General features: G+C 37.9%; 2 protein-coding genes, 3 long non-coding RNA genes and 1 pseudogene across 5 annotated transcripts in view; 3 read left to right on the forward strand and 3 right to left on the reverse strand.

Moving 5' to 3' along the window:
* Nucleotides 1-3,348: 3,348 nt before the first annotated feature.
* LOC6044008 (small ubiquitin-related modifier 3) lies at nt 3,349-4,644 on the reverse strand. The gene is made up of 3 exons (XM_001861533.2): nt 4,471-4,644; nt 4,118-4,246; nt 3,349-3,798 (listed from the first exon to the last, which is right to left on the reverse strand). Exons 1-3 carry the CDS (start codon nt 4,486-4,488, stop codon nt 3,658-3,660), a joined length of 288 nt encoding a protein of 95 aa, XP_001861568.1. The 5' UTR covers nt 4,489-4,644; the 3' UTR covers nt 3,349-3,657.
* Nucleotides 4,645-13,339: 8,695 nt separating this feature from the next.
* LOC119765638 lies at nt 13,340-15,336 on the reverse strand. The gene is made up of 5 exons (XR_005276871.1): nt 14,856-15,336; nt 14,217-14,802; nt 13,949-14,159; nt 13,503-13,892; nt 13,340-13,445 (listed from the first exon to the last, which is right to left on the reverse strand). It is a non-coding gene; the product is annotated as an uncharacterized LOC119765638 (long non-coding RNA).
* A 20,850-nt stretch (nt 15,337-36,186) lies between these two features.
* On the reverse strand, nt 36,187-36,908 carry LOC6053886. Its single transcript, XM_038264784.1, has 3 exons — nt 36,876-36,908; nt 36,697-36,810; nt 36,187-36,640 (listed from the first exon to the last, which is right to left on the reverse strand). The coding sequence occupies exons 1-3, from the start codon at nt 36,906-36,908 to the stop codon at nt 36,386-36,388; spliced, it is 402 nt and encodes a 133-aa protein (XP_038120712.1). The 3' UTR covers nt 36,187-36,385.
* Nucleotides 36,909-57,567: 20,659 nt separating this feature from the next.
* Nucleotides 57,568-58,359, forward strand: LOC6053885 (annotated as a pseudogene).
* Nucleotides 58,360-59,194: 835 nt separating this feature from the next.
* LOC119765567 lies at nt 59,195-60,274 on the forward strand. The gene is made up of 3 exons (XR_005276821.1): nt 59,195-59,363; nt 59,423-59,532; nt 59,683-60,274. It is a non-coding gene; the product is annotated as an uncharacterized LOC119765567 (long non-coding RNA).
* An 11,672-nt stretch (nt 60,275-71,946) lies between these two features.
* LOC6049155 overlaps nt 71,947-72,089 on the forward strand; it is a 2,849-nt gene continuing 2,706 nt past the window's right edge. Inside the window, exon 1 of the long non-coding RNA XR_005276783.1 lies at nt 71,947-72,033. This is a non-coding gene — a long non-coding RNA (uncharacterized LOC6049155). The remainder of the gene's footprint in view (nt 72,034-72,089) is intronic.

A 72,089-nucleotide genomic window follows, 5' to 3' on the forward strand; every position in this document is an offset into this window, starting at 1 on the left:
CGTCCTCTTTGCCCCCCAAGCGGCGGGCAGAAGCGGCGGCTTTTAACCGCAGCATTTAGACCTGCAAAGCTAATAAGCGTTGAAATAAAAAGTCCTCCGAAACTCCACCTAGAACTTTATTACTCTTCTTCTCGCCAAATGTGTCATTCCATTTTCCTGAATTGACCTGTCCACTTCAACGGCACCGGTTTCCTTATAGGTTACAGCAGAACTCGCCTATGTTGTGGTCCAGACAAGCCACACGCTAAGCCGCTCGTCGGTGTCATTTTTGGGAGCTAGTTTGCTTAAACACCCGGAAAAACACCAAACGGCACCGTCCACTGTGCCGTCGGTTTCGTTGGACACTTCTCCCTACAGCCGCCGCCTTAAACTCACGGTTCTTCTCTCGCAGCTCATTGTTGGAATTGGTTAGAAAATACACTTCCCGGGGAGTCGCACCAAAATGCCCAGATGTGGTGCTTTCCATCGATTGATTGCTAAGATCTGAAAAAAAAACATCAAATTAAAACTCAAACTCACCCGCTGAAAAGAAAACTTACACTTGAACTTTTTCTCCCCCAAGTTGCAGCTTGCGGGTCACTTTCGGGTCCAGTTGCTGCTTGTCTCGTTGAAGCAAAACCGGCGCCGGTCATCCCATCGGAGTTTAGTTTTCCGACCTTTGACCAAAAATCGTGACCTGCTTTGTTTTTGTTTTCTTTCTGCGGAAACTGCTTGAAAACTTATCAAAACAAATACCGAGTTGCCAAACTTGATCGAAAAACTGCTCGAGCTATGACAGCAGGGATGCAAGATCGTTTTCGCTTTGTTCAAAAGTCGAGCAGACGCTGACCGCTTTAACTCGCTTTAAGACTGTCTGCAGCGCGAAGTTTTATAATTGTTTCAAATTACGAGCAGTTTTAAATTTTTAGAACTGGCGGAAATGAAACTAAAACACGGTGCTCGCAACGCGCTGATCTAAATGTTGTTTCAAAAAAATGCTTTTAATTGTGTGCGTATGATTATCAACACAGCATCATAGTGTGTGTGTAAGAATACGTGGATATCTTTATATATCTGATTTTTTTAAAACTGAGTTCTATTCCAGTTCCAAACCGTCTCACGTTTGAAACAAACTCGTCGAGCAGTTTTATTTCGGTTTCAAAATACTGCTCGAAAAATAAAACTGCAACTCCGCGTTGCGCGTGGTCTGTTTCAGTTCTATTTGAAAAATGAAACAGCTAGAACAAAGTAGAGCCACGTTGCACCAGTCTAACGCGCGTTAACTTGCGATAACTTGCTTTTAGGTGGCGTTATGTGAAAACTCGGCACGATGAGTAGCGTTGATGCTTTTCGAGCTCGTTTTTGTGCGTTTTAGTGTGTTATCGCAGAGTGACGTCCCCCTCGGTATTATTATCCATATTTTCAAAAGAACACAACAACTAACTGATATGAATATTCGAAGAATTATTTCTGTAAAATACTTAGCCAAGGTATTTCGAATTTTATAAAACGTACATAAGTACCAACATTATGAATATCAAATCAATTTTAAAACATACATAGCAGGTACTTCATTTCTGCTTCCGCAGGTAAATAATGTGCTTTTAACCAAGCGTGTACGCGAAATCAAAATGTTTAAAATGTCATAACTCAAAAAGTGCACATTTGTGCACTTTGAAATTTGGAGACAAGTTAGGACATGGTTCAAATTTTAAGCTGGAAAATTTTCAGAATGCGCTACTCAGTACAACCACAGAGTAAGACAGAGCTCCCACTGCCTCTTGATTTTTGGTTAACTCGGTGGTACATCGCACGCCTGCTACCAGCAAACCTTATGGAGCCAAACAATGAAATGACATTTCTTCTGACTGGTCACTCTGGGTTACTCTGTGGTACAACTATGAAAAATATTTTTTTTTTTTTTTGTCATAAAACATGTGTTTTTTTTTTACCATTTTCAACTTTGAAGGCCTGCCATTCAATGAATTTTGAACTTACAACCTTCAAACTTCAAATTTTTCTTAGTTAGAATGTTTATTTTCGAAAAAAAAATACCAAAACTAAGGCTACCAACTGTACGGATTTTCGAACCTCTTCGCGGATTTTTAACAGGCCGGAATTTTTGTAGGGAATTTTTCGCATAATACGGATTTGTACGGAATTTTAACAACTTTTTAATCATTGAATTGCTTTTTTGATTTGGTCGAAGCTTTTGTTAACTAGAAATTTGTATTTTTCTGTGAGTTTGATTTAAAAAGGGAGTTTTCCGGGGTTTCCTTAATTCAAACTTGATTATCAATAATTCTAGGGTGTTTGAACTATTGTCTTTCATATGTTGATAGAACCTTTTTTAAGAAAAACTCTAGAATTGTTATTTTAGAAATTCCTAACTAAATATATTTATCCATTTCCAAAGGCTTTCTAAAACTTGTGAAAACATTTGAACATTTGATTTAACAAATCTAGAGTTTTTTTAAAGGTCCTATAAACTGTTGTGTTTCACATGTTATAGGACCTTTTCAATAAAAACTATGGAAAAGTTTTCGTGAAAACACTAAGAACGATATTATTCGTAAAAGCAACTTGACATTTCATAAACTTTTAAACGTTTAAATAAATTGAAGAACATAATGATTTGATTCAAATCACGGTTTATTTTATGAATACTTTTAAATGTGCTGTAAAAACGACTCAGTTTTATATTTTAAATTTTCAAATTGATTAAATTTAACTTTTCTAAAGAATTCATTGACGAAAACGAAGTTGACTTTATAGCTGTCGGCCACCATTGCTAGTACCAACCACTAGTGTCTTCCTTTTATCTACAAGGACTTCGCCGCCCTGGGAATTCATTGACAGTTTTGATTAAACCATGGTGTTATATCGGCAAAGTGTACGGATTTTTGCTCAGCAAGAGTTGGTAGCCTTAGGGAGCGTTCTTTTATTACGTAACGCGAAAAATCGGACTTTTAGACCCCCTCCCCCCCCCCTCGTAACAAAATTTCCATACAAACTTTAAAAATTTTGTATGGAGCGTAACACGGCCTCCGACCCCCTCCCCCTACTGCGTTACGTAATAAAAGAACGCTCCCTTAACCAAAACAATTAATTAGAGTGTGTCGGTTTTTTGATTTATGGCCGCCTGATACGCCATTGTGCACCGGGGGTTGAGTGTAATAAATACTATTGCAGAATATATAATATTATTTTTCTATGACTCGATTATCCTATCCAAAAAGTGAAATTTTAGCGGGAACTTAGGAGCCATCGGGTACCTAGCCTGAAAATTCCACTATTTGCGTTACACTATTCCTTGACTCTTCAGAAGGGTGATTGTAGGCGTTTTTCGATTAAAAAAAAATACAACGGTTTTCCTTATGTTTAGCCTTTTATTTTGTCAATTTTTCAGTTGAGTAGCCATAGTTTTAAAAATTCATTTTGAAAGAAATACATTCGTAGTTTTTATGGAGGAAACTAAACAAAATGTGTTTGAGAATGAAAATAAAACCTGGCTGCTTCGCATTTGGAATTTGCGCTCCCCATCCTGCTTATTTAAATTAATTTAAATGGAATATTATTAATTCACAAGTTATCATTTGTGTGTGTGGATTTGTTAGTTTGGGGGAAATTGTATTTTTCTTTCTGATCAGTAGTTTTTACACGCAATTAAAGTTAGGTTTAAAAATAAAACTGTCCACCGGTTTGCTGCTGGTACACCTCGATAGTGTCGCCTTCCTCCATCTCCAGCGTTGTCGGTGTATCGTTCTCATTAATTGGCTGGCCATCGAAGCGGAATCGCACGACTTGCATGGACAGACCCTGTGGAACGAGGGATAAAAAAAAAGACGGTCCATTTACCAAAGATTCCTAGAAAATAAGCGCCATATTCGGACGCCGTACGGTCCTAACACAACACACACACACACACACACACACACACACACAGGGAGAGAAACGGATGTCATTTTAATAAATTTCTTGGTGTTGGTGTCAGTACAAACGGACGCACACACTCACAAAACTCCATTTTTGATTATTCATGAAACCGCCGGAACAAGAACCGGTAAAAGTTTTCAAGGACCAAGCCAAGTACAACAGTGCAGCAACAAAAAAAAAGTTAGGTTATGCGAAAACTTACCGCTCGGTCGCAGTAGGCGTTCATGAGCTTCCGCAGGGGCGTGTGTTTCTTGATCTTGAACTGCACGACGGCGTTGTCCTGCCCCAGCACCTTGAGGTTAATGTGCTCCGACTCGGAACCCTTGGAGTCCTGGATTCGGAGAAAAAAAATGCAAGCACACGAAGTTGAAAAATAGGAGCCACCTCCTTCGCTCTAGGCCACCCGCCCGGGAAGGACCAAGCATTTTATTTTTCACCATTTCCCGCAAAGTGCGCCATTATTGGCGTCTTTTTGGCAGCAGCCGTACAATGAAAACCCATTTTTCAGCCAACAAAATGTCGGAAGCTTACGAATGGAAACCGGGCAGAACTTACCTTCTTTTCCTCAGACATGATTAGCGATTAGTGGATTTAGACTGGTTTGCTAGACAAATACAAACTGTTTTTTTACAAAATTGTAAAAAATATCCAAACTTGCGGCGATTCTTACAGTTTTACACGTTTTTCACTTGAAGAAGTTCAATGCACGAATGCCGGAGAAAGAATGACGGAAAGAAAAAATGGTAGCTTGATGCCGGCTTAGCGGCGCGTACTAACGGTGTCAGCGTTGCCAGAAATTCTATTTTGTTATTAAATTTGCAAGTAAATATTTATTAGATTCATGGAGCAGTCAAATCAGCAACATGGAGTTACCCAGTCTCGACGTTCTAGCAGAGGCAGCCATGGCATCGTTGAGCAGAGGATATGCTTTCCTGTCAACTCAATCGGAATTCTGAAACAGAATTCAATTAGAATTGTTTACGTATTCCGTTTCAAACGCAACAACCGATATGTACACGGAATCGGTTGTTGCGTTTGAAAAGGAATACGTAAACGATTCGAATTTGGTACTAAAGCACTATGTAAATTTTTATGTAAAGCGGTAAAAAACACGATCAAAAACCATTTCTAATCACTTTTTTTTAATTTTAATGCAAAAAAAAAATTTACAAGACAACATTTTTTCGATGGATCAACTATGGTCCCCTTGGAACGAGCTGTCAATTATGACCTTTTCTGTCAAAAAGGACCGCGAGGTTAATTTTTCAAAATTGATTTAAAAATCCATTTTAAACTCTTTGTGGTCGTACAAAGGGTCATTGTACTCAGAAAAATAAGCTTTATCGCTGTAAACAATAATATCAGCAATCTAAGCTTCATTTTAGGACCCAATTTTAGGACCCGTTTCCGTTTCAGAATTCCGATTGAGTTAACTGGGTTGGGACCATCCACAAACCACGTGGACACTTTTTTTGGAAATCTCAACCCCCTCGTGGACAATTGTCCATATAAAAAAACTTTTTGTATGGAGCGTGGACAATCGCCATACCCCCTTAAAGTGTCCACGTGGTTTATGGATGGTCCCGTTACAGCATTCTAGTAGAAATATTCCACCGTTCTAGCAGGATTCTGACAGAACCAGCTTTGCTAGGGTATTTCGTGACTGGGTATGTACACTTTCTGTCTTGTTGCAGTGAAGTTTACCATGGCAATGGAGCTTTTCAATTCGAGCAATTTTGCTTTTTCTCCAATGTATTTCTTATGGGAGAGCTGTCATTTCTACCAATCGAATCCGGTGTTTCATTCAGAAAATTTTACTCCAAATTAAAATTGCAACAATTTTTCGATATGATTGAGGCTTAGATGGAGATTAAATTATTACCCTATTTAAATACCATCTAAAATCTCGTTACTATCATTTTCAACAAAGCCATGTAAATACACATAATTCTCGTTAAACAAAGCTGTATAAGCTAGTATGGAAGCTTTTTTTTATCTAGCATGTATCGTCCCCTTGTAACAAAATTGTCATGCATTTTTTTTGTATGGAGCGTAAAACAGTCTTCGTGTATTAGTGAAAAATAGATAAACTTCCATAACATTAGTTCTGAAACACGTCACTGAAAAATCTGTCATCTTAACTCTGCATATCTGCAGTTCAAGAATCTGATAACCCTGGTAACGGTTGTCGTTTGTACGGAAACTTCGCGCAATCCCAAGATCGCTATATGTTTTACGATGATGCACACAAGAACAAGATGGTTGCTTCACCGGTGAGCCGTGAGCAAGGCCAATGATCCCCAGTCAAATCAATCCGAATTCTGAAACGGAATCTAATTAGAATCGTATACAAATTCCGTTTCAAACGCAACAACCGGTTCGAACACGGAACCGGTTGTTGCGTTTGAAACGGAATTTGTACACGATTCTAATTAGATTCCGTTTCAGAATTCGGATTGATTTGACTGGGTCATAGAGGTAAACGCTATCTTATCGAGAAATTAAAAGCGAGAGTGTGTGCGTTGAACATTGCGCGTAATGTATTGCGCGCAGCGTTGCCACATGTACAGATATTTTTGGCACAGACCAAACACTCAAACTAATTATTTTTACAGTTAAAATACACTTGAGTAGTTTTAGTAAACTGCACTAAAAAGATAAACATTTTTTGCATCTTTTTACTCGTTTAGTTTTGATAAAAATGATTTTCTTTAAAGTTATACTTGATTGAGTGTTTGGTCTGTGCCAAAAATATCTGTACGTGTGGCAAGCAATTTGCGCGTATTCCCGAGACAGACAAGCGGCATATAAGCCTCGAAACGACGCGCCGCACTTTCGCCAAATGCTCGCTGTCAATTCCCATAGGGTACGTTATCCATTAGTGGACCCCTTTCCTATAGTGGACCCTCTGAAGGGTTTTTAATGGAAAATTCAATAAAAACACAATTTCAAGCATGTTGTTGTCTACAAATCTTTTATTTGGCATGTTCAGCATCATTTAGAACAATGATGACTGACATTGAATTGTCCTTTTCACCAAAATAAGTGTTTTGAGTTCGACATCTGAAATCAGCCATGGCCACTAGCATTTTCACAACAAAACTGCATTTATATTTTATGATTGAATTAACCATCCAATCATTTTTTGACTGATTATTTAACTTCAGCAAGTCGAAGTAATGTAAGTTTAAGGATATTTACTAAAATAAAGCGAAGAAATGCAATTTTCTAGCAAAAAATATGAGGGTCCAATATAGGACAACGAAAATCCAAACTTTTCCAAAAGTGGACCCTGTTAATTAAACCTTCAAAAATGATGAAAACGGTGTATTAAAGCAAAAGTTTCTCTAAAACATACAATAAATGCTTGTTGTTATCAAGTTAAACGCATATTTTTTTCAATTATGAGTATAAATATAGCTGTTTTCATGTTAAAAGTACCAATAATGCTGAAGCCGTAAGAATTTATAATTAATCAAAACTATAGTTAATTGTACTTGACTGAAGCACCATAATTGCAGTTTGAAATGATATTTTATATTAATAAATCAATAACAAAACATTTTTTTCCAATAAACATGCGTGGTTTTATCAGCAACTGTAAACAATTCTGAGTAATTCTCGCTGAAAGTGGACCACTATTTACACAAGGTGCGCAAAAATCAAAAGCAATGTACTGTTCCAATAGCCCCCACCAAGTTATGAAAGAAACCATGTTTGGTTGGTTGAATTTGTCCCTAGGGGGTGGACATATAGGTTAATAGATTATTAACACACTGAAGATAAGAATTACACCAAAAAGTGTAGAATCCAACCATTTTCGCACAAGACCACGCCTGAACCATCGCGCCGAGTAAACAATCCGGAACACATTGGCTGGATTCTGGCCAAAAACGCATCCAATGTGTAAATTTTGATTCGGCAGTAGCCCCCTGGTGGCAAAAATGGAAAGCTCTTGGATAGCGGGAATATTGTGCTGCACCTGTTGGAGAGTAGACAAAACTAATTTTTCATAGTTTTCATCAAAAAAGATTGAATTTTAAAACATTTATTTAAAAAAAAAATTGTGCACAAATTTTAACATATCACGAGACGCACGCGCCCAATCTGCTTGCTAAGTTCAGCCAGCTGGTTCGTCGCCGGATGGTTGGTTTGATGAAAGCACATTGCAGATTCTGGTGGGGACAGCCATTTAACGCGGAAGGAATCTACTGTGCTGGCAGCAAATCCGCAGCTCACGGCAGCATGGATCCGGTTGTCGTGGTCGAATGGTTCCGGAACCTGGTCCTGCCGTGAACGCTGATGTCGGTTTCGTTTCGGGCTGACTGGTCATGTTCGTGTTCAGGATGAGTTGCGCTGAGCGATATCCTGAGATGAAACGAGCGCCACAAGCACGTACCCTGTGCAGGGTTGTTACGGAAAAGTCGTGAAAAAATCCGCGCCAGATCCGCGCCGACCCCAAAACCCAATCCGCGCGAAATCCGCGCCATATAAAAAAAACCGCGACAAACATAGAAGAGAGTAACATAATGAATGAAATTTTAAACGAAAAAAGAATAATACAGAAAGCAGTTGGATCAGTACCGTTGATCAGTTGTGGTTTCATATCCCACCTGTACCAAATGGAACCTTTTTTGCCATTCCTGAAACAATATTAGCATTTTTTTTGCATCACTTGAAATATCGTTGCTTAAAAAACAAATTTAGAAAACAAATTAAATTCGAAGATTTAAAAAAAAGTTTAAACCATAAAATAAATCACCAAATTATAAAATCTAGGGATTTAGTACTTGATAATGCTCGCCAAAACTTTACTCTGGAAAATCGAAACACGAAATTTCTATTATTTTCTTCTCAAAATTTCTCTAATCTAAAATATGACTCCGAAAATGATCCGAAAATGGCAAAAAAATAATATAATAATTTAAAAATGTAATGATTTAATAATTTAATAATTAAATAATTATATAATTTAATAATTTAATAGTTTAATTATTTAATAATTTAATTGTTTAATTATTTAATAATTTAATAATTTAATAATTTAATAATTTAATAATTTTATAATTTTATAATTTAATAATTTAATAATTTAATAATTTAATAATTTAATAATTTAATAATTTAATAATTTAATAATTTAATAATTTAATAATTTAATAATTTAATAATTTAATAATTTAATAATTTAATAATTTAATAATTTAATAATTTAATAATTTAATAATTTAATAATTTAATAATTTAATAATTTAATAATTTAATAATTTAATAATTTAATAATTTAATGATTGAATAATTTAATAATTTAATAATTTAATTCTTTAATTCTTTAATTCTTTAATTATTTAATTATTAAATTCTTTAATTATTTAATTCTTTAATTATTTAATTATTTAAACATTTAATTATTTAATTATTTAATTATTTGATTATTCAATTATTTAATAATTTAATAATTTAATAATGTAATAATGTAATAATTTAATAATTTAATAATTTAATAATTTAATAATTTAATAATTTAATAATTTAAAAGTTTAATAATTTAATAATTTTATAATTTAATAATTCAATAATTTAATAATTTAATAATTTAATAATTTAATAATTTAATAATTTAATTCTTTAATTATTTAATTCTTAAATTATTTAATTATTTAATTATTTAATTATTTGATTATTCAATTATTTAATAATTTAATAATTTAATAATGTAATAATTTAATAATTTAATAATTTAATAATTTAATAATTTAATAATTTAATAATTTAATAATTTAATAATTTAATAATTTAATAATTTAATAATTTAATAATTTAATAATTTAATAATTTAATAATTTAATAATTTAATAATTTAATAATTTAATAATTTAATAATTTAATAATTTAATAATTTAATAATTCAATAATTTAATAATTTAATAATTTAATAATTTAATAATTTAATAATTTAATAATTTATTAATTTAATAATTTAATAATTTAATAATTTAATAATTTAATAATTTAATAATTTAATAATTTAATAATTTAATAATTTAATAATTTAATAATTTAATAGTTTAATAATTTAATAATTTAATAGTTTAATAATTTAATAATTTAATTATTTAATAATTTAATAATTTAATAATTTAATAATTTAATAATTTAATAATTCAATAATTTAATAATTTAATAATTAAATAATATCATAATTTAATAATTTATTTATTTTATAATTTTATAATTTTATAATTTTATTATTTTATAATTTTATAATTTTAAAGTTTTATAATTTTAAAGTTTTATAATTTGAAAGTTTTATAATTTTAAAGTTTTATAATTTTATAATTTTATAATTTTATAATTTTATAATTTTATAATTTTATAATTTTATAATTTTATAATTTTATAATTTTATAATTTTATAATTTTATAATTTTATAATTTTATAATTTTATAATTTTATAATTTTATAATTTTAAAATTTTAAAATTTTAAAATTTTAAAATTTTAAAATTTTATAATTTTATAATTTTATAATTTTATAATTTTATAATTTTATAATTTTATAATTTTATAATTTTATAATTTTATAATTTTATAATTTTATAATTTTATAATTTTATAATTTTATAATTTTATAATTTTATAATTTTATAATTTTATAATTTTATAATTTTATAATTTTATATTTTATAATTTTATAATTTTATAATTTTATAATTTTATAATTTTATAATTTTATAATTTTATAATTTTATAATTTTATAATTTTATAATTTTATAATTTTATAATTTTATAATTTTATAATTTTATAATTTTATAATTTTATAATTTTATAATTTTATAATTTTATAATTTTATAATTTTATAATTTTATAATTTTATAATTTTATAATTTTATAATTTTATAATTTTATAATTTTATAATTTTATAATTTTATAATTTTATAATTTTATAATTTTATAATTTTATAATTTTATAATTTTATAATTTTATAATTTTATAATTTTATAATTTTATAATTTTATAATTTTATAATTTTATAATTTTATAATTTTATAATTTTATAATTTTATAATTTTATAATTTTATAATTTTATAATTTTATAATTTTATAATTTTATAATTTTATAATTTTATAATTTTATAATTTTATAATTTTATAATTTTATAATTTTATAATTTTATAATTTTATAATTTTATAATTTTATAATTTTATAATTTTATAATTTTATAATTTTATAATTTTATAATTTTATAATTTTATAATTTTATAATTTTATAATTTTATAATTTTATAATTTTATAATTTTATAATTTTATAATTTTATAATTTTATAATTTTATAATTTTATAATTTTATAATTTTATAATTTTATAATTTTATAATTTTATAATTTTATAATTTTATAATTTTATAATTTTATAATTTTATAATTTTATAATTTTATAATTTTATAATTTTATAATTTTATAATTTTATAATTTTATAATTTTATAATTTTATAATTTTATAATTTTATAATTTTATAATTTTATAATTTTATAATTTTATAATTTTATAATTTTATAATTTTATAATTTTATAATTTTATAATTTTATAATTTTATAATTTTATAATTTTATAATTTTATAATTTTATAATTTTATAATTTTATAATTTTATAATTTTATAATTTTATAATTTTATAATTTTATAATTTTATAATTTTATAATGTTATAATTTTATAATTTTATAATTTTATAATTTTATAATTTTATAATTTTATAATTTTATAATTTTATAATTTTATAATTTTATAATTTTATAATTTTATAATTTTATAATTTTATAATTTTATAATTTTATAATTTTATAATTTTATAATTTTATAATTTTATAATTTTATTAATTTAATACATTAAGGCTGGTACAAATATTTTTAAAAGTTTTTGTCACCCCCCCCCCCCCCCTTCAAAATTGGCCCGAAAAATCAGGGGGCAAAAAATATTTTTACAATAAACTTCAAAATTTCAATGAAAATTCAAGTGCAACCAGCTGAAATCAAATTAAAATACATTCTCCTGCGTTTAAAATCATTTTTAGCATGTTTGGGTTTATTAAAAAATCTTAAGATTTTTTGAAAATTTTCGATGCAAAATCTTTTTTTTCGATACAATTTTTGATTTTGTCAGATCTTAGATTTTTTGAAAACTAATGATTGCAAAACAACTGATCTAGTGTAAAATGCATTTTAAAGCACTTTTTTCATTTAAATGTGAAGACTATGGCTTGTTATTTAAATTTTTATATTTTTTTATTTTTTAGCCCCCCCCCCTTGACCTCGGCTAGGGCCGAGGGACAAAAACTTTTTTAAATATTTGCATCGGCCTAATAATTTAATAATTAAATAATTTTTAAAATATTAATAATTTAATAATCTAATAATTTAATAATCTAATAATTTAATAATTTAATAATCAAATAATTTAATAATTTAATAATTTAATAATCAAATAATTTAATAATTTAATAATTTGATAACTAACGAACTTTCTTTAAAAAAATAAAATTAACAGAAAAATCAATTGTAATATTTTTGTTATTTTTCAATTTAATAATTTGTACTTTTTTACGTTTTTTGAGTCTGTATGTTTGGCAATTTCAAATTATGAATTCTATTTTTTTTTTTTATTATTTGAATATGTAAATTCTTAAATTTCAAATTGTTGAATTCCAGATTTCTTTTTTTTTTTAATTTTAACATTACATTTCGCTTTCAGACGGAGATTTTAGCAGATTTCTAAGTGGATTTCGGCATGTTGTGATAATTGGGAGTAGAATCAATTCTACCTGAATCAGAGTGGCAACACAACTTTTAATTTTTTCAATAAACCAAAAATTTAAAAATTCAAATTTTTATATTGAAAAAAACATAGAAAATCTACAAAGTTTCATAGCTTCAAATTTTGAAAATTCTGTATTTTTTTGAATTTTGTTATTTTGATTTTAATAAAATTGGTATTTATTTGAATTGTTAAGCAGATGTTTTAAAAATAATGAGTTGTAATGTTATGTTAAATTTATATAACAAATCTCAATGCATTAAAAAAACGCTCCTTGAAAATTATTTCAAAGTTCCGCATTAAGAAAAAAAAAAAACAATCAATAATTTTTAGAAGAAAATTTTCTTCATTACAACTTCTTAGAAACTGACGTTTCGCACTCAACGAAAAAGATTGAATTTATTTAATTCCTAATAACATTTTCCTTTGTAATTTGAAAGAAATTCTATCGTTCTCAATTATTTTGTTTATCAAAATTGCTATCCGCGCGAAATCCGCGCCTGAGCAAAATTAGCCAGAAAATCCGCGCCAGATCCGCGCCATACGCGCCATCCGCGCCATCCGCGCGATCCGCGCCGTCCGTAACAACCCTGCCTGTGGCGTTCCGTACGCGAGCACCATCAGGAAACCAAATGGTCGCATTTCTGCCATAGTTTTGGACTCGCCAACGGCTCTTAACAACTGCTTTTAGTGCGGCACCCCGGTCTGAAAATATCAGAAAATATATTTAAAAAAAATCATAAAAACTAAACCAACTCCAACCTGCCTCGCTCCAGAATTTTCCCGCCTCGGACTGAACGGGGTGATCCGGTGCCCCCGGAATCGCAGTCCCACACTCGCGGATGGCGTCGGCTGCGGGGAGGCATAATTTGCGCTGTCATAGGCTGCCGTGCCGGCATGTTGGCAGCTGTCGGTGCCACCGACGGGCCAGGAACCGGCGCTTGCCCACCGGGGATCATCATAGTTGGTACACCATCGAGAGCGGGTCGAAGAACGGCTCAGGTTCATCATTGCGGTTCCGAGAATGTTCGCTGAGTTCATCAACGCCGATATGTTCGGTTTCACCTACTACATCTCCTGACCGGAAGCCGTGTTACAACCGAGCTGCTGCTGTCGATGGCTGGAGCTGCCATTTCTGATCGGTTTGGGTTGCTGTGTAAAGAAGCGAATTAACAAAAAGGGTGACATTTCCATAACATCCAACTTACTGCGCGATTTCAAAACGCAACGGACTTCCGTGGCCCCGCGCTTCGGGAGCATCGTGCCGATAATTGCTGTAACAACCACTCGATGACCGGCGAGTCTCATTCTCTTGGTAGTGCTGCTGCTCGTTGTCGTGCTGCGTCGATGAGGTGACGTCCAGCAGCGACCGGGACGGTTCGCCAAGCATCTTCGGAAGTTGGAGCGGACGCTTCGTTCCTGTGAAAGAAAAGCACATCTTTCAAAACCCATCTCAATGACCCCAAATGTACTCACCATTTGCTCGCGGGCGACCGGATCAACCCGCACAATCAACTCGAACTCGTCCGCCCGCTGGAGCAACAGCTGTTCGATAGCGGACCGCGCACGACCGTTCCCGGCTCTAACCAGTCTCTGCGATCGTTCCGGTGGCGTCAGTGGCAAGACCGCTCCACGACGAATTAGGACCACGCTCTCGAACTTTTTGTTGAAATTGTTGCACAGCTCGCGGCCATTGACGATGAGTGAGCGGTGACCGCCAAGACTTGTGCGTCGACTTTTTCATCGCTGCTAAAAACAGCTTGAAATTGTTTCATCGATGGCGCTGGACATCTTCATCGATTGTTCCAGATTGTGAGCGTTTTGGCCAAGAGGCTGTCCTGTTAGGTGTCTCCTCGGGTTGCAACAGGATTAGAAGAGTCTTTAGCTGTGGCGGTGCAGGTGATGGCAGAACCTGTGTACCGATCTGGCCGCCACGTCCAATGCTGTGAAGTATGCAGGAACACCATATTGTCCACCGGAACGACGGCGGTAATGACCATGTTGATGTGATCGGCCCCGGGGGCTGAGGGGTTTTTGATCAATCTCTCTGGCAGCTTCTAACCTAAAAAACATCAATATTTAAAAAAAATCCAAAGTTTAGAGGTTCAATCTTACCCAGCGGATACAGCACAATGCGCATTTCCGGATAAGCACTGCCATCGTATGGCAAGTGGCCACTTTCTCAGAAACAAGCCCTTGCCCTGGCAACTCAGAGAAGAAGGGAATTTTGAGTTGGAGAAGGATGTTGAGGTTTATTTACCGATCCCAAACCGTGTTGGCCATGCACTGGAATGGACAAGTCCTCCCAGTTCATGGCCAACACGGTTTGGGGATCGAAAAACGGTAAAATACGGATTTTTTGTTCCGCACAGACTGTTAGCAGAGAAAAGTGCTACACGAGGCTGACAAATTCTATCACTTTGACATTTAAGAAATAGCGATGCACGCACCTGGTGGCAACTTTGTGCAACAGCCGCAAAGCCAATTTACACATTGGATGGCTTTTTGAGCAAAAACCAGCGCAATGTGTAGAATCAACACATCGATTCCAAAACAACGCGGTGTACACATTCGATGTGTCAGATCGACACATTTTGGGCGTAATTTTAATCTTCAGTGCACATTAACATAGATAGTTAAAGTATTGATATTTCGTTAATTTATTGACGCAAACCAACCTTTTCATTTTCACCGTTTTCACAAACCTTGGTTTCCCACCCTAATTATTTGAGCGTGTGATGCGTGTGGGACGCCATTTTTTCATTGCTGTTGTTGCGCTCAGGCGGTAAGGAAGTGTTGTAAAAGTGTTCGGTGCTTTTTTTTTAAGTTCAGTTTGATGAATCCCCTGAAATGGTAAGTTAATTTGTGTGCCAGCAAAGAAAAAAAAAATATTCACAGCAGTAGGCATCGGAAACGGCCTATCCGGAAGAAAATGCAGTCAAAACACTGGGAATCGCTGCCATTCTCATAACAGAACCAACCGCAATCCAATTTTTAATATCGTCTTCTAAGATCTGGTGGAATTGTATTAGATGTATTTCTTTCCTTTTCAGATTATGTTACACTCGGTGTTTTGGGCAAAGATACGTCCCGAAGTAGGAGTGGTTAAGGGACACATCAGGAGGGTCCTGGACGACAATCCCAACCTAGCCACGGACAGCGCCAGCTGGAAGATTCCGTGAATCAACGAACCTGCAAATGATTGTAACGGGACCAGCACCAGCAACAAACTGAACCCGATGGGTGTTCGGAAGCGGCACGCGGAGGAGGAGCAGCTTCTGGTGGCCAAACGAACCAATGCCGGCGTTGTCCATGAAGAGGGCAAACACGATGAGAGCGACCTGCACTGCGACTGGGGCAACATTGCCATCCTATTCTTTCTGTACCTGCTGCAGGGCATTCCAATCGGGCTGGCGGTGGCCATCCCGATGATGTTGCAGAATCGCAGCGCCAGCTACAAACAACAGGTGCGAGTTGATGGTTGGGCCGGTGATGCGTCTTATCTCGATGGGGTTGATATGGGATGAGTTTATCACGGGTATTACACGTCGCGATGTCTGCCTGTGTGGATCAATCGGACCGCGCACTGGACTCACAATCCAGAGGTCGCCGGTTCGAATCCCGAGGCGGACGCAAATAAATTCTAAGTGTAAATATAGGTTTTCGGTGCCCTCTCCCCGTGCCATACCTTCACTTAGGAGACCCGGGAGGCGGAGTCTTGTCGCAAAAGAACGATACACGCCTGTGGATCCGTTGACGAAACCGCAAGGTTTAAGAGGGCCACATAATAAGGTGTTACGTCGATTCCGTTTACACGTCGCGATAACAATTGTTAAACATTTCAGGCCGACTTCAGCAGTGGGCTGCTGTGGGCGCCGATCGTCGACTCGCTGTACAGGTCGCGCTATAGCTGGCGCAGTACCTGATCGGGTTGTTTATGTTGATCCTCAGTCTGCACGTGAATCGGTTGGGAAACTCCGAGAGAGATGAAGTGGTGTCCTACATCGCGCCCAACATTCCCATCCTGACGGGGATCTTTTTCGCGCTGAACTTCCTCGCCGCCACGCAGGACATTGCCGTCGACGAGCGGGCGCTGACAATGCTGAAGCGTTGCAATTTAGGTCAAAGTCATCCCCTACCAAATCGCCCTAACGCTGCTCGCCGCGGCCGTCGTCTGGTTCACCCGGCCATGATCTACGACCACCACGTTCCGTACTACTTCTATCCGATCCGATGCGGTGCAGGCGTTTTTCGCGCGAATTAGCGACCCGGCCGTCGACGGAACATACATGGCACTGCTCAACACCTAAGCAATTTGGGCGGAAACTGGCCAATCACCGTGGTGCTGTGGAATGTCGACGTGCTGACGTAGCCGCTACTGCTGGTGAGGAGGGAAGAAGGAGGAACCGCCTACGGCCGGCAACCAGTGACGACAGGGCAATGGCCGGAGCTGGAGTACGTATGCGACTCGGTTTGGACAGCTGCTGCAGTCCAGTCGGTTGTGTTTCATGAAAAGCAGGAGCAGGTGGCGTCGGAAGACGCAGAATACGAGCAAGTTTCTGAGCTTGACGGATCGAACCGGGCTGACGATGGGTTGGACCAAGCAGATTAAGGCTACGCCGTCGCTGATCAACCGATCCATCGTGAGTGAAGCCGTTGATGAACTTCCGGAGAATTTGCTAACGAAGCCGATTCAGCAGAAAAACATTACGACTCGGCAGCAGAGGCTGGCTCAACCGGCTAAGAAACCGTTCACGATGAAAAAGCCCTATCCGCAGGACAAGCTGGTCTCGATAAAGCGATCCCTCCGGTGCCGCAAGTGCGACCACAACGTGACTAACCAGGACCAATTGAGAGGCTATCCTGCTGCTGAAGCTTATCAATCCAACCATCAACGACATGATCATCACAATAATGGAACTTCCAACCGACGAGGAGGAACGTCTCATGATTGAAGAGCTCAAACTGTCCGCGGAGACGACCATCTCATCGTCGTCCTCTTCGCTGACGCTGTCGGTCGCGGGGTTGATCGAGTACGAGTAGTTTGTCCTCGAAGCAGGCGGCACTGCTGGAGGACCCGCGGATGGTGCAGCAGAGCGTCAACGGAACGTTCAGGCTGCACTTTTTCAACCAGAACCGAAACCGACCGTTTAGTGGGATACTTTCCAACGAAGCATCCATCGCGATCGCGGCGATCAAATTGTTCACTACTGAATAGCAGGTAAAAAAAGCCACAACGAAAAATTGAAAAAGAAACACAGATACTAGCAGCTTTAAATTTTGAGTTTATTCAGTTTTATTCGTAAATAAAGAAATGTATTCGCTTTTTATTGATGAGCTAATAAAAAAAGGGGGTGAGGAGGGGTATGTTTTCATGTGCATCCTGTAACAGGCCTTGTACTTGGCAAGAACGCTAGCGATGATGGGACATTTTGAGAAAAATAAACTGCAACTTTCATAATGATAGCCTCGATTTAAATGGCCAAAGCTACACCGGAAGTCGTGATGAAGGAACTTCCCATGTCTGCCTGTACGACCTGTTCTCATGCGTTCTTCCTGGTAGTATTCTACAGATTGTGAGCCATATTGATGTGTAGTTCTGAAGACAGTTCCTCAGAAGCCACAGCAAAAGTCCAGCCAGGGATGCTGGAAAAGGGAAGAAATTGTGGGGAATGAAATAAAATACAGAAATAAATACAAGCTTTCCTGGTTCCGTCCTCGTTTTTGATAGAAAAATCTTCTCCTTTAGGCGGCCACCGCCCCGTCCACGCACACAGATTCCGTTGATTCCGGATAAGATCCGTTTTTAACTTTATTTTCCGCTACAGTATTTAAACCTAAAAAATCGCGGGTCAGGCAAGCACATGTTTTTGTTTATCAGCTGTCAAATTGAACCGAGATTTATAATACACGGTGGGAACGCCAGCTCAACTATTTGTCAGTCTATTGATAAAATATCAAAACCCTCGTCAATAGATTAACGAATAATAAAAACATTAATTCTGACCAACCCCTAGCAAAAACTAACGTTGTAAAATGTTTGTTCTAGAAAAATCGAAAAACTATGAGAAAAACTGCGATTGGCCAAAAAGTTAATACCGTAGGCTTATAGTCCATGATATTCCCTAACTTTTGACCTATGGGAGTATGGGTGTTGGAGGCTGTTGCCAAAAGTTATTAAGGTTTTAAAAAAATCAATTTTCAACAGTAATTTGCAAAAGCTATGAGAAAAAGTCAAACCAATCCTGAGTGTCTATAGCACATTTTGAAGGGCTTCAAAAGACCTTTCGAATGCATCTAAGAGAGTTGGAATTGATGAAGTTTTACGGAAATGCGAGCAATTTTAAGAATTTTCATGTGTTTTGGACCTCAAACTTCAATGCCCGTTTTACCCCACTTCCCTTTGTCGTAGAGGGCTCATATTTGGCATGAGTTCATCTCATGCATAGACAAACAAACGCTGAAAGTTTCATCCAAATCGGAGCAACTCGATACGACCTCTAGAACAAACCGAGCAGAATCTACAAATACTGCCTCTTAAATAGTTGGCACGGCATCTACGCAACAGAAACAGAATGTCACGCCGAGGGCATGCGACGGTAACGCTACATTTTCGAAAAATTTTGCATTGACACCGCAGATAGAGCTTTAAGACAAAGTCCTTTGTCAAAAATAATGATCAAACGTTTACAAATTTCAGCATTTTTGTATGACCCAATCTCATCAATCAAATCACCATCATCATCAAATTCTAAAATTCAAAAATTCTAAAATTCTAAAATTCTAAAATTCTAAAATTCTAAAATTCTAAAATTCTAAAATTCTAAAATTCTAAAATTCTAAAATTCTAAATTCTAAAATTCTAAAATTTAAAGTTCTAAATTCTAAAATTCTAAATTCTAAATTCTAAGATTCTAAAGATTCTAAAATTCTAGGTTCTAAAATTCTAAAATTCTAAAATTCAAAAAGATTCTAAAATTCTAAAGTTCTAAGTTCTAAAGTTCTAAAATTCTAAAATTCTAAAATTCTAAAATTCTAAAATTCTGGGTTCTAAAGTTCTAAAATTCTAAAGTTCTAAGGATTCTAAAGTTCTAAAGGTTTAGGAATTCTAAGGTTCTAAGGTTCTAAAATTCTAAAATTCTAAGTTCTAAGTTCTAAAATTCTAAAATTCAAAATTCTAAAATTCTAAAAGTTCTAAGTTCTAAAATTCTAAAATTCTAAAGTTAAAATTCTAAAATTCTAAAATTCTAAAATTCTAAGGTTCTAAAATTCTAAAATTCTAAAATTCTAAGATTCTAAAATTCTAAAATTCTAAGGTTCTAAATTCTAAAATTCTAAAATTCTAGGATTCTAAAATTCAAAATTCTAAAATTCTAAAATTCTAAGATTCTAAAATTCTAAAATTCTAAAATTCTAAAGTTCTAAAATTCTAAGATTCTAAAATTCTGGATTCTAAAATTCTAAATTCTAAGATTCTAAATTCAAGATTCTAAAGTTCTAAGATTCTAAAATTCTAAAGTTCTAAAATTCTAAAATTCTAAAATTCTTTAAGATTCTAAAATTCTAAATTTAAAATTCTAAAATTCAAAATTCTAAAATTCTAAAATTCTAAAATTCTAAAATTTAAAATTCTAAATTCTAAAATTCTAAAATTCTAAAATTCTAAAATTCTAAATTCTAAGGTTCTAAAATTCTAAGTTCTAAAATTCTAAAATTCTAAAATTCTAAAATTCTAAATTCTAAGGATTCTAAAATTCTAAAATTCTAAAATTCTAAAGATTCTAAAATTCTAAGATTCTAAGATTCTGGAATTCTAAAATTCTAAAATTCTAAGATTCTAAAATTCTAAAATTCAAAATTCTAAAATTCTAGTTCTAAGATTAAGGTTAAAATTCTAAAATTAAGATTCTAAAATTCTAAAATTCTAAATTTAAAATTCTAAGTTCTAAAATTCTTAAATTCTTAAATTCTTAAATTCTTAAATTCTTAAATTCATTCTTAAATTCTTAAATTCTTAAATTCTTAAATTCTTAAATTCTTAAATTCTTAAATTCTTAAATTCTTAAATTCTTAAATTCTTAAATTCTTAAATTCTTAAATTCTTAAATTCTTAAATTCTTAAATTCTTAAATTCTTAAATTCTTAAATTCTTAAATTCTTAAATTCTAAATTCTTAAATTCTTAATTCTTAAATTCTTAAATTCTAAATTCTTAAATTCTTAAATTCTTAAATTCTTAAATTCTTAAATTCTTAAATTCTTAAATTCTTAAATTCTTAAATTCTTAAATTCTTAAATTCTTAAATTCTTAAATTCTTAAATTCTTAAATTCTTAAATTCTTAAATTCTTAAATTCTTAAATTCTTAAATTCTTAAATTATTCTTAAATTCTTAAATTCTTAAATTCTTAAATTCTTAAATTCTTAAATTCTTAAATTCTTAAATTCTTAAATTCTTAAATTCTTAAATTCTTAAATTCTTAAATTCTTAAATTCTTAAATTCTTAAATTCTTAAATTCTTAAATTCTTAAATTCTTAAATTCTTAAATTCTTAAATTCTTAAATTCTTAAATTCTTAAATTCTTAAATTCTTAAATTCTTAAATTCTTAAATTCTTAAATTCTTAAATTCTTAAATTCTTAAATTCTTAAATTCTTAAATTCTTAAATTCTTAAATTCTTAAATTCTTAAATTCTTAAATTCTTAAATTCTTAAATTCTTAAATTCTTAAATTCTTAAATTCTTAAATTCTTAAATTCTTAAATTCTTAAATTCTTAAATTTAAATTCTTAAATTCTTAATTCTTAAATTCTTAAATTCTTAAATTCTTAAATTCTTAAATTCTTAAATTCTTAAATTCTTAAATTCTTAAATTCTTAAATTCTTAAATTCTTAAATTCTTAAATTCTTAAATTCTTAAATTCTTAAATTCTTAAATTCTTAAATTCTTAAATTCTTAAATTCTTAAATTCTTAAATTCTTAAATTCTTAAATTCTTAAATTCTTAAATTCTTAAATTCTTAAATTCTTAAATTCTTAAATTCTTAAATTCTTAAATTCTTAAATTCTTAAATTCTTAAATTCTTAAATTCTTAATTCTTGAATTCTTAAATTCTAAATTCTTAAATTCTTAAATTCTTAAATTCTTTTCTTAATTCTTAATTCTTAAATTCTTAAATTCTTAAATTCTTAAATTCTTAAATTCTTAAATTCTTAAATTCTTAAATTCTTAAATTCTTAAATTCTTGAAATTCTTAAATTCTTAAATTCTTAAATTCTTAAATTCTTAATTCTTAAGTTCTTAAATTCTTAATTCTTAAATTCTTAAATTCTTAAATTCTTAAATTCTTAAATTCTTAAATTCTTAAATTCTTAAATTCTTAAATTCTTAAATTCTTAATTCTTAGGATTCTTAAATTCTTAAATTCTTAAATTCTTGATTCTTAAAGTTCTTGGGATTCTTAGATTCTTAGATTCTTAAAGTTCTTAAATTCTTAAATTCTTGATTCTTAAATTCTTAAGTTCTTGAATTCTTGATTCTAAATTCTTGGATTCTTAAATTCTTAAATTCTTAAATTCTTAAGTTCTTAGATTCTTAAATTCTTAAATTCTTAAATTCTAAATTCTTAAATTCTTAAATTCTTGAATTCTTAAATTCTTAAATTCTTAAATTCTTAAATTCTTAAATTCTTAAATTCTTAATTCTTAAATTCTTAAATTCTTAAATTCTTAAATTTTAAATTTCTTAAATTCTTAATTCTTAATTCTTAAATTCTTAAATTCTTAAATTCTTAAATTCTTGTTCTTAAATTCTTGGGTTCTTGGAGTTCTTAAATTCTTAAATTCTTGGATTCTTAAATTCTTAAATTCTTGGGATTCTTAAATTCTTAAAGTTCTTGGGTTCTTAGGTTCTTAAAGTTCTTGGGTTCTTAGGTTCTTAAATTCTTGGAGTTCTTGGATTCTTGGATTCTTGGGTTCTTAGGTTCTTGGATTCTTAAATTCTTGAGTTCTTGGGATTCTTGGATTCTTGAGTTCTTGGATTCTTAGGATTCTTAGGTTCTTGAATTCTTAAATTCTTAGGATTCTTAGAATTCTTAAGTTCTTAAATTCTTAAATTCTTAAATTCTTAAATTCTTAAATTCTTAAATTCTTAAATTCTTAAATTCTTAAATTCTTGAAGTTCTTGATTCTTAGGATTCTTAAATTCTTAAATTCTTAGATTCTTAGGATTCTTAGGTTCTTAGGATTCTTAGAGTTCTTGGATTCTTAGATTCTTGGGATTCTTAGAGTTCTTAGGTTCTTAAATTCTTGGATTCTTGGATTCTTAGAGTTCTTAGGATTCTTGGGTTCTTAGTTCTTGGATTCTTGAGTTCTTGGAGTTCTTGAGTTCTTGAGTTCTTGAGTTCTTGGATTCTTGGAGTTCTTGGAGTTCTTGAGTTCTTGGTTCTGATTCTTGGATTCTTGAGTTCTTAGAGTTCTTGGAGTTCTTGGAATTCTTGATTCTTGATTCTTGGGATTCTTAGAGTTCTTAGATTCTTAGAGTTCTTGAGTTCTTGGAATTCTTGGATTCTTGGGTTCTTGGGATTCTTGGATTCTTGAGTTCTTGGGATTCTTAGGTTCTTGAGTTCTTGGGATTCTTGGGATTCTTGGGTTCTTGATTCTTGGGATTCTTAGGATTCTTAGGTTCTTTAGTTTCTTGGATTCTTGGGTTCTTGATTCTTAGGTTCTTGATTCTTAGAGTTCTTTAAGGATTCTTAGAGTTCTTAGATTCTTGGAATTCTTGGGATTCTTGAGATTCTTGGAGTTCTTGGGATTCTTGGGATTCTTGGAATTCTTGAAGTTCTTAGATTCTTAAATTCTTAAGTTCTTGGGATTCTTAAATTCTTAAATTCTTAGGTTCTTAAGTTCTTGAGATTCTTGGGATTCTTAGGATTCTTGGGATTCTTGGGATTCTTGGAGTTCTTAGGTTCTGGGATTCTTGGGATTCTTGGAGTTCTTGAGTTCTTGGAAGTTCTTGGGATTCTTGGGATTCTTAATTCTTAATTCTTAAATTCTTAAATTCTTAAATTCTTAAATTCTTAAATTCTTAAATTCTTAAATTCTTAAATTCTTAAATTCTTAAATTCTTAAATTCTTAAATTCTTAAATTCTTAAATTCTTAAATTCTTAAATTCTTTCAATTTTCAATTCGGTTTTATTTGTGAATAATCAATTTACAATGAGTTCATTTAGGTACACAACAGAGTTTTGGTGTTCCTTTCAGCTGTGATTTACATCGTAATTCAATCGAAAAATTATTACTTATAACTATGGAATAGACAAGAGTAAGAAAAAGTTTTCAAAAAACTTACAGAAAGTGCAATGGGAAAAGGATAGATAGAGAGAAAGCTTAAAACTAGATCACAGACAAAATAATATCAATTATAGATGTGCTTGATCATCAGCTCCCCGGGCCAGAAATTGCTCCGCCTTGTTACGGCAGCTCCGAAACCGCGTCATCATCTCCCCGCGAGAGCAAAGAGACTCCGGCAGGGTAAAGAGATCTTCCCCGTGACTCCTTGCTGGGCCGCATCGCCGCTACCGGCAGCGACCACGCTGGCAAACGAACGCCCCATCCAGGAGGGATCGCTGGGTTGTCCGCTGGAACCGTACGCTGCCCAGCTGCAGGAACGGCTGCTCGTACTTCGCTGAGGAGAGTGGGACGCTGCTGCTTTCTTCTTCCTCTTTTCCTGCTCCTCGAGGTAAGCCTTGCGCGCGACGCATCCGCGGTAGTTACCGGTATGGTTGCCGTCACAGTTCGCGCACTTTACGCGCGGCTTAGTTTGTTCTGCATTTTCCCCAAGTCCGCCTTTCGTGGCAGTGCGCACGCCTCCGAGAGGTGTGACTCACCGCACTTCACGCAGCGGGGCCGGAGGTTGCAGTTCCGCGAGCCGTGGCCGAATTGCTGGCAACGGTGGCATTGCGCTACGTCTGTCGGGTTCTTGGTGTAAAACCGCCAGTTTACCCAAAAACCGTCCAGTGTCTTAGTCCGCCGCAGATCTTGGATCTTGACGGTGCCGCGGTCGAAGTACAACAGGTACAGGGTGTGTACCTGTGACTGTTGTCTTTCGCGAGAGCACTTTTATCTCCGTGGCTTTATTCCGGCGTTCGAGAGGTGTCGCTTCAGGTCGGCGATCGGACGGTCTTGGTAACCCTGCAAGACGACCTTAACAGGGGGCTTCTCTGGGTCGTATGTGTAGAAGTTGAAGTTGCTACGCTTCAGTTCTTCAAGCACCAGGTCAAAATCTTTTCTGTTCAGTGTGATCACTTGCACTGCCGACTTACCGATTTTCAGACAATATCCGAGGCCTTCCAGCAACTCGTCAACATCGTCCGCCAACGTGTCCAAAACAAAATTGGAGGTGGTCTTCGTTCCGTTGGAGAATTGTTCTTTTTTGACGTCGGCACTTTTTTCCGTGCACGACCATCATCGTCGTCGTCGTCGTCGGTAGTGCTGCTACCGTCGGTGTTGTTGTTTTCTTCGTCGTCGCTCAGCATCTGGAACTCGTTCCTGATGGGGATGTTGGCGGATGTTGATGTGCCACTGGTCGTGGCACCGGAAGTACCGGAACGGGTTTGCACTGGTGATCTCGGAACATACCCGGGATGTAGTAACTTTTGTCGATTCCATCTGCGCTCACGCTCCCTGCGCGATGGCGGCCGACACGGCGTTGGTTTGTTTACCTTTTTGCACACGGCCGGTAGACGAACTTCGCGGGTTTTCGAGGCCGCACTCGAACTGCCACGGCCATGGCCGGCCTTTGGCATGCTGCAGGAGCAAACTCGCGGCTAATCACGGTAAACTACGGCGAAAAAAATCGAAAAAACGATGGAGCACTGAGCACTTGACTGCTGCTTGCTCTTGTGCGTACACGGAGGTGGAAATTCTTAAATTCTTAAATTCTTAAATTCTTAAATTCTTAAATTCTTAAATTCTTAAATTCTTAAATTCTTAAATTCTTAAATTCTTAAATTCTTAAATTGTTAAATTCTTAAATTCTTAAATTCTTAAATTCTTAAATTCTTAAATTCTTAAATTCTTAAATTCTTAAATTCTTAAATTCTTAAATTCTTAAATTCTTAAATTCTTAAATTCTTAAATTCTTAAATTCTTAAATTCTTAAATTCTTAAATTCTTAAATTCTTAAATTCTTAAATTCTTAAATTCTTAAATTCTTAAATTCTTAAATTCTTAAATTCTTAAATTCTTAAATTCTTAAATTCTTAAATTCTTAAATTCTAAAATTCTCTAAAATTCCAATTTTCTGAATTTCAAAGTTTTAGAGTACCTCATACCAAAATCATTTATTTCAATTTGTGATATTTTTATAACTCCTGTTTTAAATAGACCATTTTTTAAAAACATTGTAAAATCCTTGAAAATTTTCAAAAATCATAGATTGTAGATTGTCTCCAATTTAAAATTTTAAATTTAAGATTTTTAGATTTTAAAAGATTTTTAAAGTTTAAAATATATAAAAAATAATAAACTATAACATTTTTAAAACTTAAAAAAATTACTTTGTATTTTTAATGTTGTATAATTTTGCACTTAGTATTTTTTCATTTTAATTTTTTTAATTTTTAGAATTTGTATTTTTTATTTAAAAATATAAATTATTTGTATTTTTGCATTTTTAGAATTTACAATTTTGGAATTTTAGAACTTATAATGTTTAGAATTTTCGAATTCAAAATTCTAACTCGGGCGACTAACGTTTTAGGAATTTAAGAACTTTATAATGTTAGATTTTTTGTATTTATGAATTGTAAAATTTTAGTATTTAGTTATTAGGGAATTTTAAATTCAAGAAATTTGAGAATTTTAACAATTTGCACAATATCAAGAAATTAAATTTAGAATTTTCAAATTCTTGCATTCTTAAGTTCTGGAATGCTAGAATTTTAAATAAGAAAGAAAAACTTTATAATTTAATTTTACAATTATCAAATCAAATCAGCGTTGAAGTTTTTTAAACTTTAGTATTTTAGATTTTTAATTTTTCAGTTTGGAATTATTGGACTGAAAAGTTTAGAATTTGCGATGTTCCATTCATCCTATTTTTAATTTCGATCGTCCAATCGCACTTCCAGCACACCTCCGTCATCGTTTCTAAAACATGACTCACCAACCGCTTCCTCGATCGCAAACTGGTTCCTTCCCGTCCCGTCTTCTGGAATGGCCCGCCGAGTAAACCATATTTCCTGTCCTCCTCCTCTCTCTCCTATACCGCCACGAACATCGAAATCTGGAATATAAGACACTTTGATTCGGTCGCTCGCCCACTCCGGCAGAAAAAGTAATTCAACCTAGAACACAACTTACTTTTAAACTGTCCAAAATCCTCCCAAAGCCTAAAACCAACAACAACTGGTTCGGCTCGGTTGCAATCAAGTCCGAACAAGATCAACTGAAGAGAACTGTCAAACTGTTTGCGTCGACGATAATCGACGTCGAATTGAAGGTTAATCGATGGAAAAAACAATGTCGGGCAGGTCGAGTGTTTGTCGTACGTTTGTCGTCCTTTCGACCAATCGATATCGAAACGGTAAAATCAAAACCGTGCGACAACTCGTACGACGTGCGACATTTTTCAAACAGGGATGCTAGGCGTTAATCAACCTAAGGCATTCTCCAGGATGCCCTCGAAAGACCGGCTGCGATAGGGTTAGATTAGATTAGATTAGATTAGACCTGTAGGAGCGTTTGAACAAAAAGTTCCAAATTCCCATAGTAATTCCCATGTAAACTTTAACCTGATGCGCGCAGCAAGTTTACAACCAAATGAGCTGATATTTGGCATGAAAGTCCCTATGGGCATGCCCTACAAGGGGAACCTTACTAAAACTTGATCCGAGAACTTTTTGAAAAACGTACCCACCCTAATGGCGATGGCAAGGGATCCGAAGTGTCGACCGGGCCGAGGGATATACATTTACCACACTGTTAAAGTAATAATAATTAAAATAAGGTGAATCGGGGTTGGGACGCGTTTCATTCAACGATTGATGTAAATAACTAAAAATAAATAAAACAGTTTTATAATAAGAAAATCTAGATTATTCAACATTTTTGGTTGAATTCCAATTAATTTGGATTCAACCAAAACAAAAAGAAAACCAGAAAGAAAAAAGAAGAAGAAAAAGCAGCTGTCAAAAGCAACCCGTCCATTCCATTTCGATTCCGTTTGAATTCCACTTGAACCGATTTGCGGCGAAAAATCAAACGGAACAGGTTGTTGCGTTTGAAACGGAATGCGGTTTAGAATCTAAAACGAACACTGTTTAGAATTCGAATCGAACTTTTTTCGCTCAAGCGGAATTCTAAACGGAATTCAAACGGAACGCGCTGAGTGGGAACCGACTTGGAGGTTGCCGTCACCGATTCCGTGGGTTTTTCAGTACCTTTGCATGACGTTGCGAATTGGGTACTAAAGCCCTATGTCAATTTTTAGGTACAACGGTAATTAACACGATTAAAAACAATTTCTGATCACTTTTTTTCATTTTAATGCAAAAAATTTTTGACTAGACAACATTTTTTCGATGGATCAACTATGGTCCCCTTGGAACGAGCTGTCAAGTAGGAACTTTTCTGTCAAGAAGGACCGGGAGGTTAATTTTTCAAAATTGATTTAAAAATCCATTTTAAACTCTTTGTGGTCGTACAAAGGTTCATTGTACTCAGAAAAATAAGCTTTATCGCTGTAAACAATAATATCAGCAATCTAAGCTTCATTTTAGGACCCAATTGTTTATTTTGTTTTGGTTTGATTTCATCTGACATTTCAACAGATCAAGGTTCCTAGATCATGGTAGGATCTCGTCAATAAATTAACGAAATGTCGATGCGTTGACCAAGTATTTTAATATGTTAATACACTCAACCCCCGGTGGTTGGTCACTTTTTCGTTTGACACTTTTTTAGTTTGTACCCCGTTGGTTGGTCAAAGTCAAACTAAAAAGTGACGAACTGTCACTTTTTACACGGCGCTCATGCACACTATCAAAACAAACGTTTTGTAGTGTGTGTGAACTCCGTGTAAGAAGGGTGTCAAACTAAAAAGTGACCCCGTTCGTTTGACAACAGTTGGTGTCAAACCAACGGGGTTTGAGTGTAGTATACTGACCTATCTGACCGACCCCTAGAGTTTTTGCTCTGTAGGCCTCCATAGCGGCACTTTTTGGTCTCAATTTTGACATATTCGGAATCCTCAGAAAATTTTACATTAGATTGAGGTGTTGGAATTTTGAATTTGATTGGAAAAAATGCCATTTAGAATTAATTAAAATATTATTTAGAATTTTGTCGGATTAGGGGTAAACAAGTTTTCGCCTACTTGATACAGCATTTGACGTATTCATCATAGGGTAAATAAGATCTATTTCTTTTTTCAAAAATGTTTTATTTAATTATTTTTTAAATCAAAATTACAACTCCAATACTTCTAACTTACGTGAAATTTACCGAGGATTCCGAATATGACAAAATTGAGACCAAAAAGTGCCGTCTTCTTGGCCTACAGGGCAAAAACTAACGTTGTAAAATGTTTGTTCTAGAAAAATCGAAAAACTATGAGAAAAACTGCGATTGGCCAAAAGTTAATACCGTAGGCTTACAGTCCATGAAATTCCTAACTTTTGACCTATGGGAGTATGGGTGTTGGAGGCTGTTGCTAAAAGTTATTAAGGTTTAAAAAAAATCAATTTTTAACAGTAATTTGCAAAAGCTATGAGAAAAAGTCAAACCAATCCTGGATGTCTATAGCACATTTTGAAGGGCTTCAAAAGACCTTTCGAATGCATCTAAGAGAGTTGGAATTGATGAAGTTTTACGGAAATGCGAGCAGAAGATTTTTCATGTTTTTTGGACCTCAAACTTCAAAGTCCGTTTTACCTGTTTCACATCGGTGAAAAACTCGCTCTTAAGCTAAAAGTTAGCCTCTGGAGGATTTAGTGTCCATCAGACTTTCATCAAAGACAGACCTTACGTTGGGATTTTTTTTGCTCACACACACACTCACACGTTGAAAGAAACAGGTGGTGAACGAACTTGAGAGGAGGTCCAAGAAGTTATTGACGGTTGCCAGAGCGGTCACCGGAATACCGAAATGATTGGGAACAAATTGGTAGAGTATCGGCCACACCCGGAGTGGCCATTGCCCTGAGGGAAGGTTCTCCCGAGAGGACATTTACGGACAACCATACAGATTTGGGCAATATGGGTATCAAAATTCATGGTTTTTGATACTGGTAATGAAAATGTTTATTTTGACAGGATTGGCCACACCCGGAGTGGCCATTGCCCTGAGGGAAGGTTCTCCATGAAGGACATTTACGGAACCATACAGATTTGGGCAATATGGGTATCAAAATTCATGGTTTTTGATACTGGTAATGAAAATGGCCCGGTAGAACCTTCCCAGGGCCATGGCCACTCCGGGTGTGGCCAATATCCTACCAATTTGGTCCAAACTCCATTGCCCCAAATCATTCTGGTTTTCGGGTGACCGTCCTAACAATCTTCATTAGAACAGAATTCCTGCCCAGTTGGTGCACAACCTGTGCCTATCATTGTGTGGATGTGTGTGTTTGAGCAATAAAATTACCACCGTGGATCCGTCTTTGACGAAACCTCGGTAGGCACTGAAATTGGTCAGAGGCTATCTGTTAACTTATATAGTTTGCATGAAATGTGGCAACAGTGGTGCAACATTCTCGCGTGACTGTTCCAAGAAAGCAGGAGACGAGGCAAAATTTACGCCATGTTGCCGCATTTCATGCGAACTATATAAGCTAACAGATAGCCTCTGACCAATTTCAGTGCCTACCGTGGTTTCGTCAAAGACGGATCCATGGTGTTAATTGTATTGCTCAAACACACACATGCACACATGGGAAGACACAGGTTTTGCACCAACTTGGGAGGAATTCTGTTATAATGAAGATTGTTATGACGGTCACCGGGAAACCAGAATGATTTGGGGCAATGGGGTTGGGACCAAACTGGTATTATATTTGCCACAGCCTGGAGCGGCCAGTACACTGGGAAGGTTCCACTTTATCGAACCATTTGACTTGAGGCAATATGGGTATCAACATTCATGGTTTTTGATACTGGACATGACATTTTGCAAATGGCATCAAATTCATAACATTTTAATTATAACATAAACTAAATTAAGTTGCTATTTCATTTCATTTTAATACAAGAGATTGAACGCTGGCTAAATTTAAAGCCGATTAAATGGCCCAGCTCACACAGGTCATCCTTCAATGATCAAAGTATTCGCCGCTCACTTCGTAGATGGGGAACCACGGGAATGAGGGTCGCGAGCCGGACAATGCTGCCGAACGTTTGCATGAAGTAGGACACGACCTGCAAGTTGGGCTGCCTTTTCAGGGCCACCGCTTCCGATGCTCATTCTCCACCGTCCATACCGCGCAATCTTGATCGGCGTATTGGTGCACTCCTGGGACGTGTAGACCAACGAATTCTCCACCGGTATCTGCATCAGTTCCAGGCAGTACATTAGGCCACGAATCTCCAATGGCAGAGATGGATGTATCGTTGCTGAATTCCACAACGGAGACTAGGGGATTGTCGGTGTTAACCGTTTACGCGACTGGCGACATTGGTGAATCTCCCAGTGGTGGCCCAGGTTTCAGCTCAAGGGCAGCGTAATCGAATTGCAGTGCTGGCTCGTTTTCTCCGGCTAACACCCTACGATGTTCAACACCCGGTCGTCGGCCTCTTCGTCTTAAGTGGCCCTGGCCAAGTCGTTGCCATCCTCGCCAGCCAAACGTCCATGTAGTGCTTCTTGTTTTCGTCGCTATCGGGTAGATAAGCGAGGTTGAATTCTATTTGTTGGGACCGCTCAGGTTGGATTCTTCACCTGCGGAAAATGTGGCACATCAACTGCGGCTCGTGGAACTTCGACTGCTTCTACCGCAGGCGGTGAATCTGGCCATTTCAATTGAAGAAGTGTTAATCCGGTGACCTCACCAAAGACACATGCTTATTCCTCGGTTCGTAGGAAAGTGTGGCCAATCCTGTCAAAATGGCCATTTTCATTACCAGTCTCAAAAACCATGAATTTTGATACCCATAATGCCCCAATTTGTATGGTTCCATAAATGTCCTCCCGGGAAAACCTTTCCCAGGGCACTGGCCACTCCGGGTGTGGCCAATCCTGCCAAAATGGCCATTTTCATTACCAGTATCAAAACCATGAATTTTGATACCTATATTGCCCCAATTTGTATGGTTCCATAAATGTCCTCCCAGGGAACCTTCCCTCAGGGCCATAGCCACTCCGGGTACGGCCAATCGTGTCAAAATGGTCATTTTCATTACCAGTATCAAAAACCATAAATTTTGATACCCATATTGCCCAAATCTGTATGGTTCCATAAATGTCCTCCCGGGAGAACCTTTCCCAGGGCACTGGCCACTCCGGGTGTTGCCAATCATGCCAAAATGGCTATTTTCATTACCAGTATCAAAAACCATGAATTTTGATACCCATATTGCCCCAATTTGTATGGTTCCATAAATGTCCTCTCGGGAGAACCTTCCCTCAGGGCCATGGCCACTCCGGGTGTGGCCAATCGTGTCAAAATGGCCATTTTGATACCCATATTGCCCCAATTTGTATGGTTCCATAAATGTCCTCCCAGGGGAACCTTCCCTCAGGGCCATGGCCACTCCGGGTACGGCCAATCGTGTCAAAATGGTCATTTTCATTACCAGTATCAAAAACCATAAATTTTGATACCCATATTGCCCAAATCTGTATGGTTCCATAAATGCCCTCCCGGGAGAACCTTTCCCAGGGCACTGGCCACTCCGGGTGTTGCCAATCATGCCAAAAAGGCCATTTTCATTACCAGTATCAAAAACCACGAATTTTGATACCCATATTGCTTTGTATGGTTCCGTAAATGTCCTCCCGGAGAACCTTTCCCAGGGCAATGGCCACTCCAGGTGTGGCCGATCCTACCAAAATGTCCATTTTCATTACCAGTATCAAAAACCATGAATTTTGATACCCATATTGCCCAAATTTGTATGGTCCCGTAAAGTCCTCCCGGAGAACCTTCCCTCAGGGTCATGGCCACTCCGGGTGTGGCCAATATCCTAAAAGTTTAGTCCCAACACCATTGCCCCAAATCATTCTGGTTTTCGGGTGACCGTTCTATCTTCATTAGAACAGAATTCCTCCCAAGTTGGTGCACAACCTGTGTCTATCAATGTGTGGATGTGTGTGTCTGAGCAATAAAATTACCACCGTGGATCCGTCTTTGACGAAACCTCGTAAGGTACTGAAATTTTCTGAGGCTATCTTTTAGCTTAAATAGTTCGCATGAAATGTGGCAACATGGTGCAAATTTTGCCTTGTCTCTTGCTTTCGTGGAACTGTCACGCGAGAATGTTGCACCATGGTTGCCACATTTCATGCGAACTATTTAAGCTAACAGATAGCCTCAGAAAATTTCAGTACCTTACGAGGTTTCGTCAAAGACGGATCCACGGTGGTAATTTTATTGCTCAGACACACACATCCACACATTGATAGACACAGGTTGTGCACCAACTTGGGAGGAATTCTGTTCTAATGAAGATAGAACGGTCACCCGAAACCAGAATGATTTGGGGCAATGGTGTTGGGACTAAACTTTAGGATATTGGCCAGGAGTGGCCATGACCCTGAAGGACTTTTACGGGACCATACAAATTTGGCAATATGGGTATCAAAATTCATGGTTTTGATACTGGTAATGAAAATGGCCATTTTGACAGGATTGGCCACACCCGGAGTGGCCATTGCCCTGAGGGAAGGTTCTCCGGGAGGAAATTTACGGAACCATACAGATTTGGGCAATATGGGTATCAAAATTCATGGTTTTAGATACTGGTAATGAAAATGGCCATTTTGACAAGATTGGCCACACCGGAGTGGCCATTGCCCTGAGGGAAGGTTCTCCCGGAAGGACATTTACGGAACCATACAGATTTGGGCAATATGGGTATCAAAATTTATGGTTTTGATACTGGTAATGAAAATGGCCATTTTGACAAGATTGGCCACACCCGGAGTGGCCATTGCCCTGAGGGAAGGTTCTCCCGGGAGGACATTTACGAAACAATACAAATTGGGGCAATATGGGTATCAAAATTCATGGTTTTGATACTGGTAATGAAAATGGCCATTTTGACAGGATTGGCCACACCCGGAGTGGCCATTGCCCTGAGGGAAGGTTCTCCCGGGAGGAAATTTACGGAACCATACAGATTTGGGCAATATGGGTATCAAAATTCATGGTTTTTGATACTGGTAATGAAAATGGCCATTTTGACTGGATTGGCCACACCCGGAGTGGCCATTGCCTTGAGGAAAGGTTCTCCCGGAAGGACATTTACGGAACCATACAGATTTGGGCAATATGGGTATAAAAATTCATGGTTTTTGATACTGGTAATGAAAATGGACATTATGACAGGATTGGCCACACCCGGAGTGGCCATTGCCCTGAGGGAAGGTTCTCTCGAGTTTTCCGAAACATGCTTGTTTTGGCATAATTTTCGTTTTTTGGCAATTTGATTCCACAGAAGTGCCAATTATTGAAAATTTTAAATTAGAATTAATTATTAAAGATAAAATAAATTGGCGAAGAATTTAAAAATATAAATAAAAATGGATTTACTTTTAAGAGTTTTGTACAAAGTTCTTTGTCATATTGGTCATGTAGAACATAACCACCTGCACCTTTTTTTTAAGCATTCTCAAATTTGGTACAATTTTTAAATAATGATTTTATTTTCGGATTTTGAAACTACTTGCAATAATTTGAGTTTTATATGTTTTTTAATTAATATTTTTTAGATGTCTTCATTTATAATTGTTTTTAAATGTTTAAATTTTGATATTTCTAGATTACTTTTTCATAACAACCAATGCGCCATGGGTTTCCTATGTACATAGGACCTTTTGTAAAAGTAAGCGAGAATTTATAAATTTAGTTTTTCTTTTACGGTTCAAAAATAATAAAAATAAAAATGAAATTTTATTGTCTTGAAATTATATTATTATTATTTTTGAAATCAGAATTTAATTTATAAATTCTTGCCAATTGTTGACTGATGATATATTTTTCAGGCAACAAACATATTCCAATCTGATCCTGCCGGAAACGTGTCGTAGAACCCACGGAAGCAGCCACGTTTTCTCGGACTCGTACTCCGAGTCCGTTATCTCGTACTCCGGTAAACATCAATCCGTCGGAGATCCAAGATTGGCGTCGCAGCCGGGTTTTGATCAGCTCGTCGAGGAGTAAAAGTCCAACATGACAAAGATGCTGCCACAGCCGCCTCAGAAGAACACCAACATCCAAGCCGGAAGCTGCGGTCAAGGCAAATCCCGAAGGAAGCCAAGTTGGAGAAGAATCAGCAAAACGCAAGTGAAATCAGGTGAACAAGTGAATATTTTTTGTAAATTTTTGACAGCTTGAATAAAAAAAAAACAATAAAAACAAAACAAACAGTTTTTCAACTGCAACATAACCTAAAAAACCGAAATGACAGCACACGACAATAGCACGACATTCTAAATAACAAAACCGTGCGACGTCGGTCGAATGTCGTACGTTAATGTCGTACAATTTCGATCATCGATCGCACGACAAATACGACATTTTGGTGCAAAAACGTATGACATTCGTGCGAAAGTCGCACGACATTGTCGTGCGACGTCGTTCGATTGCACGGACGACAAACGACGGACGTCTGACGGACTTTTCAGTCAGGGAGGTCACTTTCAACGTCGTACTCGATAGCCCAGTCAAATCAATCCGAATTCTGAAACGGAATCTAATTAGAATCGTATACAAATTCCGTTTCAAACGCAACAACCGGTTCCGTGTTCGAACCGGTTGTTGCGTTTGAAACGGAATTTGTATACGATTCTAATTAGATTCCGTTTCAGGATTCGGATTGATTTGACTGGGAGATACCTCCGGCGTAGACCTTTTAGTGCGCTGAAAATTTAAAAAGTTGGTAATACAGTTCCGGCTGAGTTCTCACTTTATTGTATTCTTACCTTCCGGGATTCTTCATCTCCCGACTCGCTAGAATCCGATGTAACGGATGCCTTCCGTTTTGGAGTCGATTCCATTTTTTTCCGAATCGCTTGACACTTGACCAACGTTTGCGGTTTTTGAAACTGCGCGATTTAGTCGCCGCCGCCTACAGTTCAGAACAGACGACCGCACTTTGCGTAGTAGCCAGAACCGCAAAATGTAAAATAATCTTGCCACGCATAATAAAATCTCATTTTTGTTTAATTTTTCAGCATTTGGATGCGCGGGTTGTCGATTTTGATTTTTAGCTGCCGGATCACTTGGAGCCAGGTGATAATCTTGAACATGCGCATGCCCTCGACGAGGGCGTCAAAGACCTTCGGGTATTGGCCGAAGTCAAACCATAGTGTGAGGAGGCGGCGGGGGGTCCTGGAGGAAGTTGCTTTGGGAGAGGTTGATCGAGTGGATGAACCTTCCACGGTGGGGACGGCTTGCTTTTTTTGTCTTCGCCAAGGTTCTGCCGGAGGTCTACCGAACCGAGAGCCGCCTCAATGGCCAACACAAATCGTTGCGGAACTCGGGGAAGCGTTCAGTTTCCAGCAGCTCCTCGTCGACGTCGACAGATCGAGCCGGAACTGCGACGGCGTTCCGCCGGCGGGCAGCGGACATTTTTGAGCCCGTCACCTGAAGCAGCTTGGGAGCCGGCGGCGTGGCCAGCGGTTCAAACGCGTTTGTGGAACTGATCATGCCGAGGGAAGGCCAACAGGACGAGGTTGACAGCGTCTGGGAACGGGAGTTTAGGTGAGGTTTGAGAGAATTAGATTGCAAATGAGTGTTACCTTTGACCACGAAGGACCACGCCAGCCAATGTACCGGGGGCTACGGTTTGTTCCTTTCCAGGACAGGTTCCCAGGGTGGGTTCCGAAAAAAACAAGTCTTCCGACGCTTCCGCACTGAAAGATGCAAAGATTTAATCTCGACTCAATAGAGTTATTTACGTGCGCATGTATTGCGTTACAATTTTTCCGGTAACTTGAGCGGAACCGTCCATGTCGGTGGGCAGTCGGTGGCCTGGTTGAAATAGATCCTGTCGGAAGTGGCAGCGTCTGTTCGATGTCGCTTAGTAAAAAGTTGCTGTCCTCATCGATCTGGATGACCTGCAGCGGTTGACCAACGTCGGCGGTTACAGTTGCCGGCTCGGTTGAATAACCAGAGCAGCTGGTTCCGACAACGGTTCTTGCACGTCACCTTCTCCCTACGCTCCTTGACCTGCACGTGGGCTTGTCCATTCTTCGACTAGCAGTTGACCTGGATACACACCTCCAGCCGTCGCTGTGAGTTCCATTTCGAGCAGGTCACGCGCCGTCTATCACAATTTGCGCCACCTCGTACTCGCCGTGGTGAACTGCGAGACATGCCATGTAGATCGACCCGTCCTGCGTGTCTTCGGGGATAAACTTGACCAACTCGTGGAGTCCTTCGAGGTTGCTGATGCTGCCAGTAGGCGCGGTTTTCAGCTGACCGGGATGGTTAGCCGGAACGCGAACCAGTGGGTGGATGATTCTCGAGGAGATACCTGTAAGATCGTTTCAAGGGTTTCCAGCGACCTCGATCGGTTCGAACAGCTTGACCAAGGCCGAGATCTGAATTGTTGCCGAACATTTGTAGAACGGAAGCAGCTTCACCGTGAATATGCTGTTGGTGGAGATGTCGTGCAGGAGGACGCGCTGAATCTGCGGCATTAGCATTTGGCATTCATCCCCACCGTACGGATCAACTTGTTCATTGTAGAACTACAAGTAGAATCATCCAGGTCCAGGTCCACCAGCGTTCCCTGTTGAGCATGAGCATGAGCATGAGCATGGTTGACTGCCAATGAGCTGCTACTCCGTTATTGACAGATCAGCTGAAGTTAAACAATGAATCAAAAATGATCAGTGGGAGCCAAGCATCCGTTCACTGTTTAACCCTGAAGACCCCGACTTTTTAGTCAATACCGGTGCCCTCCCAAGAAGCCTGCAGTTCAACAAAAGGGAGGAATGTTAGTCCGATAGTTGAAGTTGCAGACTCTTCAAGCACATAGTTTTTCGCTATATACTTGTTGATACCGCTTGAGACCGTTGAATCCACAGCATCTCCTTCAAGCATCACGTGATTATTTTTTTTGGGTTAGTAGGATAAGGTATTGGCTTTTCGATGCCTCCCGAGCTACGATGCTATGGGGAGGACTTTCATAACAAACCCGTCGGCGAGCCTTCCGAGCAACGATGCTATGGGAAGGTCTTTCTAATTAGCACACCAAAACACTCGCGCACAGGTATTTAAATACTGAATAAATGTAATTTTTCATCACGATTACCCAGACGACATTGATGATAAAGGCAGGACTTTTCTACAGTCATTTACAGTAATACTTAAACTTATTTTAATGCAACAATTCACACGACGTCGTGCCTCCCGATCAACGATGATGTAGGAAGGACTTGAGCAAGCCAATCAGGATGAAACACGAAATAAAATTCTTTTCTTTTCACACACAATGCCACATAATTGACCGCGCGTCACCACCCAACTAATTGAACTGATTTTTTTTCTGCTTGTGGGCAAGCCAATCAGGATGAAACACGAAATAAAATTCTTTTCTTTTCACACACAATGCCACATAATTGAACGCGCGTCACCACCCAACTAATTGAACTGATTTTCTTCTGCTTGTGGGCAAGCCAATCAGGATGAAACACGAAATAAAATTCTTTTCTTTTCACACACAATGCCACATAATTGACCGCGCGTCACCACCCAACTAATCGAACTGATTTTCTTCTGCTTGTGGGCAAGCCAATCAGGATGAAACACGAAATAAAATTCTTTTCTTTTCACACACAATGCCACATAATTGACCGCGCGTCACCACCCAACTAATTGAACTGATTTTCTTCTGCTTGTGGGCAAGCCAACCAGGATGAAACACGAAATAAAATTCTTTTCTTTTCACACACAATGCCACATAATTGACCGCGCGTCACCACCCAACTAATTGAACTGATTTTTTCTGCTTGTGGGCAAGCCAATCAGGATGAAACACGAAATAAAATTCTTTTCTTTTCACACACAATGCCACATAATTGACCGCGCGTCACCACCCAACTAATCGAACTGATTTTCTTCTGCTTGTGGGCAAGCCAATCAGGATGAAACACGAAATAAAATTCTTTTCTTTTCACACACAATGCCACATAATTGACCGCGCGTCACCACCCAACTAATTGAACTGATTTTCTTCTGCTTGTGGGCAAGCCAATCAGGATGAAACACGAAATAAAATTCTTTTCTTTTCACACACAATGCCACATAATTGACCGCGCGTCACCACCCAACTAATTGAACTGATTTTCTTCTGCTTGTGGGCAAGCCAATCAGGATGAAACACGAAATAAAATTCTTTTCTTTTCACACACAATGCCACATAATTGACCGCGCGTCACCACCCAACTAATTGAACTGATTTTCTTCTGCTTGTGGGCAAGCCAACCAGGATGAAACACGAAATAAAATTCTTTTCTTTTCACACACAATGCCACATAATTGACCGCGCGTCACCACCCAACTAATTGAACTGATTTTCTTCTGCTTGTGGGCAAGCCAATCAGGATGAAACACGAAATAAAATTCTTTTCTTTTCACACACAATGCCACATAATTGACCGCGCGTCACCACCCAACTAATTGAACTGATTTTCTTCTGCTTGTGGGCAAGCCAACCAGGATGAAACACGAAATAAAATTCTTTTCTTTTCACACACAATGCCACATAATTGACCGCGCGTCACCACCCAACTAATTGAACTGATTTTCTTCTGCTTGTGGGCAAGCCAACCAGGATGAAACACGAAATAAAATTCTTTTCTTTTCACACACAATGCCACATAATTGACCGCGCGTCACCACCCAACTAATCGAACTGATTTTCTTCTGCTTGTGGGCAAGCCAATCAGGATGAAACACGAAATAAAATTCTTTTCTTTTCACACACAATGCCACATAATTGACCGCGCGTCACCACCCAACTAATTGAACTGATTTTCTTCTGCTTGTGGGCAAGCCAATCAGGATGAAACACGAAATAAAATTCTTTTCTTTTCACACACAATGCCACATAATTGACCGCGCGTCACCACCCAACTAATTGAACTGATTTTCTTCTGCTTGTGGGCAAGCCAATCAGGATGAAACACGAAATAAAATTCTTTTCTTTTCACACACAATGCCACATAATTGACCGCGCGTCACCACCCAACTAATTGAACTGATTTTCTTCTGCTTGTGGGCAAGCCAATCAGGATGAAACACGAAATAAAATTCTTTTCTTTTCACACACAATGCCACATAATTGACCGCGCGTCACCACCCAACTAATTGAACTGATTTTCTTCTGCTTGTGGGCAAGCCAACCAGGATGAAACACGAAATAAAATTCTTTTCTTTTCACACACAATGCCACATAATTGACCGCGCGTCACCACCCAACTAATTGAACTGATTTTCTTCTGCTTGTGGGCAAGCCAACCAGGATGAAACACGAAATAAAATTCTTTTCTTTTCACACACAATGCCACATAATTGACCGCGCGTCACCACCCAACTAATTGAACTGATTTTCTTCTGCTTGTGGGCAAGCCAATCAGGATGAAACACGAAATAAAATTCTTTTCTTTTCACACACAATGCCACATAATTGACCGCGCGTCACCACCCAACTAATTGAACTGATTTTCTTCTGCTTGTGGGCAAGCCAATCAGGATGAAACACGAAATAAAATTCTTTTCTTTTCACACACAATGCCACATAATTGACCGCGCGTCACCACCCAACTAATTGAACTGATTTTTTTCTGCTTGTGGGCAAGCCAATCAGGATGAAACACGAAATAAAATTCTTTTCTTTTCACACACAATGCCACATAATTGACCGCGCGTCACCACCCAACTAATTGAACTGATTTTCTTCTGCTTGTGGGCAAGCCAATCAGGATGAAACACGAAATAAAATTCTTTTCTTTTCACACACAATGCCACATAATTGACCGCGCGTCACCACCCAACTAATTGAACTGATTTTCTTCTGCTTGTGGGCAAGCCAACCAGGATGAAACACGAAATAAAATTCTTTTCTTTTCACACACAATGCCACATAATTGACCGCGCGTCACCACCCAACTAATTGAACTGATTTTCTTCTGCTTGTGGGCAAGCCAACCAGGATGAAACACGAAATAAAATTCTTTTCTTTTCACACACAATGCCACATAATTGACCGCGCGTCACCACCCAACTAATTGAACTGATTTTCTTCTGCTTGTGGGCAAGCCAACCAGGATGAAACACGAAATAAAATTCTTTTCTTTTCACACACAATGCCACATAATTGACCGCGCGTCACCACCCAACTAATTGAACTGATTTTCTTCTGCTTGTGGGCAAGCCAATCAGGATGAAACACGAAATAAAATTCTTTTCTTTTCACACACAATGCCACATAATTGACCGCGCGTCACCACCCAACTAATTGAACTGATTTTCTTCTGCTTGTGGGCAAGCCAACCAGGATGAAACACGAAATAAAATTCTTTTCTTTTCACACACAATGCCACATAATTGACCGCGCGTCACCACCCAACTAATTGAACTGATTTTCTTCTGCTTGTGGGCAAGCCAATCAGGATGAAACACGAAATAAAATTCTTTTCTTTTCACACACAATGCCACATAATTGACCGCGCGTCACCACCCAACTAATTGAACAAGTGATGTGGGCAAGCCAATCAGGATGAAACACGAAATAAAATTCTTTTCTTTTCACACACAATGCCACATAATTGACCGCGCGTCACCACCCAACTAATTGAACTGATTTTCTTCTGCTTGTGGGCAAGCCAACCAGGATGAAACACGAAATAAAATTCTTTTCTTTTCACACACAATGCCACATAATTGACCGCGCGTCACCACCCAACTAATTGAACTGATTTTCTTCTGCTTGTGGGCAAGCCAATCAGGATGAAACACGAAATAAAATTCTTTTCTTTTCACACACAATGCCACATAATTGACCGCGCGTCACCACCCAACTAATTGAACTGATTTTCTTCTGCTTGTGGGCAAGCCAACCAGGATGAAACACGAAATAAAATTCTTTTCTTTTCACACACAATGCCACATAATTGACCGCGCGTCACCACCCAACTAATTGAACTGATTTTCTTCTGCTTGTGGGCAAGCCAACCAGGATGAAACACGAAATAAAATTCTTTTCTTTTCACACACAATGCCACATAATTGACCGCGCGTCACCACCCAACTAATTGAACTGATTTTCTTCTGCTTGTGGGCAAGCCAACCAGGATGAAACACGAAATAAAATTCTTTTCTTTTCACACACAATGCCACATAATTGACCGCGCGTCACCACCCAACTAATTGAACTGATTTTCTTCTGCTTGTGGGCAAGCCAACCAGGATGAAACACGAAATAAAATTCTTTTCTTTTCACACACAATGCCACATAATTGACCGCGCGTCACCACCCAACTAATTGAACTGATTTTCTTCTGCTTGTGGGCAAGCCAATCAGGATGAAACACGAAATAAAATTCTTTTCTTTTCACACACAATGCCACATAATTGACCGCGCGTCACCACCCAACTAATTGAACTGATTTTCTTCTGCTTGTGGGCAAGCCAATCAGGATGAAACACGAAATAAAATTCTTTTCTTTTCACACACAATGCCACATAATTGACCGCGCGTCACCACCCAACTAATTGAACTGATTTTCTTCTGCTTGTGGGCAAGCCAATCAGGATGAAACACGAAATAAAATTCTTTTCTTTTCACACACAATGCCACATAATTGACCGCGCGTCACCACCCAACTAATTGAACTGATTTTCTTCTGCTTGTGGGCAAGCCAACCAGGATGAAACACGAAATAAAATTCTTTTCTTTTCACACACAATGCCACATAATTGACCGCGCGTCACCACCCAACTAATCGAACTGATTTTCTTCTGCTTGTGGGCAAGCCAATCAGGATGAAACACGAAATAAAATTCTTTTCTTTTCACACACAATGCCACATAATTGACCGCGCGTCACCACCCAACTAATTGAACTGATTTTCTTCTGCTTGTGGGCAAGCCAACCAGGATGAAACACGAAATAAAATTCTTTTCTTTTCACACACAATGCCACATAATTGACCGCGCGTCACCACCCAACTAATTGAACTGATTTTCTTCTGCTTGTGGGCAAGCCAATCAGGATGAAACACGAAATAAAATTCTTTTCTTTTCACACACAATGCCACATAATTGACCGCGCGTCACCACCCAACTAATTGAACTGATTTTCTTCTGCTTGTGGGCAAGCCAACCAGGATGAAACACGAAATAAAATTCTTTTCTTTTCACACACAATGCCACATAATTGACCGCGCGTCACCACCCAACTAATCGAACTGATTTTCTTCTGCTTGTGGGCAAGCCAATCAGGATGAAACACGAAATAAAATTCTTTTCTTTTCACACACAATGCCACATAATTGACCGCGCGTCACCACCCAACTAATTGAACTGATTTTCTTCTGCTTGTGGGCAAGCCAACCAGGATGAAACACGAAATAAAATTCTTTTCTTTTCACACACAATGCCACATAATTGACCGCGCGTCACCACCCAACTAATTGAACTGATTTTCTTCTGCTTGTGGGCAAGCCAACCAGGATGAAACACGAAATAAAATTCTTTTCTTTTCACACACAATGCCACATAATTGACCGCGCGTCACCACCCAACTAATCGAACTGATTTTCTTCTGCTTGTGGGCAAGCCAATCAGGATGAAACACGAAATAAAATTCTTTTCTTTTCACACACAATGCCACATAATTGACCGCGCGTCACCACCCAACTAATTGAACTGATTTTCTTCTGCTTGTGGGCAAGCCAACCAGGATGAAACACGAAATAAAATTCTTTTCTTTTCACACACAATGCCACATAATTGACCGCGCGTCACCACCCAACTAATTGAACTGATTTTCTTCTGCTTGTGGGCAAGCCAATCAGGATGAAACACGAAATAAAATTCTTTTCTTTTCACACACAATGCCACATAATTGACCGCGCGTCACCACCCAACTAATCGAACTGATTTTCTTCTGCTTGTGGGCAAGCCAACCAGGATGAAACACGAAATAAAATTCTTTTCTTTTCACACACAATGCCACATAATTGACCGCGCGTCACCACCCAACTAATTGAACTGATTTTCTTCTGCTTGTCCAGGTCCACCAGCGTTCCCTGTTGAAATAAAACTAATCCCGAGACTGCCTCAACCAACCGCACCCCATTTGGGCTCGCCGAGATATTTGATGAAGCACCTGGCAGCTGGCGGTTTTTCGCTAGCAGGTTCAGGTTGCAACAGCATGTTCTGGTTCGGTTGCAGGTGTTTATCCTGCAGCATTCGACGGAACTTGTTCTTTTCCTGTCACTCGTCGGTCGATGTTCTAGGCTCCTGCACAATCAAATTTGAAATAAATAACGATCAAGCATCCAAAACATGTCAACACTCACGTCAAATCCCACTACACAAAGATAATCTCACAAACGTTGGACGTTACCTCTTCTTTGTCCATGATACGGTCCGGCGCTCCTGAACTTGTACCGGTTCCAGGCTGTTACGTTCCCTCCCCCGTGTTGAGTTAGGATGACTACTGTCAACATCTACGCGCCCCCTGTCAGCGAGAGAAAAAGTGTATACCTTTGTTACACCTTCTTGGAGTATTTTTTTGTTTTTGTTATTTTGGCGCACTCATCGTCGCCGTCATTCGCGAACAAGCTTTACAACGGTAAACACGAAGAATAAAAGTTTCCTTTTGCGTTCTTTCTGAAAAAACCACGTTTATTTCGTTCTCCGATTGATTTTGTGTTTTTCCGCGCGCTGTGCGAAGCGTTAATTCCCACAGGTTATGGGGCCCAGATTTGAAAGCTAGAGGAGAATCGGATTTCGAAGAGTATTTAAAGTGGTTTGCTTCTGGACGTTGTTCCGTGGACTGTGACCGGCGGAAAACAAAAAGAGGAACGAGCAAAATGGCGGACGGTATGAAGTTTACGTTTCCGAAGCTGAACAAGAACAACTATGTCTCGTGGAAGTTCCTGATGAAGACGTTGCTGGAACACGAGCAGGCGTGGGATGTTGTGTCAAGCCGAAACCGGAAGGGCAGAACGCACAGCAGCTGGTGCAATGAAAGAATATGGACTGCAAAGCTCGCACGTCGATCGTCCAAGGCATTGAGCTGAACCAGTTGCGGTTTGTCAAGAAGGCTGAAACGGCGCGAGAGATGTGGTTGAACCTCCAGACGTACCACGAGAAGGCGACGGCCGGGAACCAAGCAACCCTGCTTGACCATCTTTGTATGTTGAAGTTGAGCGAAGGTGAAGATATCGGACAACATCTGGATGTGATGGAGGACATGTTCGAGCGGCTGGAGCAGGCCGGACTCGAGTTTCAAGAACCGCTGCGGATCGCTATGACGTTGCGAAGTTTGCCTCGGTCATACAGAAGTTTCGTGACCTCACTGGAAAATCGGAAGCCGGAAGACCTGACGATGGATTTCGTTGTGGGTCGCTTGCGGGACGAATTCCAGAAGTGCGAGAGCCAGGAGGAGATTTATGTGAAGCAAGAGAAGGCTCTGAAGGTGAAATCTGAAGAAGTGAAGAAGTGCTACTTCTGTCAGAAACCAGGCCACTTCAGAGCGAACTGTCCGGAGATGAAGAAATGGAGAGACTCCAAGGCGGAGGAGGAGCAGCAGGATGAAGCGGATGTTTCTAGCAGGACCGTGTGCTTCGTTGCCGGTGACGGGTTCGTTGGTGATTGGATTGTGGACAGCGGAAGTTCGTGCCACATGACGAACGATCGCAGTTTCTTCAAGGTGTTCAAGCGCGAAACGGATACGGATGTGACGCTAGCGGATGGAACGAAGACGAAAGCAACCGGAAGCGGAAGTGGTGTGATTTTTGGAATCGACGGGAAAGGAAAACGTATCTGCATCACGTTGATGAACGTTCTGTTTGTTCCTGCTCTGGAAGGTGGATTGATTTCCGTTCGGAAATTGATGTTGAAGGGGTATGAAGTCGTGTTCAAGGCGGATCTGTGTCGGGTTCAAACACGAGATGGCGTTGTGGTTGCAGTAGCAGAAGCACGTGGGAATCAGTACGTGATGAAGACAGCTATCAAGGCCACGGAGCGCCCTCATGTGGTCAAAGATGTTTCAACGAGCGTTTCTACACTGAAGGCTAGACCGCATGTGGAATGCGAGATTTGTTTTCTTGTCGGTTCTGACGGACAGGAGGAGTCAAAACACCGGGCAAATACGAAGGCAAGCTGGTCAAGACGGTTGCGTATGGAGAAGAACGAGGACCGGAAGAAGATATAGGACGATTGAGAAGTGGAAGGGAGACGAAGGGATCTCGGAAGGTACGGTCCTACCTAATCGAAGACGGAGGTCCTACAATTATCGTAAAAGCCGGATGTATCTGCAGTGACGATAAGAGAACCAAGAAGTGGTGTCCAACTGACGGAAAGAAGGCGGCGAGCATTCCATCAAGCCAGCTGGGACCTTTGCTGCTGGAGATGTTGATGGAGCATGCAGAGCAGTCGATTCGGATCAGTAGTCAGTCAGGAGGAGTGTTGAGTTAGGATGACTACTGTCAACATTAGGGTGGTCCAAATCCGGACTTTTTTGGGGCTACCCCCTGAAATCAACGATTGACCCATCACTAGGCTAAATTCCAAATTTGAGCTCATTCTGACCACGGAACCCCTCCTCCAATCGCTTAAAGTTTGTATGGGAAAAATCGTCAAAATGTATGGAGAAAAGCAACTGTTTTACTTTTTTACCTGTGGAAGGCGCCATAATTATCCGATTCTTTCCATTTCTCAAATGTAGAACCTTCATTAAATTTAGAACAACTTTCCCGAAGACAGCATATTTTTAGGATTTTTTCCCGCGAAGTTATTAGCGCCCAAAACTGACCCTTTTTGCGCGGCCAGCTGTAAGGGGCTACCTAACAACTATGTTTATTTCCAATTCGTACACGCACGTGCTCTCTCTCAGGTTCAAACTCTCTCACAAGCTTGCTCGCCTGCCTGCCTGTCTGTTTACCAACAAGCGCGCGTTGTTTCTCTGCTTGGACTTTTGTCGTCGTCGTCGTTTTCGTTTGCTATCCGCTGCGCTGCGTTTCTGGCATGTTTATTATAATTTGTTGCTTGTTGCTGAAAAAAATAGTTTAAAGTAAAGAGAGCTTAGGCTCGATTAAAAAAGTACAGCAAATGTCATGAGAACAGGGTTTGTTTGTTTTTACAAGCATTACACGCAGTTTTTCGTATATGCTAAAGAAACATGATAATGATTCAATTATTTAAAAAAAATCTTCAGGTAATACAAATGTTGTTCCATTAGGTAGTTTGCTTTAACAAAAATATACTTTAGTACAAATCAAGGCAATTTTACAGTTATTGCTGCAAATTTTCATTTATACTCTCTAAAATTATTTTTTATTCTTTCTGAAATTTCTTTCTGTGGTCCTAGACCACCTGCAACAAATTTTGCAACTGTTTTTCATTTTTTGTTAGTTTACCTGTAAATTTTTCGATTCAGGAAACATCTCTTTCTGCACAATCGTTAACTACCTTCAGATCTTGCAGTTGCGGCCTTCTTTTAAGATACTCATTTGGATTCAGTTTAAAAAAAAATCTAAAGAAAATTCCTTCCTTTTTATCTAAAAAACTGCATGGTATTTCTTGTAACCAAAGCAGATAAATTAAAATCCAAAACGTTTGTTAGGTTTGGATCAGAACAGATGACGATTCATGGATGAACTAATTCATCAAATTTGTATTCTCTCTCACACGCTCTTATTATATGATATCTATTGTTGATCACATATTACATTACATTTTAAATCTCAAAACAAACCTGGTATTTTAGTTCAACATTATAATAAACATGTCTAGAGTTTTTTTTTGATAAGGTCCTATAAACATATGAAAGACAATAGTTTATTGATCCTATTCAAAAAAACTCTGGATGTCAAGAACGCAGCGCAGCGGATAGCAAACGAAAACGACGACGGCGACAAAAGTCCAAGCAGAGAAACAGCGCGCGCTTGTAGGTAAACAGGCAGGCAGGCAGGCAAGCAAGCTCGTGAGAGAGTTTGAACCTGAGAGAGAGCACGTGCGTGTACGAATTGGAAATAAACATCGTTGTTAGGTAGCCCTTACAGCTGGCCGCGCAAAAGGGTCAGTTTTGGGCGCTAATAACTTCGCGGGAAAAATCCTAAAATATGCTGTCTTCGGGAAAGTTGTTCTAAATTTAATGAAGGTTCTACATTTGAGAAATGGAAAGAATCGGATAATTATGGCGCCTTCCACAGGTAAAAAGTAAAACAGTTGCTTTTCTCCATACATTTTGACGATTTTTCCCATACAAACTTTAAGCGATTGGAGGGAGGGGTTCCCGTGGTCAGAATGAGCTCAAATTTGGAATTTAGCCTAGTGATGGGTCAATCGTTGATTTCAGGGGGTAGCCCCAAAAAAGTCCGGATTTGGACCACCCTAGTCAACATCTACGCGCCCCTGTCAGCGAGAGAAAAAGTGTATACCTGGGACGGGACGGCTGGATAGAGTCTTCTTATTGAGTGTTTACGTTTGTATTCTTCTTCTGTTTTTTGCAAGAAAATTCGTGTTCGAAAACAAATATCAAGCAATCTGTGATGCAGATAGCTTGACAATTCAAATTTTCTTGATGATGGTTTTCAACTCAGTGCTCAAGCATGTGGATGACTTGTTGTTTAGTTTCTCCTCGCAGATTTTTTTTTGAATTTGGCTGTTAAAAATTGCGGTTGGACGTGGGTGGAGAATCCTGAGTTTATATTCCATCGTTTTACGGTGGATCCGTTCATAAGGAGCTGCCGGGTACAAATTACTTGAAATGGTTGGCAAATCAAAGATGAGTCAAAAAATGTTCATTTCTTCAATTTTTATATGAAAGATTTTTCATTTTCATTTGGATGTGAAAAATGCAATACGATTTCAATGCGTTTTCTTACATCAATTTAAAAAAAAATCCTAAAAAGCCTGCAAGTCATTAAATGGGAGGGGAGATTTTTCTTTGATCTGCTCCTGTCGTTGTCCCGTTACGCAAAGAAAGTAAATACACTCAACCCCCGGTGGTTGGTCACTTTTTCGTTTGACACTTTTTTAGTTTGTACCCCGTTGGTTGGTCAAAGTCAAACTAAAAAGTGACGAACTGTCACTTTTTACACGGTGCTCACGCATACTATCAAAACAAACGTTTGGTAGTGTGTGTGAACTCCGTGTAAAAGGGGTGTCAAACTAAAAAGTGACCCCGTTCGTTTGACAACAGTTGGTGTCAAACCATCGGGGTTTGAGTGTAAATCTTTCCCAGCTCCCCAAAGAGGAGCACGTCGAATTCAACGGCAATTTTTACTCAACTTTAAAGAAAGTTAACATTCCTTAGGTCGCACGCCCTAAGGTGTCAGAATCGAAAGAAATGGCTGGCAAAAATTCAAATTTGTACCAATTCATTCACTTCAAAGAGCATAAAAGTTTGTTTTTCAATTTGTGGTTGAAATAAAAAAGTGCGAAAAAAATCAAATAGGCTAAACTGTGGCCATTATTTTTGTTTGCTTTTTAAATCCAGTTCTACAATGTTGTTTCTTCATGCCACATTTTAATTTCATGGGAAGCACAGGTTTAATATTGTTCAATTTAGATGACATTTCTATGCAACGCGCAAAAAAAAATAACAAGAGTTTTAAATGGGCAAAAGAATAGTCGGTTCATGAAATGTACACTCAACCCCCGGTGGTTGGTCACTTTTTCGTTTGACACTTTTTTAGTTTGTACCCCGTTGGTTGGTCAAAGTCAAACTAAAAAGTGACGAACTGTCACTTTTTACACGGCGCTCACGCACACTATCAAAACAAACGTTAGGTAGTGTGTGTGAACTCCGTGTATAAGGGGTGTCAAACTAAAACGTGACCCCGTTCGTTTGACAGCAGTTGGTGTCAAACCATCGGGGTTTGAGTGTATTGTTTTTTAAAATAAAAATGCTGATAAGTCAATATTCGGTGTACGATAGAAATAAATGCCTTTCAATTGAAAATATTTCAATTAATCTATTAATGCAATTTACAATTATTTGTGAAATTGATTTAAATTCGTTTTATTATTTTTTTTCAACTCAAATTACAATACTTCTCATTTTCTCCTCATAAGAAAGGACTGGTTTAGGTTGACAGAAGCGGCCATGTTGAAAGTGGTTTAGTTTGACAATAGGTTTTTTCTCTTTGTTTATCCCATCCCAGGTGTATACCTTTGTTACACCTTCTTGGAGTATTTTTTTGTTTTTGTTATTTTGGCGCACTCATCGTCGCCGTCATTCGCGAACAAGCTTTACAACGGTAAACACGAAGAATAAAAGTTTCCTTTTGCGTTCTTTCTGAAAAAACCACGTTTATTTCGTTCTCCGATTGATTTTGTGTTTTTCCGCGCGCTGTGCGAAGCGTTAATTCCCACACCCCGCTTTACGACAGCATTCTCATGGGTAATAAGCTTGAGTGCTTACATAGGGTTTGCTGGGACTGTGGCGTCAACGGGAAGTTCATCGCTGCCTTGTCCTTAGCGATAAAGTTTTGTGCACTTCAGCCGTCGCTTTACATGATCTTTGCCAACTCAAACAACTTCCGTAAGTTTTGCATCTTGTAGATCTGCAATAGTCACCCGGTAGGTTTACGAATCTGGATTTCCTTCTCGGCAATGGCGATCGTTGTTCCTAATTTGCAGGTTATCAGCGAATATGTCCATTATGCGCATCATGTGGGCGAAGATCAGCAACCAGTGACCGGTTTGCTTCAGCCGACAGAACAGCTGGTCAAACAAAATCAGCTGTCTTTCTGATGGTAGATCGTGGTCTGTTTCAGAACGGAAAACATCAAAAGGACAAGTACTTTTCACAGTACTTCTTGTTGAACAGCAGGTTCCAGTACCAGTTGAACTGCTACTAATAGAACTACACCGAGCAGGCCAATTTTCAGCATGATCCTCAAGTTGCTCGTCCAGCTCGGATATACTCCACTCACGGCAATTAGATCGACGTAGCCTCCTTCATTATTTCGACACCTAGAACACGGAGAAACTTTGGGATGACCTAACAAACCCATATACACTCAACCCCCGGTGGTTGGTCACTTTTTCGTTTGACACTTTTTTAGTTTGTACCCCGTTGGTTGGTCAAAGTCAAACTAAAAAGTGACGAACTGTCACATTTTACACGGCGCACACGCACACTATCAAAATAAACGTTTGGTAGTGTATGTGAACTCCGTGTAAAAGGGGTGTCAAACTAAAACGTGACCCCATTCGTTTGACAACAGTTGGTGTCAAACCATCGGGGTTTGAGTGTACAAGTAGTCAACCTACCTCATCACACCGCAGATTCGGCACACGCTCCAGGCAAACCAGCGTCCTTCTCTGCTTGCTGCTACTTCAGCACTGAGCTGGTCGTCTACCATGTTTGAAGTTGGCTGCTCCTTTTCCAGCGTCATCATCATGTCGCAGGAGCGCCGAGCAGCGATTTTTTTCGTAATCCGCGTTGTAGCATTGGAGATCGAGGAAGCTGCCGCGGGATGTTGATTTAGCGCTCCTGGAAGACGATGACGAGCTCGTCGACGATTTGTTGCGGATAAATGGATGCTCCACTGAAGAGGGCTTCGTTGTTTAGGGCATAGTCCTTGCAGGGGGAACTATCGGAGAGAAGACTTTTGGGTCGGGACGGGCTTGTACGGAAGATTCAGGCCAAACGTTGTGGGGTAGCTTAAGTCGGCATTCGGATTGGTTTGAGGGTTGTTCGTGAACTCCCTCCATCATGGCTATCATGACCAACAGCTGCTGCTTGATGACGTGGTACAGTTTCTTCTCCGGGATTTGGCAGCGTGACGGCCTTCGTGTCAAGATTGTAATCTTGTGTAATCGCGTGGTTCGTGATACGCCTTGATCTTGTTCGCATCCTCGTCCGGGAGTCTAAATAGGATCCTTGCTTCATGCCATGACCGCTATCACACCGCCTGTTTCACCCTTATTCATTTTATCCGCCCAAAAAACCCGGTCGGTCTTCGCGCCAGTTGATGTAGAGACCCTAAATAGGGAGACTGGTCTAAGCTGGCTTAATCGATCTGGCAACGTATGTTTTGAGCTTGGCAACACTGATAAGTTTTGCTGGGCGTAAAGGCAAATGCTCGTTTGGATACGTCAAACTCGTGTCTGTTTGGGTACGTCAAATTCACTTCGACCAGTCTCCCTATTTAGGGTCTCTAAGTTGATGTCCTTACTCAGATACACTCAACCCCCGGTGGTTGGTCACTTTTTCGTTTGACACTTTTTTAGTTTGTAACCCGTTGGTTGGTCAAAGTCAAACTAAAAAGTGACGAACTGTCACATTTTACACGGCGCACACGCACACTATCAAAACAAACGTTTGGTAGTGTATGTGAACTCCGTGTAAAAGGGGTGTCAAACTAAAACGTGACCCCGTTCGTTTGACAACAGTTGGTGTCAAACCATCGGGGTTTGAGTGTAGTCTGTCAGGTTTTCCTCCTAGTCGGTTAAGTCTGGTGTCGGAACAACCACCTACACACAAAGCGTTCCAGTCTGAGCAGTGCCTGGTCCAGATCGTTACGTCGCTTGGTTGATGGCTTCAACTGTGTCAGTGTGTGCCACCCGCGGAACACCGGCAGATATTCGTGGCTCAAAACCGAAGGTGTGACCATCTTGATAATCCTTGCTGGCACCACAGGTTGTTGCGACGACGGGACGAGTCACTGCAAAAGATGATCCTCGATTAGCACTTTTCCGGCCACGGCATGCTTCGATACATGCAAATCCAGGATCTGTCCCCTTCACTCCAGGATTTGAAACCCGAGGCCCCGCTTTTTTCATTCAATTTCGAAAGAAGATGAACCTCCACTTATGCTGTTTCGGCCTGTTTGCTGCAACCCGTCGAGCTTCTCGTAGGACAGATGGTACGGGACCCGGTCGGAAATGGCGGACACAATTCTGGCGTTCGTCTGGGGGCTTGCGCCAGCCATCTGGCAGAATTTCTCCCAGATTTACCCCAGATTTCTGCCATGATTTCTGGCGAATATGACACAAACCGGTCGTGCACGGTTCAACCCTCGGTTCAACCGATTGAACCGGTTGATTTTTGTGCCAGACAGCTGGCAGAACTTTCGCCCGATTTTCGCCAGATTCATCTGGCGTTACGCAAAACTTGTCTAGGATAAGTGTGCCAAGTGTGTCTGAACTGCACGACAAACGTCCGCCAGCGCCAGACACTCAAATTTACCAGATTATTTTCCGAGTGGGAATAGATCGATCAACAGCTGGAACCGAAAGCTCAACCCGGCGCGACGAGAATGTAGCTGTTAAACATTAAAAAAACAGTTTCTATAATAATAATTTTGTTTTACCAAACTTACCAAACCACCTAACACAAAACACCTCAGTCAAACGCTAAGTCCAAAATGTCACTTTTAGATTTCGGCAAAGTCACCATCAAGCAAAATGAAGTTCAGTTCAGTGATCTCAAATTTGCAATGCAAAATCAAAACAAACCCATCTCAAATTTGAGATCGTTGAAACGAACTTCATTTTGCTTGAACGAACTTAAAAATTGAGTTTCCCCAGTAAGCGTGCACGGTTAGGTTCGATAAGGCCTAATTTTAAGTCTTAAAAGACTAATGTCAGCTTTGCGTGTTGGGGTGTTGACGTTTCTTTTCCATAACGACAACAATGCCATGTGCTAGCAATTTCCATAAATAAAAATTGTTTTTCTGCCTTAATTGTTCGCAATTACCAATTCAGCTCAATAAAATGGAGGTCGATAGTGCACCAATTGAGGACTCTCCCTTGGCCACGAGACAAAACTCGCAGAAGGCCAGCACAGGACAGAAAAGGAAATCCGCAAAATCTTCGTTCCCCGGTCCAGGTTGGTTTCTTTCCCCGCACGGAATTTTTCCCCCGATTTACTGATTGTTTGCTTTTCGTCCACACAGACAGTCCGCGCTGAAGGAGCAATGGCTGAAGATTTTCACCCCTGTTGTGGAGCAGTTGTTGCTGCAGATCCGTTACAATGTGCGCTGTAAGCAGGTGGAAATTCGACTCGGTTCGGAGACACGCGATCCGTCGAATCTGCAGCGTGGTGCCGACTTTGTCCGCGCCTTCGTGCTAGGATTTGAGGTCGAAGACGCGTTGGCACTGCTACGGCTGGACGATCTGTTCATCGAGTCGTTCGAAGTGAACGATGTCAAAACGTTGAAAGGTAGGATTTTCCCTCTTCGTTTCCCCTCTCCGGGGGCGTTTTTTTAAAACTCGATTGTTTAATTTGTTTCAGGTGACCACCTGAGTCGAGCCATTGGTCGGCTGGCCGGTAAAGGAGGACGCACCAAGTTCACGCTGGAAAACTCCACCAAGACGCGCATCGTTTTGCAAGATTCCAAAATTCACATTCTTGGCAATTACAAAAACATTCAGTACGCCAAACGCGCCATAAGCCACCTAATTCTTGGATCGCCAGCCAGTAAAGTGTACGGAAATCTACGCACTGTGGCTAACAAAATATCTGATAGGCTCTGAGTTTTGTTTGGGTTAATAAAAAATAAATTCTATATTAACTGATTTTTGTTTTTTGAGTAAGGCCAATAAACATCTTGCAGGCCAAGGATTGGTACCTAAGAGCATGCAATGGCACTGACCTTGTTGCGTGCTCTTCGGTTGACGTCCACGTAAGGAACATCCTGGAAGGAGCGTAACTAACTACATCCGTAGTTCTGTTAGATCATCCGAATTATCTTGATCAGAACAGTATAGCTCTGGTTCCTTGCGAGTGTCCTATTTTCTTACCTCCACGTTGGCTTGGTTTTCATGATGACCTAGCTGGTGGCCTGTGGAAACGGATCGTAAACCTTTGACCACCGCGGGTCAGAGTCGAGACGGCTAAAAGAAAGGGGCGCGACAATGTGGGAAAGGGAAGTAATTTGTGATTGTAGACGGTATTGTTTTGATTCGCAGTATGTTGAGTCAACTGCTGTGGATGTACCTGAAACATCGCACAACGGGGTTTCTCTTCTTTCCGTTTTTATCTACCATTAGAGAGCCTGGAGCTTATTGGAGAACGGACATCTCAAGCCTGAAGTGCCGATCGAGGCACGGGAGCTGTCAGACGGAGGTGCCTATCGAGCAAAATCCTTTGTCTTTTGCTCGATTGGTACCTCCGTTTGACAGTTCTCGTGCTTCGATTGGTGCTTTTGGTTTGGGATGTCCGTTCTCTAATAGGATCCAGCCTCTCTATCTACCATCTATATTCTGTTATTTTCTTGATTCTCTTATTTCTCAACGTTTTTCCACTCTATTTACTAATTGATGCTGCTGTAACAAACTGTCTGTTTTCCCTTAATTTGGCAGCGATTTATTTTGTTGTTAATTTCTTTATCTACTTCATCAATTACTATCTTTCTTTTACTATTGATTCTTCAAATAGTATATTTCTTTCACTGTCCATTGGTTTCAATCTTCACCCTTTTCTTCAAACAAATGAGATTCGAGCCCTTACTAAATTTTTGGAATGATCAAAGAATTAACACAAATATTACTATAAAACTTATATAAAATGCTTAGGACCAAAATATTGTAACAAAACACCGCGACAGAAGAAATAGCAACAGGTAAACACGACTCAACAATAGGGAAGATTTCAGGAGAAAACAATACACAGTAAATCACAATTAGTTTTTAAATTCAAACTAAAAATATAACAGTTTTGCTTTAATGAAAGTTAATAGGCACACTATAAATGGTTAGGCGCTTATACATACTTACATCAAACCCTACGTAATGTACCACCCCCGGCCGAGTTAAAATGCGTAACCGGAAAAGAAGGTGTGCATGCCTGGCACGAACACTCAAAGCGTGTTCTAGCGTGCTGCTCGTACTGACTCAGAGCAAGGGTGAGATGTACAGTATGTAAAAAAAAGTATTTACACCCCTTGGGCACTATGCACATTTTGTGATGAAACATGGAAAAAATTTAAAGTTTGACAGGAACCTAGTACTACGTTTTGTTCAGAAACTCATGCCAAACATTTTGCTACAAAAAGCTCATGAAAAGATGATTTCTATAAAAAGTTATATAACAAATACGATTACGAAAATAAAAAAGGTGCAAATAAAGTTTGTACACCTTTCGAAAAATTAACATAAATAATGTTATTTGTGGACAAATCACCATAAATCCAGTCTCCCAACTCCAAATAGGCATCCTTGACTGATTAAAAAAATAATTTGGATTGAATATAAAGTTTACAAACTACTTAGTATAAAAGTTTATATAACTCTGGAAATTCTATATAAAACTTATCTAAACTTAATTTTGCAAACTTTTAATTCAACTAAATGTCAATATATTACCATAGAATTGCTAAATAAACGTTTTGGAGTGGGTATAACACCGTTTTGGGGGTATTTGTATCGATAGAATAGATTTTTCGTTGGAATTTCGTACCAACCCGGAATTACGTCGTAGGAAAATCCGCCGGCATCCGAACCGGTCCACGATTCACAAGTTAACCTATGTGGAATCGGAAAGGGCATAAAATTTCCGATCTTTTGATACCCAAACATCTAGGGTACGTTATCCATTAGTGGACCCCTTTCCTATAGTGGACCCTCTGAAGGGTTTTTGATGAAAAATTCAATAAAATCACAATTTCAAGCGTGTTTTTGTCTACGAATCTTTTATTTGGCATGTTCAGCATCATTTAAAACAATGTTGGCTGACATTGACGTGTCCTTTCAGCCAAAATAAGTGTTTTGAGCAGGAGTTGGACACTCAGCACGCTGTGCGTGCACGGCGTTTTACAAACTGCGCACACTTCTGGCACTCTCGCGCACCTTCGTGCACCATCGCGCACCATTTTGACGTAACGAATCAGAGAAAGAATTTGGATAACATGGCAACACTTCTAGAAATGTCATGTTCAACTTTGTTTGCAAACAAACTAAGGAAAAATCCATTGCATTTTCAAAGACTTTTTTTTTATTTGTCTTCAAAACCTAAGTTAAATCAAAATTTTTATCATAATTTTACTTAAAACTGGTCAACATATAAAAAAAAGGTTTATTCCGTTTTCAAGACGTTGTTCCGGCTACTCTACTTGACGATTCTGGAGCGCAAAGAGCCGCCTTTCGCCCGGTTCCTCCATCAAACCTTGCCCAAATATCGCTCATCCATCGTCACTTTAAATCGACATCTAACTGATCCGAACAACAGCCTTGCCGGATCTGCCGCCACCAACGACGTCGCAGGTGACCAAACGTGGTTCAACGTCGTCGGTTCAACGTTGAAGACTATCACACAACTTGTTGAAGCTGCGGAGCAAGCAAACAAATTGTTGGCGCTCGGAGTGGTCCTTTTGGCCCGGCTACCGCTTTCTTGCACTAGAGTCCGGGAATTTGCATCCAACGGTGGCAAAGGAGGTCGAGGCGAAACTACAGAACTCACTGTGTCGCGAACGATGAAGATTCTCGGGAACAGCATGAAACGGATGAAGAATGTTATAAGGCCGAAGCGGGAAACGGTCAAGAGTGTGGAAAACTATCTGAAACCTAGTCTGAGACTGTACCGGAGAGAGAACCACTGTGACCTGCTGGTCCTTGGATGGAGATTGCGTGGGTTCTTTGATTGCGTACTGGTTAAAGAAGCGGGCTCGGAATGGATTGAACGTGGTCGTGGTGGAGAAGAATGCGACCTACCAGGAAGCATCCACTTGTCGGTCGGTTGGTAGTTCGAGGTAGCTATTTTCGATTGTGGAAAACATCCGTATGTGTTTGTACGGGGCGCTATATTAAGGAACATCTGGGAGAGGACATGAGAGGTTAATATCACCCTGTACGGATATCTGATGTTGGCCTCGGAGCAAAGAGCGTTACAGTTGCAGGAAAACTCCAAACTGCTAACACTCTCGGCGCAAAGAATTAGATTATAACTGCGGCACGACTCAAACAATGCTTCCCCTGGATGAACGGCTGCTGGTAGGATACGAAATAAGCGGCGCTGTGCAGTGGTCCGTTTCGACGATGACGGCGAGATTTTATGGTGAAGAACCTGCTTGGAAAGTGACCCTTTTTTGCAGCCAAAAAATCATGTTAGGGGGGAGTGGGTTGGCACAATCCTTCGTGCTGATATTTTCTGGTTTTCTGCAAACTAACAATCTTTGCAGGAGTTTTTGCTTGATCCGAAAAATCACAATAAAAAAAATCGTGCTACTTGTGGGTTGATTTTCTTCCTATTTAATGATACAAATAAATAACTGGTTTTGGATTTTGTTAACTTTTGTTTTCAAATTCTTTATTTGTTTATTCGTCCTTCTACTTTCTAGATGCCCAACGGTCCGAGAAGATGCTGCTCTTCTCCTTAACCGGTGGCAGCACCATCCTGAACGGTTCGTCATCGGCACCCTTTTCGTCCGTCTTGCTGCTGCTGTCCTCGGCGCGTTTAACCATTTTGCCACTGACAGCCGTCTCATTCGATTTTGCGGCGGATGATAACTTTCTTGCTGCCACTGCCCTTCTTAGCCTTGTACTTCTCGTCCCCGGTTCCCTAACGTTGTCGCAGGCAGCCAATTTTCCATCGACGGGACCCGGAAAGAATTTGCTCGAATCAGTGCTGGCGACGATGTTAGCTTCAGCGCTGAAGTCGTGGCCACCGCTACCGTACCAATTGTAGGATAGCGGTTCCACTAAAGAACGGAAATTAACCGCCGGCATTGATGCCGCCACTCCCTCCACTCCAGAAATTCCTTGAACGCCCACAAAACGACGATGAATCACCGGAATCTGCGCTGCTTTAAACTTGACGCCTTCAGACCGTTTTTCATGCCGCGTTTGTTGGTAAACAACTTTGAAATTGACATTTCAAACCGAAGTGATGCCAGTTTTGCGAAAATGTGCTATGACAGTTCCGCAAGCGTGAATTGTGTGCGCGCACATCGCCAGCACCCACGAACACCGCGGTGCACTACAGATTGTCAAGTCAAACAGATTGGCCGATCCAAATTAAATCGGCCTGGCAACCTATGCCTTGCCTCACCACAAATATCAAATTTTCGGCAACACTGCAAAGTGCTCAAATTTTGCGTGACTTAAACGTTATTGGAAAAAAAGTAAACAAAAAGGCTTGGAGAAAAAAACGGCAGGAAGTTTTTCAGTAAGTTTTGCAAAAGTGATTCGCAAAACGTTGTTGCGAGGGTGGGATTCTTTCAGTTTACGAAGGAAAATTGAAATTGTGCAGCGATAACCGAGAAGTTGCAGCGTAAGTTAATAAAATATGGACAAATGATCAACAATAACCACTCAAATACCTACTTTCAGCTCCATTTTGATCAAGACGACTTGTATATCGACACCGGTGGCAATGTAAAACACCGCAAAATGCATTTCCAATCTACAAGTTGGCACAGCCAGCAGCTGAATGGGCTCAGGTAAAACTCGTCTGCTTTAGAATGAAATTTCCTACATTTTATCGTCGAGGGCTTCCAAATCCTATGATTAGCCAGCGAATCCATTTTTTGTTAACATCTGCTTGAATTGGACTATACAGCCACATAGAATAATGTTTTTACAATTCACAGGATACTTTTGGAGATTGCATGGAATCGTCCTCTTCGACTGCACCTCGACGTTGGATTTATTTGGAGGGAATTCATCCGGCCGGTTAATGCTGAGAGCGAGGTGTCCTCGAGTACCCGGCATGAACCAGCCAAACTGGCTACAACGCAACGACCCAAGACATAACGACCGGGTTACAAACCATTCTCGTCTGTCTGTCCGAAATCGATCGGATGGATTCGATGGAAAAGTGCAAACCTTTTGCGGTACGTCATTTTCAGCAGATGGGAGTAAAACGTTCGCTACTGCCAGTGATTGCCAATACCGAGGAGGTTTACTACCGGAGACAACTGCATTTCAGTCCGACCGTATCGGGCGATGTTGTGAACGAAGTGACCTCCGGGAACTGAGTCACCAGTGCGACCAGATTACGCATCAGTCTCGCCGAGCCAGGAACCGCCCACTCCGACGCTACTATCGTTGATAACCATCGGAACTTGATCGAAACCCTAGAACCGATAATTTTATGGAAGTTAATAAAAACTGTAATCTGCTGTTCAATCAAACCTTGAAAAATGTTGATCACTTAAATTGAATCATTAAAAATACAACAGAAATGAGAACTGAGTTTTTTTTTTCAATAAAAAGTATTGAAATATTCATTACTGCCGTAATTCTTTTAACAAAACAATTGAAAATTTCCAAAAAATCGTACAAAATCCATCGAGAAATTAAAAGTGAGAGTGTGTGCAACATGGAGTTAAACTTTCTGTGCAGTTTCTGTGAAGGTTCCCATGGCACTTCGAAAAGTTTAACTCCATGTTGCACGCACGCACTCTCACTTTTAATGTCTCGATATCTGTTTCCGACCCGTGCTCCAAAAATTCATAATTCTTGAATATGAAAAAAAAATATTTAAATTTTAAAACAATGGTGTGCTAAAACGTAAAATAGCATGTAATAAAAAAATAATTTATAAATAAATATTGATAAAAAAAATAATGAATAAAAATATTGAAATTACAATACTTCCCATCCTTTCCCACCGTAAGAAACATAACGCGTTGCTCAACGCGTTTGGTGTCCAGCGCGTTTGGATCTGTCAAAATCGATCGGCCAATCTGTTTGACTTGACAATCTGTACGGTGCACCCATTTCACACTTGAACACAAACGGTTTTCCGAAAACGGTGCGGAAAGTCTAACCCCTTGGAGAAAATTCTCTTTTTTGAACATTTGGATACGACCCTTAGTTGCTGAGATATTGCCATGCAAAGGCAAGGCTGTATATCAAAGGTACTCGTCATCTTGCTTTGCATTAGTGTGAGTGCATGACTCCGTGCCACTAAAACCAAAACAATAACAAAAGAACAAAGGACCGTGCCAGGAAAACCAAAACATAAACAATGTCAATGTCAGTGGAGTGAGAGAGTCAGAGATAGCGATTTTGACAACCGCACTACTACACACTCAATCGCGAGTACCTTAGGTAGAAAGCCATGATGCAAAGGTTTAAAAACAGGATAATTGATGTTTTCTAAGTCTTACCCAAACAACCCACCATTTTCTAATGTCGATAGCTCAGCAACGATTTTCAATGTTAAAACACAGACAAACAGACGTGACTCTCAATACAAATTATTTTTGAAATCCATCAAATCACCAAATCACGGCGACGCCAGCGCTGCCTGGTGAACTGATGCCGAAGCGCAGCCCAAACACCAATACAAACCCATTACTGTCATGTGCCACGTCAGTGTATGCGTGAGACAAACAAGCCTAAACGATTGTAAACATCAACAGCTGATCGAAATAATGTTGTTGTTGCTACTCGATGAAAAGAATAAAAATCAACACCGAATGACGAAAATGACGGCGGGTTGGTTCCGTTTCCAATAGCAGAACCTTATGAGCCAAATCATGCGGCAGCACCAGCAACGACGCACCACAACCGCAACGACAGAGACCAAATCACTGGTCCTCCCCAGTTGCTACCAAGTTCTGTCGAAGATTTCTCCTCCACCGAAACCTCGAATCATTACACCTAACACCATCATCAACAAGATGCCCCTGGTCACGAAAACATCAGTAGTGGCCGCCGAAATAGATAAATCCAATTCAAACCTACCGGAAGTAATCCCACGATGGGCGTTTTGGAAATTTCCACGGGGAACGTGTCCACGGCGCAGTTATATTGCGTCAAACAACAAAAGCAAAAAGTGGCAAAGATTCCAAAAAACGCTGCCGCAAAATTTACATCGAAACAGAACCACAGAAACAGAACTGGAAAAAGATTGAGTGGCGCAACATCGCCAAAAGACAAAAAGGACGATCAGCAGCAGCAATCTGAGCAGCAGTCCACGAAGGGTAAGCAGGTTGCTCCGAAGGAGTAACACCACCACAGGATCCGGCTTCCTCAGCAGTAGCGATGAGAATAGACGGGCGAGCTGTCACGACAAGAGCGCCATCAGCGCCGGGTGAGTGGATGCCGAAACAAAATTGCATTTGAAATAACCGTTTTTGGAGGACGATGGTTCGGCACTCGAGTCACAGAGAACAGATGTATATCATTGAACAAACAGCATTGAAAAACGTGTGTAAAAATTCAAACCAAAATACGTTGAAAAGAGCTAGGGTGTGCACCATCCGCCTAGATAGCGCCACTTCCAAAATCATGATGGCCTACAGTAGCAGAACGTTGGACCATCTAATCACTGCATAAAACATTCCGTACGAACGACATCAGACCAATGTCTGACTGCCTTTTATCAGAGGGTTGCAATTTTACGCGCCAAAGAAGGTAAACAAAACGAAATCAAACATAACATGTGTAAAGGGACTTTTTTAAGTTGTCGCCTGAAAAATTATTTTTGAATGAATTTTCTGTTATGCTTTCGTTAATGTAAATGCATTTTTGCATTATTTTTAGTCAACTGGAATTATACAGAAGTGAATTTTATATTTAAACGAGGTTAACATTTATTTTCTTTCGAAATTATTGAGCCTTTTTCATTGTTAAGTCAAGTATTCTCAGCCGCGACGGTGGGGCCGCCAAGCGTATCCTGCACACTCTAATTTCTTTGATGCAAGATTAGGTCTATTCCCGTACTGCAGAATTCTGCAATTCTGCACAAAAACGGCAGCAGAGCGTTCCCGTACTTTTCTGCAACAAAAGTAACTTTTCTCTCAGGTAGAACTTCTGCAGTGAGAGAGGTAGAAGTTGCAGCAAAACCGTTCCCGTACTTTTCTGCAAGCTCTCTCTTCTCTTTCTTGTTGAAAAGTTACTGCAATTTGGTGTGATGGATGTTGACTACACGCTTATGTAAAATGAGCAAGTTTTGTGAAATTAAGCATTATTATAAGTTGTAATTATAGATGATTTTGAGGTAGTTTTTTGATGTCTGGTTTTATTGAGAACGATTTTTTTATGTTAACGATTTCAGGCTTAGTTCAAACAGCACGGCTAGTACCCCAACAATAAATTGTACTACAAATCAAATTGTTTTTAAAAACTTTTAAAAGACACATTTCTTTTGAGTTTAATAATTTCAAATAAATATTTGTTTAGGAATAATTTTTGATCTTCAATTGTTTTTTAATATACCTCGGAATATACTAAACTGCCGCTCTAATCTAGTCCGTCCCATATGTAAAAAGTGAGTGCTGAGATAACGCTGTGAGAAGCCCAAAAAAAGTTTCACCATTTTTCTCATTCTAAACCAAAATTTTCGATCTAATTTTTTATACAATTATTTCGATATCAGTCTACAAAACACCACTATCATAAATTTGTTTTAAAAAACTAACAATTTGAAGCTAAATTTGTGGAATTTTCAACAAGAGACCGACTTGACTTTATTTGTCCATAAATAAAGTCAGGTCAGTCATGGTATCAAGGTAGGCTTGAACATTTACACCAGAGGTTCAACCTTATTCAACTGTCATTTCCAGGTTTGTTTTGGTAGTTTTCCAAGTAATTAATGGTCACCAAATGATACAAATTTGTTTATTTCAGATTTTTATAGAATTCCAAGATACAAAAATATGACCAGCAACGACACTAGAATTTTTTTAAATAATACAGAGGCAAATGACATAGGGATGCAAATCTTAACTGCTTAACCCCTCGAAATTAATTACAAAAAATCCGCTTTTCGGAGGTGGAATCTTTTCCAGAACCAGGATCAAGCCTATTCATTCAAGACAAAATAGAACTAATTGTATGATGTAGATATCAACCATAACGGTATGCACTTTATTTTTTCTATTCGTGGTTTTTACTTGAAAAAAAAGAAAGCAAAAAGGTTTATATTATTTTGTTTTCAATATTCAAATATTTCTTCAGAAATGAACAGTTAATGATATTTTCAAGCTTTACGTATTCATAAAGACATACTCTGTAAAATTTAAACAATTCTGCATCCACTCAGACGATTTCCGGGGCATTTCTATATGAGGAACTGATTTGCCTTTATTTTGCATATGGGACAGCACGAAAGTCATATTTATTTTGGATTTTTTAGAACAAACATGCCTTGTTTATTCGATAGGCGAAAATAATATGTAAAAACAAGACTATTGTAAAGTTTATCTCATTTTTGACAAAAATACATATGGGACGGACTAGATTGGAGCGGCAGTAAATATGTGTGTTAAATAACAGGTAAATTTAATTGGCTAATAATAAATTATACCTTTAACGGTGTTACCAATTTGTATTCTTATATGAACCAAAAAACAAATGTTATTTTGTCGTAATTAAAATTCTTAAATTCTTAGATTCTTAAGTTCTTGAATTCTTAAATTCTTAAATTCTTGAACTTTTAATTTCTACGCCACCTTGAATCATATAAATACACATTTTTCGAAGTCATATTTTAGGTTAGAAACTCAAATTTAGAGGATTTAGAGATTGGAAATTTTGACTGTTCCTATTTTTTTTATATTTGAGTTTTAATAATTTTGATTTACAGAACTTATTCATTTTACTTGTATTTGAAATTTTAATTTCTTTAAGTTTCTATCTTATTATTTTCAACTGTAGCTTTTGAATTTGTTGTGTTTTGATCTCATAAATATTTAAAAAAAACTTTTGTTGTTTTATTTTATTTTTTAAACCTTTTTTTTATTTTGAATTTTTAAATTAAGATTTTTTGAACTTTAATCATTTTGAAATATTTAGTTTTTAATTATTTGATTTTTCAAGCTTTGAACTTGTGATTTATTGTTTTTTCCCTGATATAATTATTTGCATTTTTAAATTTCTCAAATATCTGATTTAATGTTTTTTTAATGTTTCTTGATGTGGAAATATCAGTGATCCCCATGCACCGCGTTCAACCGCGTTCTCTGTTTTCCGTACTCGATCAAACACCAGCACCGCGTGTGCACGCGTACAAGCAAACCTAAACTCTGCCGTGTACAGTCTGTACGCGCACACGAACCTCGAGTTTAAAACCGAACCTTGCACCCCGGGTACAAACCCCGTGCAAGCCGACGACGCAGAAACGAGACAAAAATAGTTCCCTCACGCTCCCTCTGCTGTAAAGTGGTGTTTCATTCTCCGCTGCAGTCACACTACAGTGTTTGCCACAGAGAGAGTGAGAAGCAGTCATTTTTTCGTCTCTTTACACGCTCTTCGCTCGCACGGCGTTGTACCCGAGGTGTGCACCCCGTGTTTACACCGCGTGTAAACTTGAGTGCGCCGTGCGGGGAGAACTCGAAAATGGCAGCCTGGTGTGTTTGAGGTTCATCTGCACTGAAAACTTGTACGGCGTGTACGGCGTGCGCGCGTTTCGGGAAGACTGGGAAATACCCTGACTGAAAAGTCCGTCAGACGTCCGTCGTTTGTCGTCCGTGCAACCGTACGACGTCGCACGACAATGTCGTGCGACTTTCGCGCGAATGTCATACGTTTTTGCACCAAAATGTCGTATTTGTCGTGCGATCGATGATCGAAATTGTACGACATTGTCGTACGACATTCGACCGACGTCGCACGGTTTTGTTATTTAGGATGTCGTGCCTTTGTCGTGTGATGTCATTTCGGGTTTTAGGTTATGCTGCAGTAAAAATTGATGTTTGTTTTATTTTTATTTATTTTTAGATGTATTTTTACTGTAAATTGTACTTTTCACTCGATTTAAAATACATTCATTGTGTGTCGCGACCTCCACGTAGTTTTTGGCGTTGTCTTCCGGTTGGTCTTTCATCTTGGCCGGAAGTTTTTGGCGTTGTCTTCCGGGTCCGGAATTTGCCAGCCATCTTTTCGAGACGACGCCAGCGTGCGAGGCAGCATCTTGATCAAGATGGACTATTGCTCCTCGACTAGTCGCAGATACGGCGGGGTGCGCCGCCACAGTTTATGTCCCATGGATTGAAGGCCACCAGAGTACGGGACAACGTCGGTTTACGCACTTCCGGAGCAGGTGTTTTTGCGGTCGTTACAGTTTCCGTTCAACAAACTGCGTGGGACAACACGAAGACGCTGGGTTGTTAGCAGGATCAGATTGGAATATTTTTGGTTACCTGAAAAAAGATAACGTCATTCGGCTGAATTCATATCCAAATCATATCTAGAGTTTTGTTGTTGAAACAAAGGTAATCTCAGGACAGAAATCATATTCAAAAAATCTGTGAAAGTTCATTCATAAATAATTAAGGAATATTCAAAAATTTAACTCTCAATGTAAAATTTTTGAAAAAAAAAATAAATAAATTAAAAGAGTAGTTAATTAAAACATATAAATCGTTAAGAAAATAAAGATAAAAGAAAGTTTAAGACAACCAAAAATTCTAACATTTTAAATTTCTAAATTAAAAATCAACATCAACGCATGTTTTTTCTCCAAAGTTTTATGGAGAAAACCCATCTGGACCTGTTTAAATATTTTTGATTTTTTTTTTAAATTTAAAGTGCCTGTGTTTCTGAAGACCCCAAAGTCCATGCTTTGAGGAAGCTAAGAACTTAAAAGACTTTAAACAATTTTAAAATGTTCGAATGTTTAAATTAATCGTAAAAATTTAAAATATCTGAATAATTTAAAAATGAAATTTATTCTTTGATATTTTTGAAATTTACAAATATCAAGAATTACAAGAATACACTCAAAACCCGATGGCTTGACACCAACTGTTGTCAAACGAAAGGGTCACTGTTTAGTTTGACACCCATTTTACAAAGAAAAAGTGACCAACCACCGGGGCTGAGTGTAATACAATATAAAAATTTAAGAGATTAAAAATTGTAGAACCTAAGTATTTCAAAATCATAAAAATTAAAATTTTCAGAATTTAGAGTTTAAGAACTTTAAAATTATGAAATAGAATTCTTAAATTCTATAAATCTTTAATTCTAAAATTTTAAAATCCTAAAATTCCAAAAATTCAAAAAAAAATTACATCCTAAAATTCTAAAAGATTCTGAAATAAAAAAAAATAGAATTTTAGAACTTGAGAATTTGAAAATTTGTAAATTTCAGTATTTTGAAATTTTGGAGTTTTGTAATTTTAGAATTTTAGAATTTTAGAATTTTAGAATTTTAGAATTTTAGAATTTTAGAATTTTAGAATTTTAGAATTTTAGAATTTTAGAATTTTAGAATTTTAGAATTTTAGAATTTTAGAATTTTAGAATTTTAGAATTTTAGAATTTTAGAATTTTAGAATTTTAGAATTCTAGAATTTTAGAATTTTAGAATTTTAGAATTTTAGAATTTTAGAATTTTAGAATTTTAGAATTTTAGAATTTTAAATTTTAGAATTTTAGAATTTTAGAATTTTAGAATTTTAGAATTTTAGAATTTTAGAATTTTAGAATTTTAGAATTTTAGAATTTTAGAATTTTAGAATTTTAGAATTTTAGAATTTTAGAATTTTAGAATTTTAGAATTTTAGAATTTTAGAATTTTAGAATTTTAGAATTTTAGAATTTTAGAATTTTAGAATTTTAGAATTTTAGAATTTTAGAATTTTAGAATTTTAGAATTTTAGAATTTTAGAATTTTAGAATTTTAGAATTTTAGATTTCTGCAAACCTTTTAATGAAATACTTATTTTTCTGTTATCTGCTTTGTTTTCAACCTTTTTTATTTAAATTATTTTTATTTTTTCAAGTAAAAAAATATAAAAAAATATAAAAAATCTGTACAATATTATTCAGGATGTTGGTAGTTTTCCAATGTTGAAGCTCATCATCAAGATATTCCTGGCGGAGCACTTATGTTAGAGTTTTTTATTATACAATTCTGAAGTCCAGTAATAATAACACCCAATATTAGCCCTACTATACTATATATTATATATTATACTTTGAAATGCGCCTCTTCCATCATTTCAATGGCTTGAAGCAACATTTCTATTGATTAAAACTTCCGGTGGATCAGAAACACCGCCACGAAATGATTTTTTCTATACCCCTTTTTCTCTTACCTTGGGTAGAACTTTTGACACTCGGTGTTTCATCCTCCTCCTCCTTTGGAATGAACCATATCCTCCATAAGCTCGGTTCCTTCCGGTCCCGTCTTCCGCCACGAAGACCTGGCCTGCCGGATTCATGCGTCTCGTCCTCCTCCTCCACCGCCACGAAGACTGAATATCTGGAACATAAGAAACTATAATTTGGCCACTCGCCCACTCCGGCCGGAACTTTCCGACAGAAAAAGAAGCACAACTTACCTATCAACCGGTCAAAATCCTTCCGAATCCCAACATCAACAATAACTGGTTCGATTCGGTTGCAATCAAGTCCAAACAAGACCAACTGAAGAGAACTGTCAAACTGTTTGCGTCGACGAAAATCGTGACGTCGAATTGAAGGGAAATCGATGGAAAAAACAATGTCGGGCATGTCGAGTGTTTGTCGTACGTTTGTCGTCCTTTCGACCAATCGATATCGAAACGGTAAAATCAAAACCGCGCGACAGCTCGTACGACGTGCGACATTTTTCAAACAGGGTATTAGTTTTCTTTATATTTTTAATTATGGATTTCTTAATTTCCCGATTGCTTAATTCATGTACCTATATTAAAATTTTTGAGTTTGTGATCATTTTTTTTTATTTGTCAATTTTACTGCGTCACCGTTGTTCTTTAATGTGACATCCAGTCATAATTTATTTATGTTATCCTGAATAATCTTTCAAACATTCTATTAAACATGTATTTTTGGTCCCGTCTATATTAAACCTTTGTTTGTCTTTTTTTCAAATCATGTTTTTTAAACGTACCTGCTACTCTCATTTGTAAAATGGTTTACCTAATGTAAATTTTTAAAGTTGTTTCTAATATATGATTTCTACCTAAGCATAATTAATTTCTAGTTACTTAATAAATAATACATCCTTGATTTTTCAAATAAAATATTGTGCTGCATTCCCATTGCATTGCAATGTCCCAGTTCTATAGGTAAACTTCTTCCAATTACTTTTTTGCAACCTTTTATTTAATACTTTGAAATTATAAAAAAATAATACCCAATTTGAGTAAATCCACTCAACTGTGTACAATGTTGCAGAAAAAGTACTGGAACGCGCTACCCAGGCAAAATTTTTGCCGCTTCTCTACTTGCAGAACTTCTGCAAAAGAGAGAGATGAAGAGATCCCAGTCAAATCAATCCGAATTCTGAAACGGAATCTAATTAGAATCGTATACAAATTCCGTTTCAAACGCAACAACCGGTTCGGACACGGAACCGGTTGTTGCGTTTGAAACGGAATTTGTATACGATTCTAATTAGATTCCGTTTCAGGATTCGGATTGATTTGACTGGGATCGAGCTGAAAAGTACGGGAACGTGCTGCAAAAACGTTACTTATGCCGGCTGCAGAATTCTGCAGAAGCTGCAGAAATTCTGCAATTCTGCAAGTACGGGAATAGACCTATTGTATGCAACGCATTTTTTTAGTTTGCACGGTTTACACACAAGTTAGAGCCAAGATGTACATCTGTTCTCTGTGCTCGAGTGTCCCGTCTGTTTGTCTGTGGTTAAAATATGAAACATTTGAGAAATAGTCCGATCTTTTCGAAAATTATATTTTCAAAAAATTTAAACCGAGGTTTTTCAAAATATCGAGTTTCTTAAATGTGACTAGATCAAACCAACGGGGTACAAACTTAATAATTCTTAACCATAAGTAAGCGAGTAGGCAAGATTCCATTCATTGTCAAAACAGGTAATATAAAAAAACTCATTTTTCCGGGAAACGTCCATTCCGGGAAATTTCATTCCGGATAACGTCCATTCCGGATAATGTCCATTCCGGATATCGTCCATTCCAGAAAACGTCCATTCCGGATAATGTCTATCCCGGAAAACGTCCATTCCGGGAAATGGAATTCCGGAAATTGTCATAGAATCAACTGCACCAATGTATTTGTTAAAGCAACCAAATAAATGAAATTAAATGAAAGATATTTTTATGAAATGTTTTGAGAACCTTAAGACCTTGACAATTTTAATAATTATTAAATTCTAGAATTAAAGAATATTAACAAATTGCCCAATACCATGAATTAAAAAAAAATAGTTTTCGAACTCTTGCATTCTATAATTTTGAAATACTACAATTATAAAATTAAGAATAAAAAATTTTAGAACTTCACAATTTTAGTGTTTAAGATTTTTAAAATTCTTGTAATTTAGATTTTTTTTGTTATGATTTATTGGATAAAAACGTGGATGAGATAACAATTTTTGATGTTTTGAGGTTTTGAATTCAATATAATTTCACACGAACACACACTTGGTTTCTAAAACATGACTCACCAGTTTCATCAAGTATGCGCCGCAACCTCCCACGGAAAGTAAAACACCAAACACCAACCGCTTCCTTGATCGCAAACCGGTTCCTTCCCGTCCCGTCTACCGGTATGCCCGCCGAATTTCCCGTCCTCCTCCACCGCAATGAAAACCGAAACCTGGAATTGATTCGGTCGCTCGCCCACAACAAATTACGACTTACCATCGAGAAATTACGATCGTAATATTACTGTTGAGAAATCTCGATCGTGGATCGAGAAATTACGATCGTTATTTGTAATACCATTTTTTTTTAAATATTTTTTTATTTAAACGAAATATTTAAAAAAATTAAAAAGCATAAAAAATAGAAAATTTCAAAAATATCAAAAATTTAAAAAGAGAGGGGGCGATTTCCAAAGAAATGTTCACGTGGTTTGTGGATGGTCCCTTAGTTACTAGAACGCTGCCATCATCTTGTCACATTTATGCAAGAATTCTCAGAGAATTCTAGCTCAAATGCACACGGTTACTGAAAATCGCACTTTTGGGAGTTCAGAAATCGCACTTTTGGGAGTTCGCTTAATCGAACTCAAAAAAGTGCGAAATCGCGAACTCGAAAAATGGTAAAAATCACCAAAAAACGAGTTCAGTTAAGCGAACTCCCAAAAGTGTGATTTTGGACTCAGCGATTTTTTTTAATTCGCTTGAAACATTTCGTCCTACACGCAAAATCCAGATAACACAGATCTGTGTAAAATTTGACACAGATCGCCTAAAACCTGGAATACACAGAATCTGTGTAAAAGCCTTGTACACAGATCTGTGTTCAGGCGTTGTCTGTCAAATCTGTGTAAATTTCCAACCAGCAATCTGTGTAAAATTTTACACAGATCTGGGTATTTTTTTCCCCAGATTTTTTTTTGTTTGTTAGAGAACCAAAAACACGATTTTAAATCGATTTTGGAAAGAAAACAAGATTAATTTACGTTTATTAACCTAATAAATATGCTTAAAGTAATTGTTGGCCATATTTGATATTTTTATGTGGTTTTTGCACTGCCGGTTATTCCACCTAGCAATCATCGTAATTTTGGGGTTCTCCCGATGTCGACGGCAAACAACATGAAAACCATGAAACTGGGATGACGTCGTGAAGTGCCACACCAAGCCTTCCGGAACCTGTACCAATGGAGAATATCGTTCCAAGAGAACCTTGCCGGACCACTAACAAACGAAAAAAAACAAAGTTAGGTTAAGTTTTCAGATCTTCTAGATAAACTCTTACCAGATTCCACAAACAATCGTGTCATCGGGTACTGGAGAAGTTTGGAAGTTGGCCAAAGTCTGAAAAAGTATACTAATGATGAATAAAGCAAATACGTATTTAAAGAAATTAAACTGCCGCCTGCTAAAAACTGACAACTGTTTTTTACACAGATTTGGAAGAACGGCTCTTCAAAAATCTGTGTATTTTTTTACACAGAACTGTGTAAGAAAATTACCCAGATTGTGAAAGCTGGAACTGAACAACAATCTGTGTAATTTTTTTACACAGATCTGTGTTATCTGGATTTTGCGTGTAAATAAATGTTAGTTGTTTTTTTGCGCTCCGGAGTTTCGGGTTGAATTTCTGGTAGGGGAGAGTGGGGAGACTTGATCCCCTTTTTTTGTATCGCACATAGCTCTGTC

Source organism: Culex quinquefasciatus, chromosome 1 (assembly GCF_015732765.1).
Source record: "Culex quinquefasciatus strain JHB chromosome 1, VPISU_Cqui_1.0_pri_paternal, whole genome shotgun sequence".
NCBI classification, from domain to species: domain Eukaryota; kingdom Metazoa; phylum Arthropoda; class Insecta; order Diptera; family Culicidae; genus Culex; species Culex quinquefasciatus.

Bases quoted from the DNA above. Each gene is read 5' to 3' on its own strand.
- LOC6044008 (XM_001861533.2), bottom strand. The intron at 3,799-4,117 runs GTAAGTTTTCGC...CTCGTTCCACAG, and splicing joins ACGCCTACTGCGACCGAGCG to GGTCTGTCCATGCAAGTCGT.
- LOC6053886 (XM_038264784.1), bottom strand. From the start codon at position 36,908: ATGGACGGTTCCGCTCAAGTTACCGGAAAAATT. The intron at 36,811-36,875 runs GTAACGCAATAC...TGCATCTTTCAG, and splicing joins CTCAAGTTACCGGAAAAATT to TGCGGAAGCGTCGGAAGACT. The intron at 36,641-36,696 runs GTAACACTCATT...TCCCGTTCCCAG, and splicing joins GTGGTCCTTCGTGGTCAAAG to ACGCTGTCAACCTCGTCCTG.